The 72,089-nt window shown below is 34.2% G+C and overlaps 5 protein-coding genes across 5 annotated transcripts in view; 2 read left to right on the forward strand and 3 right to left on the reverse strand.

The window, feature by feature from the left end:
- Window positions 1-14,008, reverse strand: part of LOC133334306 (uncharacterized) — a 17,322-nt gene extending 3,314 nt beyond the window's left edge. Inside the window, exon 1 of the mRNA XM_061542596.1 lies at window positions 13,918-14,008. Coding sequence (XP_061398580.1) covers window positions 13,918-14,008 — 91 coding nt within the window. The remainder of the gene's footprint in view (window positions 1-13,917) is intronic.
- A 7,267-nt stretch (window positions 14,009-21,275) lies between these two features.
- On the forward strand, window positions 21,276-23,653 carry LOC133334308 (NADH dehydrogenase [ubiquinone] flavoprotein 2, mitochondrial-like). The gene is made up of 5 exons (XM_061542597.1): window positions 21,276-21,414; window positions 21,577-21,699; window positions 22,966-23,241; window positions 23,301-23,420; window positions 23,483-23,653. The coding sequence occupies exons 1-5, from the start codon at window positions 21,376-21,378 to the stop codon at window positions 23,651-23,653; spliced, it is 729 nt and encodes a 242-aa protein (XP_061398581.1). The 5' UTR covers window positions 21,276-21,375.
- Window positions 23,654-33,179: 9,526 nt separating this feature from the next.
- On the reverse strand, window positions 33,180-39,825 carry LOC133334310 (M-phase phosphoprotein 8-like). The gene is made up of 4 exons (XM_061542600.1): window positions 39,105-39,825; window positions 33,695-33,755; window positions 33,313-33,625; window positions 33,180-33,210 (listed from the first exon to the last, which is right to left on the reverse strand). The coding sequence occupies exons 1-4, from the start codon at window positions 39,798-39,800 to the stop codon at window positions 33,186-33,188; spliced, it is 1,095 nt and encodes a 364-aa protein (XP_061398584.1). The 5' UTR covers window positions 39,801-39,825; the 3' UTR covers window positions 33,180-33,185.
- A 3,373-nt stretch (window positions 39,826-43,198) lies between these two features.
- LOC133334311 (protein penguin-like) lies at window positions 43,199-47,491 on the forward strand. The gene is made up of 4 exons (XM_061542601.1): window positions 43,199-44,371; window positions 44,434-44,836; window positions 44,893-45,145; window positions 47,176-47,491. Exons 1-4 carry the CDS (start codon window positions 43,199-43,201, stop codon window positions 47,489-47,491), a joined length of 2,145 nt encoding a protein of 714 aa, XP_061398585.1.
- A 378-nt stretch (window positions 47,492-47,869) lies between these two features.
- Window positions 47,870-49,136, reverse strand: LOC133334309 (putative peptidyl-prolyl cis-trans isomerase dodo). Its single transcript, XM_061542598.1, has 2 exons — window positions 49,057-49,136; window positions 47,870-48,297 (listed from the first exon to the last, which is right to left on the reverse strand). The coding sequence occupies exons 1-2, from the start codon at window positions 49,115-49,117 to the stop codon at window positions 47,870-47,872; spliced, it is 489 nt and encodes a 162-aa protein (XP_061398582.1). The 5' UTR covers window positions 49,118-49,136.
- Between the last annotated feature and the right edge of the window lie 22,953 nt (window positions 49,137-72,089).

Raw genomic sequence — 72,089 nt, forward strand, 5'->3', positions numbered from 1 at the left:
AAAATATATATGGGAGTTATATCTAAATCTGAACCGATTTTCACGAAACTTAACACACATCATTCTAGGCGCAATTCAGTATGCTGTGCCGAATTTTGTGCAAATCGAAAGTTATAGGGACTTTGGTGCACCATTTACATGAAATCGGACGAAAATATATATGGGGCCTATATCGAAATCTGAACCGATTTTCAGGAAACTTAACACTCATCATTCTAGACCTAATTCATTACGCTGTGCCAAATTTCGTGCATATCGAAAGATATTTAGGGACTTTGGTGGACCATTTACATTAAATCGGACGAAAATATATATGGGAGCTATATCTAACTCTGGACCGATTTTCACGAAACTTGGCAGACATCATTCTAGACCTAATTCATTACGCTGTGCCAAATTTCGTGCAAATCGAAAGATATATAGGAGCATTGGTGGACCATTTACATTAAATCGGACGAAAATATATATGGGAGCTATATCGAAATCTGAACCGATTTTCAGGAAACTTAACACACATCATTCTAGGCGCAATTCAGTACGATGTGCCAAATTTCGAGCAAATCGAAAGATGTATAGGGACTTTGGTGGACCATTTACATTAAATCGGACGAAAATATATATGGAAGCTATATCTAAATCTGAACCGATTTTCAGGAAACTTCATTTTGCCTGTTACAAACATATGCACAAAGACATAATAACCTGTACCACAGTGTGGACAAATATTTTAAAAAATATCTAATTCGAAAAATATTTTGTTTTAAAAACCCCCGCCTTGGAGTTATTTGAAAACCACTTTTTTCAAAACTATGTGCCAAAATTGTATTGTGAAAAAATTTCACTTTTTTATCAAAAAATAGTCACTTTGGAAAATATGCCAAATGAAGAATCACCGATATGTCAATACCAAAAAAAAAATGTGAGACCCCAAATTAGGTACCCCAACAACAGTTGTGCGTCAAATTTAAACAAGTCTGCCGGAAACCTCAATTTCACCTTTCTGTTGCAACAACAACAACAACAACAACAACCAACGGCCAATGCCAACAACAATGACCATGCCGAATATCCATAACTTAAATCAATATTTACATATTTAAAGCAATCAAATAAATAGATGTATGGAAATTCAAAATGATAGTGAAATTATTATGGGAAGCCAATCAGCTGCAAGAATTCCAAAGCCCCCCACCGAAATCTCACTCACTAATTGTGGTCACGTCGTAACGAAAAAAATAATATTTTTTTTGTGTTGAAAGGTCTTAACCAAATTTGGTGTTACCTAATTGAGGTTAAATTAGAAATGAATATTCATCAATAAAGAAGAGTGGTATTTTATTTATTGAACAAATGGAGGAGTGGGTGGGAGCGAAGGGGGGAGCCAACACAAAAAATTAGAGTCCAAATCAGAAATGTGTGAAATATAGTTGAGCAGAACTTCGACAAAACAAAAAATATTTCAACTTGTTGAAAATCTCTACCATCAACACATTTTTTGCTGCTTCCCCTTCTAGTCCCCCTCTAAACTAGTCTAACCACAAACCTAAAGAATGCGTAAGTTTTTTTTTTTTGGAACTCTGTTTTTAACAAAAATAAAATTTTTGTTGGTGAAATTTTTTTCGACTTTTGTTTGTTTTGGTGATACTTTGCACTTCATATTTCTCCTTCCCTGGGTTCTTCTTCTTTTCATATTTTTTGTTATTGTTGTGGTCTGCTTTGTTTTCAACTCTAACGGAAGAAAGTATTTTTTAACCCAGAAAACCAAATAAAAAATGTTGGCTGTTATTACGTTAACAACACAACACTGTTGGGTATTAAATATTGACATGCGAACAAGTTTGAAGTTCCATTGTTTTTATGGGTAGCCTACAGTGGGGCCATGATAGGGGAGGTGGGATAATGAAAAGTGGGCAGACCTATGATGGAGTCTTACAAGTATGAAATTGAAACTGAACTTGAAAAAATATTTCTTAAAAAATTCATGCCGAAAGGCAGCTTGAAAAAATATTTTTTTTAAAACATCCATGCCTTAAGGTAGCTTGAAATCCAGTAAGGAAAGTAGTAAAGTCGGACGGGACCGACTATATGATAACCTTCACAACTTTGGGTATATTCAACAGATGAACCCTAACATATGTCGCATTTTCAAAGGACCAGTAACATGAAATTGGATCCATAACCATGTCATTCTGCAACCGATACTAAAATGTTTAATTTGGTCAGAAGCTATATCTTAATCTGAACCGATTTCCACGAAACTTGACCGACATCACTCTAGACCTAATTCATTACGCCATGCCAAATTTCTTGCAAATCGAAAGATATTTAGGGACTTTGGTGCACCATTTACATGAAATCGGACGAAACTATATATGGAAGCTATATCTAAACCTTGACCGATTTTCACGAAACTTGACCGACATCACTCTAGGCTCAATTCAGTACGTTATGGCAAATTTCGTGCAAATCGAAGGATATATAGGGCCTTTGGTTCTCAATATACCTTAAATATGACGAGAATATATATGGGAGCTCCATCTAAATCTGAACCGATTTTCTCGAAACTTCATTCTCGGCTTAATTCAGAACGCTATGCAAAATTTTGTGCAAATCGAAAAATATTTAGAGACTTTTGTGCACCATTTACATTAAATTGGACGAAACTGTATATGGGAGCTATATCTAAATATGAACCGATTTTCCCGCAACTTAGCACTCATCATTCTAGACTTAATTTAGTACGTTATACCAAATTTCGTGCAAATCGAAGGATATATAGGGCCTTTGGTACTCAATTTACCTTAAATCGGACGAAAATATTTATGGGAGCTATATCTAAATCTAGACCGATTTTCACGAAACTTGGCAGGCTCAATTCAGTACGATATGCCAAATTTCGTGCAAATCGAAAAATATTTAGGGACTTTGGTTCACCATTTACATGAAATCGGACGAAAATATATATGGGAGCTATATCGAAATATGAACCGATTTTCAGGAAACTTAACACACATCATTCTATACCTAATGCATTACGCTGTGCCGAATTTCGTGCAAATCGAAAGATGTATAGGGACTTTGGTGCACCATTTGCCTTAAATCGGACGAAAATATATATGGGACCTATATCTAAATCTGAACCGATTTTCACGAAACTTAACACACACCATTCTAGACTAAACTGAATACGCTGTGCCAAATTTCGTAAAAATCGGAAGATATATAGGGACTTTGACATTAAATCGGACGAAAATATATATGGAAGCTATATCTATATCTGCACCGATCTTCACGAAATTTAGCACACGTTATTATAGACTCAATTCAGTACGATGTGCTAAATTTCGCGAAAATAGAAAGATATTTAAGGACTTTGTTGCACCATTTACATTAAATTGGATGAAAATATATATGGGTGCTATATCTAAATCTGAACCGATTTTCACGAAAGTTAGCACACATCATTCTAGATCTATTTCATTACGCTATGGCAAGATTCGTGGCAATCGAAAGATTGTCAGGGACTAAAGTCCGTAAATCGGGAAAATATATATATGAAAGCTATATCTAAATCTGAACCGATTTTTTCCCAATTTCAATAGGGTTCGTCCTTGGGCCAAATAAGAGACCTATGCCAAATTTCATCCAAATCGGATCATAAATCCGACCTATACTTTGTTCACAAAAATACATCGGCGGACGGACGGATAGACGGACTTGCATAATTCGACGCAGAAAGTGATTCTATGCATATTCTCAAAAGGAACCATGGGTCTATCTCGATTCCTTTTGCCTGTTACAAACATATGCACAAAGACATAACACCCTGTACCACAGTGTGGTGAAGGGTATAAAAACCTACGCCTTAAAATATATTTTAAAAAATACACGACTTACGGTAACTTGAAAATTTTTTTTTTTTTTAAAATCCAGGCCTTGAAAAAAATATTTTTTAAAAAATCCAGGCCTTGAAAAAATATTTTTTAAAAAATCTACGCCTTGAAAAAATGTTTTTTTTTTTTAAATCCACGCCTTAAAAATTATTTTTTTGAAAAATCCACGCCTTGAAAAAATATTTTTTAAATCCACGACTTAATGAAAATATTTTTTTTTAAAATCCAGTTTTTCCACTTGAAAAAATAAATATTAGAAAATCCGCTTCAAAAAAGTACACGCCTGAAGATTGCTTCGAAATACCTATTATGACTTCCTCTACTTACATAGCTCTTACCAAATACCTTACTTATGTAATAACATCCACAGCAATAACCTATAATTTATGTGGGTTGTTTGCAAATGATGTTGAAAAGTATGTTGTCAATCCAGATAAAATCATTTAAACATTTATCATGTCATCTTTGAAATACGACTCATTTAAATAGCGGTATATTTAAATAATATGCACATTCACACACACACACATACATATATCGATGTATGTGTACACAATTAATTGTTACATTTTGGTTGTCTGTGTGGTTGTTGATTCAACACAATTCAATTTGAAAAAAATGTATATTTCAGATGGAATTCCTCAGGTTTGTCATCGATGAAATCCAAAACCCCCCTTAAACGTCTGCAGCATCACCGACACTACTACCGCCATCACCACCACGTGAATAAAAAACACTTTCTATTTTCGTAAACGATTAATTATTAATGAATGCTAATTTTTGTGAAATCGATATAATCCCAAGCAACAATATCAGAGGGGAGAAGAAGCCGAAGTAGACAAAAAATATATATTTATTTAAAATAAACAAAACAAACGACCAACCGACCGATTATCATTATGTTTAATAATGCCAAACATTCCGAATAAAATGATTTCATAATAACGACGAGTTAATGATGTGTAGCCATGGTGATGCATCGGAGATGCAAAAATAGAGGGGGAGGGGAAGATCTATTCATTTGCATTATTTGATTGATTTTATTTTAAGCCGTTATTGGAAATGGATGACAAATTAGAGAGATTGGGGAATTTTTTTTGGGGTTTGTTTGATTTACTAAATTGTATAATTAATTAAACAATTTCACCATCTTAAAAAAATGTCGTTTTATAGATAGACGACCTTCCTAAATATTTCTATGATTTTATATAAATGGAATATTGATGCTTTGGATTTCTTGAAAAAAATGTAAAAGGTTTATTAGTTGTTACTTATCGAAATTCTTAATACGAAGACAGTTTGGAAAGGAAAAATTGCGGATGTGTCTTTTTTGAACACCTGTTTCTATATAAAGGAGTTGCCAGATCGAAACAAAACCAAAACACTTAACTTATTTCTCTTTATACCGCGCTTTTTGAGCTAGGCTAAGAACTTTCCGAACTGCCAACGTATAAAAGACTTTGAAAGGTAAACACTCATATTTTTATATTTTTGAAAGCTATATGAGGATATAACGTTATTTTTTATATTGTAAATTATTCACTGTTGTTTGAGAAAGCATTTTTAGCGGCAAAAAATAAATTTTTCAAATTTAAATTAAAAAAAAAAATTGATGGCATTCCATACACATCATATTGAATAGAAAAAATCGCAAAAAGTTTTTACTGTTGGCAACATTTTTTATGTACGCGTTATTATACCCTTCACCACACTGTGGTAAAGGGTATTATGTCTTTGTCCATATGTTTGTAACATGCAAAAGGAAACGAGAGGGACACATGGTTCCTTTTGAGAATAAGCACAGAATCACTTTCTGAGTCGATTTATAAATGTACGTCTGACCGTCTGTCCGTCTGTAGATGTTTAATTGTAAACAATGTACAGGTCGCATTTATGATCCGATTTAGATGAAATTTGGCACAGCTTACTTATTTGGCCCATGGACGAACCCTAATAAATTGGGAAAAATCGGTTCAGATTTAGATATATCTCCCCTATATATATACGTCCAATTTTGTGGAAATAGTGGACCAAAGTCGCTTTATATCCCTCGATTCGCACGAAATTTGACATAGCGTACTGAAATATGTCTAGAATAATGAGTGATGAATTTCAGGAAAATCGGTCCAGATTTAGATATAGCTCCCATATATATTTTCGTCCGATTTATAGTAAATGGGGCACAAAAGTCCCTATATATCTTTCGATTAGCACGAAATTTGACACAACGCACTGAAATAAGAGTAGAATGATGTGTGTTAAATTTCGTGAAAATCGGTTCAGATTTTGATATAGCTCCCATATATATATTTTCGTCCGATTTAAAATAAATGGTGCACCAAAGTCCCTATATATATTTCGATTTGCACGACATTTGACATAGTATACTGAATTAAGTCTTGAAAGATGTGTGTTAAATTTCATGAAAATCGGTTCAGATTTAGATATAGCTCCCATATATATTTTCATCCGATTTAAGATAAATGGTGCACCAAAGTACCTACACATCTTATGATTTGCACGAAATTGGGCATAGCGTACTAGAGTGATGTCTGTTAAGTTTCGTGAAAATCGGTTCAGATTTCGATATAGCTCCAATGTATATTTTCGTCCGATTTAAGATAATTGGAACACCAAAGTCCCTATGTATCTTTCGATTTGCATGAAATTTGGTTAGCATACAGAATTATGTCTAGAATGATGAGTGGTGAATTTCGGGATAATCGGTTCAGATTTAGATATAGCCCCCATATATATTTTCGTCCGATTTTATGTAAATGATGCATCCAAGTTCCTTTATATCCTTCGATTTGCACGAAATTTGGCATAGCATACTGAATTGAGACTAGAATGATGATTGGTGAGTTTCGGGAAAATCGGTTCAAATTTAGATATAGCTCCCATATATATTGTATATGTATATATATGCTGTTTGACATACATGGGTACGTTAAACAGCACTCACGGAGGTACCACATCGATAAAAGCTTGGGAATTATGTTTTGGCGTTCCGTTTGAAACACCTAAATGTTATAGAGATTAAAAATTATGCCGACGGAGAGTTATACATAGGTATCATTGTTTGATCCCTATGTATAACTTGAAAAAGGGAACTTTAGAACATTTTTATAGATATGAAAACATATATTTTTTTAAATCGAATTACATAAAAAGTTCTATCCAGCAGATCATCTATGAGTGTGATTGGGTAATAGTTCTATGTTCTATCCGACAATCTATGCACATCTTTAAATAACATGTCTTCATTCTGTACAAAATAATAACTACCCGGAACAGAATCAAGTGTCACTAGCCTTCTTTCTAACCAAAAAGTGGTGTGTTCGGAATAGAGGCATATTTCGGAAGGAAAAGGGGCTCTACTTAGGAAAAGTATTATTAGAACATAAAGCAGTTTGGTTGCCAATGAAGCAGGTGTCAGGTTGCCCGCCAATAAAGCAACTCGACTTTGAATTTTAATGAAACAGGTCCTAAATTGGGCGCTAATGAAATAACTCAATGTTTGATCCCTAAGTGTAACTTGAAAATGAGAACTTTAAAAATTTTTTTTATAGATATCGATAAAAATCGATTCTTTAAATCGAGTTACGTAAAAAAAGTTCCATCCAGAAGATCATCTATGAGTTTGATTGGGTAATAGATCTATTTCCTGTCCGACAATCTACGCACATCTTTAAATAAGATGTATACTTTCTGTACAAAATAATATTCCTTCTTCCTAACCAAAAAGTAGTGTGTCCGGAATAGAGACAATATTTCAAAAGGTAAAGGGGCTCTACTTAGGAAAAGTATTATTAGAACATAAAGCAGCTCGACTTTGGGTTGTCAATGAAGCACATCCCAGGTTGGCCGCCAATAAAGCAACTCGAATTTGAATTTCAATAAAGCAGGTCCCAAGTTGGGCGCCAATGAAACATTGAATATTTTTGATATCTGTGCAACGGCCTTGCTTCGCAATTTGTAGAAATTCATAAGAGAGTTTCGTAATTTCCGATTATGTACAATTTCGGATTGAATTGGAAAATTATTTTATGGTGTATATTTTTAATTTATTTTGCAAATTTGTACAAAAGGTGTCCTGTAGGATACAGATATTTTTTAAATGTATATATATTTCTTTAAAGGATTTATTTCCCAAGGATAAAAACTCCTACTTAAGAAAAGTATTACTAGAAAACACAAATGGTTCAATCGGACTTATGTTTAAGTCCACTAAAGAAGGGGGAGAAATTTTTCTTCTTAAACCAATCAGACCTGCACATAGAATTTGAAAACCTCGTATAGAAGGTTTTTGAAATTGAGAATTCCACAGGAAGTTAATTTTGAAGAGTAATGTTTCCTGTTTGAATTTTTTTATTCCTTCAGGGTATATTAATAATATTATGTGCAACTCTAAAATTTCTTTTCAAATTGAAGGTCTCGAACATAATAATTATGCCATGGTCTCGAAGTTTCTCGTGTCATTTTTTTTAAAGACAAAACATTCACTACCAAATCTTAAACAAACCAGCTGTCAGTCAATGACCATGATATGATGATATGATGATTAAAAAAAACGTAAAACAATTAAACAATTTTCACTTAATCTGAACCGGTTGCCAAGTCTGGGCCAATGTTTGAAAACCACCATCTTATCTTCTCCATCTCCATTTGGCTTAAACGACCCAAATTTTTTATGTAACAAATATAACAATTGGAACCGGAACTTGTCATTCCACAAGGCACACACAAATGGACATTTCAAGTGGGCATCATTACTGTCATAGTGACGTTAATAATGGTACTGGCAAACAGTCATCATCACGTATCTTCACATGGATCTCATGTAATCGTTAAAAAAATTGAGATTTTTTTTTTTGGGAAAAGAAAGTCAGTTATTATGTAAGGTTGTGTTTTGTTTGTTGTTATTGTTTTTTTCTTTTTCGAAATTCATTCATAGAGTCATCTTGTTTTTTATTTGTTTTTCTCATCAGAGATTTAGTTCAATTTTAGTTCTTCATTATTACCTAAAACACACACACACGCACGTACGCACACACGGCACTCGGATAAAGCCAAAGATCAGCGTTTTATCCACGAAAATAAGCGTTGACTTTGAAATTGAATTTCACTTTTTTTCTTTGATAGTTTTTGTTGTTGTTTTTTTTTACTATTAGTCACTAAGATCTGGATTTCTTGGCTTTTGGGCTTTTTTTCTTGAATTTTTTTATTGGTCAATTAGCAGACGAATGAATGAGCGAGCGAGCGAAGACACGTTAAGACGCTTCGCGTCGAGAATTAAAACTAAATCGAATTGTGGCGATCAAATGCTGATATTGATAGTCAAAGACATTGTTATGTGGGGCCAAACACCACGAAGAAAACATGTAATGTTGCAGAGGTTTCCAACCAGAAGTGTTGAATGTTGGAACATACCAAGCCATCATCAAACAAACACCACAGAGGCTTGGCTAGGCAGGCGAGCATGCGCTCGCTGTTGAAATGTTATTTGTTTTCATTTTTCCCATTACCTTGAGATCTATATTTTCACTTCACACACACCAAATAACTGCGAACATGTTTGATTACAACCCCATTGATTGGTTTGATGGTGGTTTCTTTTTTTAAGCCTTATTTGTTTGATAGCAGCATTAGCATGCATACCAACCAGGCAGCCATCCATCCAGTAACGGCTTATCGTTATAGGCACGTTCCAACAGGTGTTCATACCCACCTCTCCACCTAACCTCTTGCATGGCATTCACTTCGAACTTGACCATCTTCTCATAAGTATGCAAAAGGCTGATGAAGAAATGTAACAACAACAACAGCGCGAAAAGACAATACATACTTATTCAATGCATAATTCCATTAGAGTCATATAACAATTAGTAAACGGAACATGGGTACGTTAGACAGCACTCACAGAGGTGCCAGATCGATAAGAGCCTAGGTAGGATGATGTATTAAGTTTGTCATTCCGTTTGAAACACCTGGAAGTCATAGAGATTAAAAATTATGACGACAGAGAAGTTTATACTATCTCAAAGTTTGATCCCTAGGTGACTTCACGTTGGGCGCCAACTTTGGGTTTCAATGAAGGAGGTCCCACCTGGGACGTCAATGAAACATGAAGCAGACCCCACTTTGGGCGCCAATAAAAAATTGTTTATGTTGGATTCTGCGAATCGGACTTGCTTCGCAATTTGTAGCGAGGGTTTCTGGGTGTTTTGAAATGAACACTTTATTACTACTCCGAGCAATCTTATCAGATGGATACTATGTATCGTATTTGAATGGAGAATGCGAAATGAGCCGCTTTAGGTAATTTATTCTTACTCAGCACAATCTTATAACATGGATATAATGTATTTTGTTTGAATGGAGATTGCGGAATGATCTTCTTGTTTCTATTTATTTCCATATTGTCATTTATTTAGAAAATTATTTCTGTTTTACAGTATACATAATATATTTTTAAATCGAAATACTTAAAAAAGTTCTATCCAGAAGATCATTATGAGTAGAATTGGGTATTAGTTCTTTGTTGTCTCTTTATGTTCCGTCCGGCAATCTACGCGCATCCTTATATATGAAGTTTTCCTTGTATACAAATAATATCTACCCAGAACCGAATTAAGTTTCATTACCCCTTCTTCCTAACCAAAAAGTGATGTGTCCGGAATAGAGGCATATTTCAAAAGGAAAAAGGGCTCTACTTAGGAAAAGTATTATTAGAACATAAAGCAGTTCGGCTTTGGGTTTCAATGAAGCTGGCCCCACGATGGACGTCAATAAAGCAGCTCAACTTTGGGGTTAAATGAATCTAGCTCCACGTTGGGCGCCAATAAAGCAGGTCAACTTGGGGTTTCAATAAAGCAAGAAATCGGACTCTACTTAGGCTCTACTTGGGTTGTCAATGAAGCAGGCCCCACGTCGGACGTGAATAAAGCAACTAAACATTGGTTGTCAATGAAGCAAGCCCAATTTTTTTTTTTTTTTTTTTTTTTTTTGCTGCTGCTGTCTGCGAAAGGACCTTGCTTCGCAATTTGCAGCGATTCATCAATAAAAGCGAGGGTTTTGGTTGTTTTAAAACAAAAACGTTATTACTACTCTGCGCAATCTTATCAGATGGATACAATGTATCATTTTTTAATGGAGATTACAAAATGAGCCGCTTTAGGTAATTTAAGGGGAAAATACATAGCAGAACTTCAGGATTGGCATGTTAAGTTGTCTACATTTATTGTAAAAGAACGGCGTTCGAATTCAAGTTTGACTCTGATATTCCTTTATAAATTGGCATTTAATACAAAGCCAACTTAACAGGCCAGGCCTAAATCCTCGTATGTGCTTCACCCTTTATTCTTTTATCAGATGGGTACTATGATGTATTGTGATTGAATGGAGATTGCGGAATAAGCGACTTCTTCTTTCAAATTTATTTCAGTTGTTCAGTATACTTAATACCTACAGAGATTCTTAGAATACGTACGTACCTACCTTGCGGTCATACCCCACGGTGTTGTAAACACCAGTCAATACAAAGCATCAATCAACGCCCCACACCGAAATGCGAGCACCAATCGATCACATGTATTTGGATGCGATCACCTGCTTGGATGAGGAACGGAGCCCACATAAAACTCCTGCCTTTCTATGGGACAGGCACCCTGTTATAATGCAACTCCACACCGAGCTTGGATGAGCAACGAAGCGAACATAAAACTCCTGCTTTCTATGGGTCAGGCCCCCGGTTGTAATGCAATTCCACACCGAGCCACAGCTCTACCTGCGATTTGGGTATAACCAACCTTCAGCACGATGCTCCCCGAAGGTCCAACACCAACTGCCAGGCTAGATCAACAGACCTAGGGGCCCTGACACCCCTGCTATCGAAACATTCAGTCAGGTTCATAGCCGCAGCAATTACCAGTAGAACTCCAAACAGTTCGCGACTGATCACTCTCTGACTATAGCCTCTGCCCAGCTTCATAACTAAAGCGACTACCATTAGAACAGGCTCTCTACAATGAAACAATCGCTGGAAGTATCCCCTTTCAAAGCAAAAGTGACCACCAACATCTCACGATATTGGTGCATCTCACCCCATTAAACAATTACTCCACAAGCTTGCCAGTTCGCGAGTGGTCCCCCACAGACTAAACTCTGCACGTTTCCGTAGCCGAAACTACTACCATTTGAACTAATAGCTGCTCTACAAAGTTCAGGAATAGTGACCCACTTAAGAGGCCAAACTTGAATTAAGTTAAAACTATCTTAAATCGAAACTTACAATTTATATTTTATTGTGGTACCTCCGATGGTAGTACATCAGCCGGTAATCTTCATCGTATAGAATTCCTCCATCTCGCAGCTTCAACAAATCTGCAGGGGGTTGGGTTTTTCTTCTAAGTATGGAGTGAAGTTCCTCGTTCACTCCATACTGATATTACTCCACAATTAAATTTTCCACAAGCTGACTCCTTTCCAGGAAGTTGAGAGCATTTTTCTTCATGTAGACATCGATCCGGGTTAAGTCGATTACATTGTAGATTTTCCTATTAGCCGGACGATTGACTTCATGTATTTTCTTCGGTCTTTTAATCTCTTTTCCTTGGTTATAAAATGTGTTTATTGTTGTCGATAATATTCTTAAAAGATCGATAAAATTAAAAAATTATTTACAGGGTTGTAGTTACACAATTTTTAACTAGAGGTGAGCTTTCCTATTAAAAATTAAAAAAAAAACAGGCCAAACATAAATTAATTAAAAACTACCTTAAATCGAAACTTACAACTAAATTATTTACAATTTCTGTTTTATTGAGCTGTGCTATATACAGGCTCAATATTGGCATCAAGTCGGTGGTACCTCCGATGGTAGTACATCAGCCGGTCATCTTCATCGTATAGAATTCCTCCATCTCGCAGCTTCAGCAAAGCTGCAGAGTGTAGGCTTTTGCTTCTAAGTATGAAGTGAAGTTCCTCGTTGCACTCCCGATATTACTCCACTATTCAATTTTCCACAAGCTGACTCCTTTCCAGAAAGTTGAGGGCATATTTCATTCTGTTGACATCGATCCGGTTGAAGTCGATTGCATTGTAGATGTTCCTATTGGCCGGACTAGCGACTTCTTGTATTTTCTTCGCACTTTTATATGAAAATGCGTGTATAGTTATGGATAATATTCTTAAAAGATCGATAACATTCTAAAATTATTTACAGGATTTTAGAGGATTTGGTAATTGTCCTTCGTGTTGACCTTACTTAACATCAGTTAATCCACACACATCATCTAACCATTCGTCTTTGTTCTATTCCGAACTATATTTACGAAGATAAAAATAATGTTTTATTGATTCATCGGATACCACGATAATTCTACCGGTAATGATATATTGAAATAGACTCAGCTTCAGCAGATCAATTAAGACTAGAGTCTAATAAATTTTTTTTTTTGGGAATGACACTCCTTTCGCCTCCTCGAAACACACACTTTGAGACCACAAAATTGCTAACCAAACAATAATTCAAGTTCAATACAGACCCCTCACATTTGCCTAGTTAATTAGTGGGCGCCATTGAGACATTAATTTCACCATTCTCAATTTACATTTCGATTCACTTTGGCATCTCACTTTTCTCGCCATGAAATACAATTCTTTATATCGTGCTGTGCTTCTATACAATTCCAGTCATTGCATGTAAAACACTACCACAAATACATCAAGCACCATTATGGATACTGGTCAGTAAAATCCATTATCACGTAATCGGTTTCTACTTCGTCTTACTTCTTTACTTTTTTTATGTGAGTTGCGAGTTGCGACTTCATTGAAACGAGGCAACACCACCACCAACAACAAGATGACGATGATGATGGTACATTGGCATCGACAGCGACATAATTTACACAGCAATTTTCTTGGCACTTTTTAAGGTGAACTGAACTCATTACCCATTAACGTGTCGTACTCTTACGCTTCTCTCTCACTCTTCGTTTGTTCGTTACGTTACACTTACAATCACTTATGCGGCAATTTGTAGACGACGATTCGTGTAGAATCGCATTTTCAATGGTTAATACTGAAGTTGCATGCAAAATGTTTCGCATTTTCTATTGTTCTTGGGTCGGACATTTTGTAGAGTGTATTCAGATTTAATGGAAAAAATATACATAACCATAAATAATATTAAAACCATCTTTAGAATGGCGTATTTTCAGATAAAAAAATAACAAGAAAAACGTGAGCGTGAGCAAATCGGGATGTACAAGAGTCAGAATGAAATCCGAATTTTAACAACGATTAAAACACCAAACCGAAGGCTTTGGTGCAGGCATGTCCTCCTGTAAAGATAAAGAAGGAAACCTGGTGACAGATACAGATAGCGTGCTGAGGATCTGGGTGGAGCTTTTGCAAAGCTCCTGGTATCAAATAGTGGCGGTGAAGAAGATACCCCATAAGAGATGACGGTATAGCCAAGATTAGGTCAGAGAAGCAATTAATTGGCTGAAGAACAAAAAAGCAGCAGGTGCTAGCCGGACTAAGACCGGTCGTCTGATGCTGGTTAGGAGCATGCACCAGCTTATTTGTGCAATTTGGCTCGAGGAATACATGCCCAATGATTGGAACCTCAGCCAAATTATATAGGAATAAGTTTCTTTCCCATCGCATGTAAAGTGCTATGGAGCCTACTGTGTGAACGACTGAAGGCAATGGTCAATGACATTCGTGTGTTCCTTTTTAATATCCTGCTGGAAAAGGTCATACGAGAGGCAAAGGTGATCAGAAATGGCACTTTGTACAAATGTTACTAGCCGATGACATCGACATAATGGGTCGAGCATTGAGAGCGGTAACAGCCACCTTTGAACAAATTGTGAACGAGTCTGGCAGTAAATGGCGAGAAGATCAAGCTGATGGTATCAACGCGCAAGACGACCAGTAGACTCGGACTATGAGGTAGTCAATGATTTTTTATACCTTGGTACCGCCACAAATATAACTAATGACATCAGTTTTTAAATGCGGAGGAGAATAGTGATGCTACCATGGTCTATGTACAAGAAGAAGGCCACCTCTCGCCAGACCAAACTCACATTCTACAAGACGCTGATACTACCCGTACTTTTGTATGGATCTGAAACAAGGGTACTTGGGCAAGCAGATGGGGCAGCTTTTGGAGTGTTTGAGAGAAAAATTCTCCGAAAGATCTATGGGCCGATCAGCATCAAGTGTGAATATCGTCGTCAAATGAACCATGGGTTGTACCATCTGTTCTCGGACATCGACATAGTCATAGTCAAAGACTACTTTGGCTAGATCATCTTGTGAGAATGGATAAGGATACCCCAGCTCAAAAGGCATATATGAACTGATGGCTCGCCTCAATAACTTCCGGGAACGATACCAAATATATTGGTAGATAATGCTTGGCATGAAATGATTGTAAGAAATATGGTATGGTCAAGGTAAGAAATATGGTGTGAGCAGTGTGTGGGGTCGCAGGACAATGAGAGGACACTGTGATCATGGTTGGGAGGGCGAAACGAGTGCCATCGGTTGAAGGTATCCGGCGAGTGTTGATAAATTATTGTGTGGGTCAAGTGTTCTTTGAATTTGTTCCATTTTATAACGTTGCATGTCGAAGACAGGCATATCAGGGTTGGCACTATCTCCAGAGAAGAATAAGGCTGGGTTGGTCGGAGTCCGATTAATAGGTTAGGGATGTATGGTTGTTAGTAACAACCGTCCACTCGGAGACTAATATCCATTGTGATCATCCTTTTTTACCTGAAAAGAGAGTGGAAGAGCAAGGGAAAAGATAGTGAGAGCAGAGATATAGTTATATTATGTCAGATTTTTGACAAAGCCTAGAATCTGGTTGGGGTCTATTTTAGAGATGAAGGCTAGATTATCAATTTCATATCTTCCAAACTGTTTATGTCTTCTGCCAATCAGCGATGGACATTTACAGAGAATGTGTTCAATTGTTTCTAGCTCTTCTTCGTCCTCACATAAACGACAGTAATCCTCTCTGCCGGAGTCCTATTTCGAAGTGAGAGATCTAATCTTGCAGTAACCTGTTATGATCCCCACAATAATTTTGATCTCTCTCTTATTATGTGCCAGCAGCGAAGACGTTCTTTGGCGAGAGAATTCAGGCCATATAGATTTTGAGATTCTGCAACCCAGGTTCTCGACCATCTGTTACCGACTGCCTCGCAGTAGAACAAGCGGATTTTGCCAATGAAATAGCCAATGGTTGGTTTCACAGATCTCTCAATCGCAAGATTGGGCGATTGTGAGCTCGTCAGCTATCTTATTCCCCTCAATGTCAATATGTCCGATTGATACTATGCCTAAGTAATATGCAGGCATACGTAACAACCTAGGACCACACAACACGTTGCACCTATTCAACAGTCCTAAGCCTACTCACATGTCTCCGAATTACCTACGGTTGCAACCTTCTGCAACAACTCCAGGTCCCTGTTCTTAGCAAGTTTACTAAAGAAGTTCTTACGATTTTTGTATATATATACCATAGCCGTATAATGAATAGAGCATCAAGAAGCCACGTCCCGAGATATATTCACATATGAGTAAAGCATTGAAACTGGGGATCCATTTATCGAAACTTGATGTTAGAAATGAGAAGAACAACACAGAAAAGATAACCATCAATTCTGCTTCGAATTAACTTTCTGGACTCTCTTATCAACGTTTTTTTTTCATTATGACTACATAACCTCATTTTCTTACCGCAAGAAAAGGGCCCGGCAAACTGAAGATACCAACCACATAGCATAGACCTGAAATGGAACACAAACTGGAACTATTTGTAACTAGAACATTGTTTCAAGATTTTGGTTTCATTTTTTTCTTTTTGTTATCAACATTCTCATCAGGCCTTTGTTGGTGACTTCTTTAGCGGCACGGAAAAAAATGTTAATTAACCATGATTTTGGTTGACTGCCAACCCGTTGGTTAGTTAGTTGGTAGTCAGTCGGATAGTTTCCGTGGTCATTTAGCTTTCTGATGTTATTGTTGTTGTTGCATAGTGTTTTTTCTTTATGGTTAATGCAACCTGAAAGAAATGTTGGTTTGGGGCTTGAGGTTTGTTGTTGGCTGTGGTCGGGTTTTTTTCGGTTGGTCTCGTTGAGTTGGCTCAATGACTTGTTCGTTGACATGTGGTGTTACCTTTATTTTCGTGTGGAGGGTTTTTGAATTTATTTTTGGCTTTTGTATGTGCCGTCACTGTCGCTGCTGTCTCTGACACTGTTATTTCATGTTGTTGCTGTTGTTGTTGTTTTTAATTCATTCTTTAATAACGACAACAGCAACACAAACTTGGCTTTTGGGGAAAGTGTTTTTTTTTATAATACCGTTCGTAAAAATATTTTTTCTTGCTTCTTCTTTTGCTGCTGCTTCTTCATTTTTGTCATATTTGTATTAAATAAGTATACGTTTATATATGTATGTATGATGTTTGCCGATGTTGTTTTTGTTGTTGTTGACATTCTTCAGTTTAAAATCATGAATGGTATGTTGTTTTTCTGGTTAAATGTACCGCCACCACGATCATTGACTTGGTATGTCTCAACATTTCTTTTTTTTTTTTGGATAAACACCCTTAACAAGTTCCGTGCTCAATCCGTTACCTTCTTCGATTGTATTGAGTTGAACTTTGCCCATATTTGTAACCAATACCTGTACATACGTGTTTGCAGGTTATTACCTCTTCAGCGCCAGTAACTTTGCACTCACTTTCATTAGTTTAATTTTTACACACATATTTCCTAGCGAAATTTCGATTATTTCATTATACTTTTTTACACATATGTAGGTACACACTTTTTTTTAAATTATGGTAATAAATAATAAATTTTGTAACTACGGTCATATTGCACATATTATCATACCTAGACAGGTTGTCAGGTTTTTACTTTCATAAACGTGTATAATCCCATATGGTGTCCAATATTAAACATGTTGCAAGTGTCAATATGAAGTGGACCCTTGAGGAGTCCTCATGAAATAGTAGACATTTGAAGTTCTGTGCTGAACACAGGCTCAACATCAGCGTCAAAACGGTGGTATCTTCGATGGTAATACATCAACTGGTCATCTTCATACGGAATTCCTTCATCTCGCAACTTAAGCAATGCTGCCAGCGGCAGGTGTTTCCTTCTAAGAATGGCGGGGAGTTCCTCATTATACTCCAATTCCTGGAGTCCACTATCCTATTCTTCGCAAGTTGGCTCCTTTCCAGGAAGTTGAGCTCATTCCACATCATGCAGACATCGATTCGATTGAAATCTGTGGCATCGTAGACGTTTTGGTTTGGCTGGCGTCTGTAGATCCCATTGCTGTCTTTTGTTGGCCTCATTCCCACGCATGCTGCCAATATTCTTCTTTTCCATGCTCTAATTATTTCCATTTGAGCTGACGATATGTCTGCCCAAACGGCGAGAGAGTACGTGATGGTAGGGAGGGATTAATTGCTTGTAAATTATCAATCTCGCATACGGAAAAGGCGAAGTTCTTCTTCTTTGCCTTCGACAGCACGTAACCCACGTGGCGGTCGTGCAGAATGATTCCGAGATCCTTCATCCTGTCAGAAATTCGATTACTTCATTGCCAACTTTAATAGTTGGAATGTGTTTTCGGATGCTCCTCGCTGTTGTCTGTGTGCACCATCAGTTGGCTCGCTTTTATATGCCTTTTGAGCTGGGCATCGTCATCCATTCCGACAATATGACCTAGGCAACGTAGTCCGAGAATAGATGGTACAAATCATGGTTCGCAGATCGACCCATAGATCTTTCAGAGAATTTTTCTCTCAAACACTTCAAGAGCTGCCACATCTGCTGGCGCAAGTACCCATGCTTTAGATCCATACAACAGCACGGTAGTATCAATCTCTTTGTAGTGTGTGAGTTTAGTCTGACGAGAGGTGACTTTGCTCTTGAATTGCTTATTCAGACCATAGTAACATCTGTTGGCCATCACAATCCTTCTCCGAATTTCAAAACTGATGTCATTCGTTTTATTTATGGCGGTACCAAGGTATATATAATATTTGACCACCTCGAAGGTTTAGTTTTCAAGTTTCACAGTTAGTCCGAGTCTACTGAACGTCTTGCGCATTGATACCATCAACTTGGTCTTTTCGCCATTCACTTCCAGACCCACTTTGGTACACTCTTTCTCAATTCGTTCACAGGTGGCTGTTACCGCTCGTAATGTTCGACACATTATGTCGATGTCGTCGCGTAGGCGAGTCACATGAGTTGTACAGAGTGTCATTTCTGTTCACATTTGCCTCTCGTATGACCTTTTCCAGCAGGTTATTAAAAAGAACACAAAATAGTTACCTCGTTCGGTATTGAAGGACTCCAAGAGGTATTTTCCGATTTAACTGCTGAACATCTCTGAGCGGATTCGGCTGTCGAATGCGGCTTTGGAATGTGTCGGCGCAGTGTAAAAACCCGGTCTATGGTGGATTTGTCAGGTCTGAGGCCGCATTGGCCAAATTGTACTAATCTGTTGGTGCATTCTGCTGATCAGCGTCTGACCACCACCTAGAATAGTTCCTTTGGTAATCCATCGGCTCCTGGTGCTTTATTTTTCTTCAGCCAATTAATTGCTACTCTGACCTCATCTTGGCTAGGTGGTATACAATTTATACCGTCAATTATTATTGGTTCTGGGGTATCTTCTTCACCGCCACTATTTGATACCAGAAGCTTTTCAAAATGCTACTTCCAGATCCCAAGCACGCTTTCTGTATTTGTCACCAGGTTACCCTCTTCATAGTTAGTAAAATTTCCGAACTTCATTCTGACTTCTGCACAACTCTATGTATCCCGCTTTCATTTTTCTTGTTTTTTCTGAAAATACTTTTCTTCTTTCTCCTTTTTTCCCGATAATTATCTCCCGCATTACGTGGTTGCCCTATACACTACGTTTTTCACAGCAGTAGAATTACGACGACACTCCTGATTGTACCATGGGTTTCTTGATGGTGGTCTTTTAGTGTTGCTTTTGCTGAAGTTTGTAGGGAGTGGGCAATTTTTAGGGAGACTTCAATATTATTTTCGGAACAAGGAATGCTTTGGCCAAGCAGGCGGGTAAGTTGAGTGGAGGCTTATGTTATCTGTTGTGTTTGCAGCTTTTCGACATCGAGTTTCCGTGTTATATTAGATCACACCTTTGCTGTTGCAATAAGGCTGGTGCGAACCTTGGATGCCACAAGATAATGATCCTAATCAATATTCGCTCCTCCGATCGATCAAACGTCTAAAACACTGGATGAATGCCTTCCGTCTATCACAATATGGTCAATTTGATTTATCATTGCTTGATCAGAAGAAATTCAGTCTTGTGTATATCGAAATGTTTGAATCTGGTCCTGCTAACTACCATGTTTTTTGCTGCCGCGAAGTCAATCTTTCTTAAAATATTTTCTTTTCCGATTTTTGCATTAAAATCTCCTAGCAGACTTTAAAAGTCATGGCCAGGACAGCGGTCATATGCTGTTTCTAGGCGTTCGTAAATAATGTCTTTGGTCTATTTATTTTTGTCTTCCGTCGGAGCATGAGCGGAAATTTAAACAGATGTAGAAGTTCGTTTTTATACGGATTATAGCAATTTGCTCATCTACTGGAGTGAATCTGGAGACGAGGTCTTTTATTCTCCTGTTAACCATAAATCCGCAGCCAAAATCATATCTCGTTTCATGGCAGCAATAATACAGATCGTAATCAGCTGTTTAACATACACCAGTCCTATTTCATCGCATTTCCTGAAAGGCTATAATATTTGTACTTCTTGAGTACATCCGCCAAAGCGAAAACGTGCGCACATTTCAAGCTCAGATAGGAATAGTAGGAGGGTTTTAGATTACAAATACCAATCACATAGCGCATATGTACGTCAATTATAATCCACTAGATTTGTGAGCATGATTAAGGTGACGTATACGCTATGTAATTGGCATTTGAAATCAAGTGGATTTAGTAGTCTAAACGCGCTCTAATACTAGTCTAAGAGCAAGTTTAGACTACTAAATCCACTCGATCTCAAACGTCAATTCCATAGCGTATACGTCTCCTTAATCATGTTCACAAATCCAGTGAATTATATTTGACGTATACGCCATGCATACGCGCCTATACCCTCAATTTGTCCACTTAGAAATAAAACACTACGCTCGTCATTCACAAACATTTGTTATCATCCCACTTTGACTACTATTTTATGCAACCCTGTGCCATGCATTGAAATGACCAAAACAACAACAAATAGAAAACAGCTGTTTATAGTTTGTCAAAAGAATTTGACATAACGACGAAAATTAGTTTGGTGTTTTTTTAGCAAAGTCTGTCGGTATTTGAGGGAGATCAACAATTTCTTCCATACTCCTTGGAAATAAACCGAAAAATTCAGCACATTTCCATTGAATATAAGAAAAATGCTTGCTAATTGTGCCACCAAAACGCTGCAATATGTGGTAAGTGTAAATAATAGAGTGTGAATTGGAAAAAAAGTTTATTTGAAAAGAATATACAGGTTATGTAATTTTTTTGAGGCACAATAAATCCTGTCGCAAAATATGTGCTTAATTTTGTTAAATAATTTTAGTAATGAATTTGTGTTCTTTTGTTGATTTTAGCGCGGCAGTCTACGTGCCATCGCTACATCAGCCACCCAACGCAGTGACAACTTGTTTGTCCATCGTGATACACCCGAAGACAATCCTGATATTCCATTTGAATTTACACCGGAAAATAAGAAGGTAAGTTTTTTTTGGAAGATGTGATTTTCAATTACTTATGTCATGGTCCAAGCGATTAATGTGTATTTTGAAAGGTGGATTCAAACGTAATTGAGTGTAGTTGTAGATTTTGGAGTCTTGGTTTTTGGGAAAACCTGCCCCGAGTCCATAATTCCCGAAATAAAGATTATATTCGGATTTTGCCAATACTGGATATTTAGTTAGTATGTTTTTTAATAGAACACGACGATTGTTACCCTGTTCCTAGGAAAAAGTCATCGATTCCGGAACAAAGTCCGTCTATCCAGTATAAAAAACCGGTTATAAACTAAAGTATCACCATCCGAAGAAGGTCTCAGTCAGATTGGCTGCATTCGAAAGCTTCTTCTTGAATAACTTATAAAAAATTTTCTGGATTGAACAGAATTAGAAAAAATTGTGCCAGTGAACCTAAGAAATGTGCATGTTATGGTTCGGATGAACAGTATAACAAATGCTGTATATTTTGAGATTTTTGTAGGTAGTCCTTCCTAATATGGATTCCAATAGGAATTTAAACTTAAATCTGGTTAGGAGCCTGATTCTGGACTGCATTATAATTATGCAATTAGTAGCACTAGAGACTTAGACAGTTCAGTCGAAATAGTTTATAACGACATGTCGGTTTCATCGGCGGTATGTCCCGGAGAAAAGTCAGTAGTTTGACCATCGGTATATGCGGTATATGAGGTTTTTGACATGCGGTATATGAGGTACGGGTCCTCAAAGTTTCCTTGGTGCTTTAATTTCATTTAAAAATTAACTAAGATGCTATTGGATACCATTTTGAAGCGGATTTTGTCCTAATTATGAAGAATGTGCATTAACATTCATTCAAAAACGGAGATTCAGTTTCACAACCAATGTTGGTGCCTGTCCATAGGGAAAAGTCAATACTATTGTTATAATCAGGGCATCGAAGTGCTACCCATATTGCGTTTTTCAATGTTAAAACCAATACAAGGTTTCCAGAGAATGGGCTCTATTGGTTCCGGAATGGATAATAGAGCGCAGTATACCTTGAAAGCACGTGTCTTTAGAAGTATTGAATTCCACAAAACATATATACCGGTTTTAATAAACTCTAAACTTGACTTGTTGCGGAACAAATACTATCGGGACTTTACACTGTGTCTATAGCTATCATATAATTTACCCAACATAAACCTATCTTATATCATAAAATAGTATTTTTATAATCATAGAGATTTATTTAAAAAAATCATTTTCCTGTTTGGTTTTCTCCAGCGCGTTGAAGCCATCATGAGCATCTACCCTGAGGGACACAAACGTGGTGCCATGATTCCCTTGTTGGATTTGGCCCAGCGTCAACACGGTTGGTTGCCAATTTCCGCCATGCACAAGGTTGCTGAAATTTTGGAATTGCCCAATATGCGTGTCTACGAAGTAGCCACTTTCTATACAATGTTTATGCGTAAACCCACTGGTAAATATCACGTGCAGGTGTGCACAACTACACCCTGTTGGTTGAGAGGTTCCGATGAAATTTTGGAAACATGCAAGGTAAGATCTTTGCCTTACTGATGCATTTTCAATAACAATAAAACATCTTTCTCTTGCAGAAAACTTTGGGCATTGGTGTTGGTGAAACCACCAAGGATATGAAATTCACCATTTCCGAAGTTGAATGTTTGGGTGCCTGTGTCAATGCTCCCATGGTAGCCATTAATGATGATTACTATGTAAGATCTTGGTATTTTATTTGTTTTATTCTTAAATTTATATTTTTTCTGTAATTTTATAGGAAGATTTAACCGCCAAGGATATGCAAGAAATTTTGGCCGACTGCAAGGCTGATCGTGTCTCTCCTCCCGGTCCCCGTAATGGCCGTTTTGCCAGCGAACCCAAGGGTGAGCCCACCTCATTGAGTGAGGAACCCAAGGGCCCCGGTTTCGGTCTTCAACCTGGCTTATAAACGAATGCTAGAAAATAAACAAATGAAAAAAATCACAACCTAATGCGTTAACTATAGGAAGATTTATAAATAAATTATAACATGTTTTTCTTTTTTTGTCGAAGTGATAAATCAAAGAAGTTTTTGAATTACTTAACATGGAAGGAGAGGTCAAGCTGAAATAATTAATATTCACGCTTAGGTGTTTAATGTGAAACCTTCCCATATAAGCTATGAAACTGGGGTTTTTGGACACACTTAAACTAGTTGGTAGGGCGATAAATTATTGTATCTACATAAAAACGAGAAAACGGAAATATTTATTCATTCAGTAATAATTAAGCCTTAGAGGCCAATAATATATTCAATATACGCCTGAGAACAATTCAATATCAATAATAATTATAAAATATATATTAACAAAACATGAATAATGAACCGAAATACTTGTTTGAGCCCGATTGGTATAATTAATTTTGTTTTGTCTAATTCATTATGGATTTTAAACAAATCCTCAATCACATCGCAGATTTTTGTCGAAATGGCAAGAAAATGCCAATCAATGTTAGCCTGAAAACTATAATATAATTAAAGATCCGATGGACATAACTACATCTTTGAATCCTGCTTGCGTTGTATGTTATAAATTTTATTCGGCCTATTTAAGAACTGGGAACACATAAATAAAAACCCCGATCAACTATGATTTAATGACAACTAGATTGTTTCTTGTTATATTAAAAATTGAGACGAGCTAGGAGGACTTCACGAGGCATGACGGAAAAATGTTACCATGGGTGTTTATAGGAATATAGGCCCAGTTCCATGAAGTTCTTATATAAAAAAAATAAAATTTATTAGCTGGTGAAATTCTTGCCTACACGAGGTGGACTGGAGGGGAAGTGATGATTATTTTCTAAGACTACACAACATATTTGCGCGATCTATTTTGAGACTCACGGGTTTGGTCAGGTGTGAAATAACTGCAGTATCAGAGAAATCTTGAATTAATTTTGGATAAAAAAATCTCAAAATCCCAGTAGTTTATTCAATTTTCCCCTAATTATCCCCTTTACAAAATATCGCAATATTCTGATTTTTTTTTTTTTTTTTTTTTTTAATTTGCATGAAGCAAATTCGTAACTTTCTCTATATGAATGAATTGTCAAGATCCTAGGTCTTTATTATACTCTTCACCACACTGTGGTACAGGGTGTTATGTCTTTGTGCATATGTTTGTAACAGGCAAAAGGAAACGAGATACATGTGTCCTTTTGAGAATATGCATAGAATCACATTTATCATCCGGCTTGGATTAAATTTGGCACATGTCACTTAATTGGCCCAATGACAAACCCTATTGAAATTGGAGAAAATCGGTTCAGATTTACTATTAGCTGCCATATATATTTTCGTCCGATTTAATGTAAATGGTGCACCAAAGTCTCTATATATCTTTCGATTTGATCGAAATTTGGCACAACGTACAGAATTGGGTCTAGAATGATGTCTACTAAGTGATAGTCGGTTCAGATTTAGATATAACTCCCATATATATTTCCGTCCGATTTTATGTAAATAGTGTACGAAAGCCCCTACATTACTTTCGATTTGCACAAAATTTGGCACAGCATACTACATTTGGTTTAGAATGATGTGTGTTAAGTTTCGTGATAATCGGTTCAAATTTAGATATAGCTCCCATATACATTTTTGTCCTATTTTATGTAAATAGTATATCGAAGTCCCTATATATCTTTCGATTTGCACGAAATTTTGCACAGCGTACTCAATTAAGTCTAGAATGATGTGTGTTAAGTTTCGTAAAAATCGGTTCAGATTTAGTTATAGCTCCCATATATAGTTTGGCACGATTTTAAGTAAATGGTGCACACGAGACCCAAAGTTGAAACGATTAACACAAAAGTTTGTACTACGTACGTGTGTCAAATTTTGTTGGAATCGGTCTAGATATAGCTTCTATTAATGTTTAATTTAATTAAAGAAGGCCCCAAACTTCTCATTATTGTCAGATTGACGCAAAATGTTACACAACGTTCCAAAATGAGTATAGAATGACATAATTGTTTTTTATAGAAATGCAAACATAGCCCATATATTCGACTGAATTCATGTTTATTGGCGTTCAAATAATCAATGATTGAGATTTGCTTGAAATCGAAATGAATAGTTTAGTATAGGTTCAAAAAAACATGTTTATGGATTGTTCTAAGTCGGTTATTTATTTTTCTATTTTTTTTCTATAGAAATGATTTTTATAAAGAAGATTCCCAAAATTCAAGGGCCTTATTCCTTGGGGATTAAATATACAGGGTTTCCAGGTATTTTTTCCTATATTGTATATTCGATTGTAAAATACTATATATTAATAGTATTTTAGTATGTCCAATAAAATTGACATAATATATGAACTAACATAGGAAAACAAATACATTTTTTTAAAAGTCTTTTTAATTTTATTATTATTTCAAATTATGTATAAATTAATTGATACATGATTTTGAATACATACATCTTCACAATAAAACAAAAAATGGAAAATAAAGTTGTATATTTTAAAATAAACTAACACATTAAAGGTGAAGTAAATAAAAAAATTAAGTATATAATATGATGCCTCATTCGGTGACGATAAAAGGGAACAAAAAAGGAAAACTAATTTGTATGTAAGATAAAGACAAGTGGAAATAATAAAATGGCTGATAATTTGTTATTAATGCAGAATTATTTTTAATTTAAAAGTAACATATTTTTTAACGATTCATTATGTGGAGTGGGAAAGAAAAAAATCTTACAAATTCTGTTTAATATGGCCATGTAGCTTAAAATGTATTCCGCATTAATTAAAAATAACGGCACTACATGTCTTTAAGGTTATGTTAAAGACATAACATTAAACGTTGATAAAAAAATGGTGCTGTAGTGTAACACAACAAAAGTTGCGTTATATTTTTAATGGAGTTCTATATTTTTGAGGGGTATAATGGCGTCGTAAAACACAAGTCAACAATATGAGAACTGTATATATGTTATTTAAGATATATGGATTTGAATAAGATACATTTGAGGTAACACCAGTGACAAATTAACTTTTTAATAAAAATATATAGCCAGTGGCATTTTACGCTAATAATAAACATAAAGTATGAATTTTATAAAAAAAAAATAAAGAATTAACACTGAAAATTGGCCGGAGTTCATTTATGAAAACCTAAGGTTTTTAACAAACTAATTAACATTTGTTGTTATTTTTTATATTAATATTCGAATATTTTAGTTCAGTATGCTAGAAAAAAGTCCAATGTATGTTTAAATACATTAGTTGACGTTTTAAAATATAAGCCATTAAAGTTTTCAAAAAACCTCAATATATTATAAATATATTTTGGATCCAATTATTTTTTATTTCAAAACATAAGTTTTATTATTAAAAAATTCCCGAAAAGACCGTGTTTTTTATTCATTTTATTTAAAATGTTTTAATAGGAAAAATCATTTTTTATTAAAAAAAACTGGAAAAATATTTTTCATTTTCTAAACTTCAATTTCATGTGGTTATTATAGTTTTCAATAAAAAAAACATGCCTTAAAATGTTCAAAAACACTAAAATATCTCCCCGTGTATTTTTTAAACATAACCTCAATATAATATTTATAAAATATTTTGGGTCCAGCTATTTTGTTCTTGCAAAACAATTTTTAATATTAAAAAAAATTAATATTAAAAATTGTTTTGTAAGAAAAAACATAAGAAAAAAATAGCTGGACCCAAAATATTTTATAAATATTATATTGAGGTTATGTTTAAAAAATACACGGGGAGATATTTTAGTGTTTTTGAACATTTTAAGGCATGTTTTTTTTTATTGAAAATACTGTGTTTTTTCAACATTTTATTTAAAATGTTTTAATAATAAAAATCATTTTTGTAATAAAAAATAATAACTAAAGAAATTTTTTCCATTTCTAAAATTCATTTTTTGAGGTTATAATAGTTTTAATAAAAATGCATTGATTTAAAAATTTATTTGAAAAACTCTAAAACCATTTCATAAAAAATCTTGGGAGATATTTGTGTTTTACCTAACCTCACATTTGAGGTTATATTGATTTTATTTCAAAATTTTTAATAAAAAAACATTTATTTTATTTTTTATTCCCTTTTTTCAATAAATTTTGTAAAAATTAAAAAAAAAATCTGAAAAAAATGTATTTTCTATACCCTCACTTTTTGAGGTTATTTTGTTTTATTTAAAAAAGGTTTGCTGTATTCAATTTTAGTAATTTAATATAATATTGTTGACATGATAAAAATATTTTTTTTTTAATAAAAAAAATCATTTATAAATATTTTTTCATTTGCATAACCTCACGTTTTAGAGGTTATGTTTTCTGTTTTATTTAAAATTGTTGTCGCACTAAATTTTAGTGTGTACTTGGTTTTTTTTTAAATTGTTGACTTGTGTTCTATTTTTGTAATCATGATGGTGATGATGATGCTGATGGATCTTACATATATTTGGACAAAAACAAAATTATGACGACTTCTTAAAGGCCTTTTCTCTTTGGCGTATGTTTGCCCAATTCCTCATAGAGTAGGGCGAAGATTTTTCCTTGCATGCGTTCCACCGTTGAGGCGGGTAATTTATTCATTACATAATCGACATGATTTAAAAATGAAGCATTTTCACCAAAATCACTGAAATCCACACTACCGGGAGTTTCCTGTTTCAATCCATTAAAGCGGCCAGATTTCTGCAAGAACAAAAACAAGAAAAATTATAAGTTTAGGTGTATTTTTCTCATTAATACGAATTGAATGATATAAAGATACAAAAATCAGGAACATTAATAATACGACAAAAAGTATTAAATATATATTTTTCGCCCATGAATTTATTTCAGAATCCTCCTTGAGGTGGAGTTACATTTTTCAAGGTACATGATTTTTCGTACATGCATTTATTTCAGAAGCTTCCTTGAGGAGGAGTTACATTTTTCATCAAGTTTCACACTTGATTTTATTTCAATTTTTCGCATATTAATTTATTTCAGAAACTTCCTCAAGGTAAAATTAAAATTTTCATCGAGTTTCTCACTTGATTTTTTTTTCGATTGTCACTACCTACATAGGGTATGGTCAACGGTCAATAATTTGAAACTGGTTAATTTCCATCTCTTAATTAATTGAAAATTTTTTATTTTTTGAAAAAAAAAGAAAGAAAATTGGGAAATTGAGTATTTCTCCTTTTCCCTTAAGTTTCAAATTATCGAATGTGAACTTATCAGTTTATTTTTTATACTTACAGTTTTGGGCGTTGCAAAATCTGCTACTGAGGGAGATACATCCGAGTCATCGCTGCTGAAATTCAATTTCAAAATATGTGTTAATGAACCTTTTCATGAAATTTAACTATAAATTAAATTTGTTACTCTATTTGTTTTCAATAATCATGAGATGATGATTTGAAATCACAGTCTTCGTTTGATTTGACCTTGGAGGCGCACTAAATCTAAATAAATAATAAGAAAATATTCAAAAAAAAAAAATCTAACCTATTTATCCTGATCTATTTTTTAATCTAATTATTAAAATTTAAAAAAAAAATAATATCTAATCTAATATTGTAAAGAAAAAATGTCTATTCACCAGGCAAAAAATAAATTATATTTTCTCTAAAATAAAAACAATGTAAAAATTGCCAATAATTAATTGGTGATTAAAAATGTCTTAATTATAAAAAAATCATTTTTTAATAAAAAATAGAAAAATATTAATTTTCTAAACTTCAATTTCCTGAGGTTATAATAGTTTCAATAAAAAATGTCTGCATTAACATTTTCAAAAAACCACTAAAATATCTCAGCGTGTATTTTTTTAAACATAACCTCAATATAACATATTTTGGGTCCAGTTATTTTTTCTTTTTTTTAATTTCAAATCTGATCTATTTTTTAATCTAATTATCAAAATTTAAAAAAATATATCTAATCTAATATTGTTTTTTTTTTTAATTTCAAATCTGTTCTATTTTTTAATTTAATTATTAAAATTTAAACCAGTAAGGAAAGTAGTAAAGTCGGACTGGGCCGACTATATAGGGTATCATATGTTTTTTTTTAATTTCAAATATGTTCTATTTTTTAATTTAATTATTAAAATTTAAACCAGTAAGGAAAGTAGTAAAGTCGGACTGGGCCGACTATATAGGGTATCATATAGTCGGCCCAGTCCGACTTTACTACTTTCCTTACTGGTTTAAATTTTAATAATTAAATTAAAACATAGAACAGATTTGAAATTAAAAAAAACAATATTAAATTAGATATATTTTTTTTTTATTTTGGGTATATTGTATATATGTATCCTTACATTTGTATGTCAATGTTCCCTCGAAGGGACATACTCATGCCTTTCTGCAGCCTATGCTAAATTTAATTTCATTCGGGCAGATTGAGAGTCGTCTGCGTACCATGGGACAAATTTATGGAAAACGATTGCTATAAATCGATTGCTATAATCTATAAATATAGATACACGCAATTTCAATCAGACAACCGTTAATGTCAATCAGACACCCGTTAATCTCAATCAGACACCCGTTCGAAATACATATGGAAGCTAGCTACCTCTGCACCAATATCAACAAAACGCAATAATAATTTATGTCAAAACGCACGAAGATATATATGGGAGCATCGCGAAACTTAGCACACATCATTCTAGACTCAATTCAGTACTATATGCAAAATTTCGTGGAAATTGAAAGATATTTAGGGACTTTGGTGCACCATTTACATGAAATCGGACGAATATATATATGGAACCTTTATCTAAATCTGAACCGATTTTCTCGAAACTTAACACACATCATTCTAGGCTTAATTCACTACTCTATGCCAAATGTCGTGCAAATCGAGAGATATACAGGGACATTGGTGCACCATTTACCTTATATCGGACGTAAATATATATGGGAGCTATATCTAAATCAGACCCGCCTTTCTCGAAACTTAACACACATAATTCTAGGCTTAATTCAGTACTCTATGCCAAATTTCGTGCAAATCGAGAGATGTACAGGGACATTGGTGCACCATTTACCTTATATCGGACGTAAATATATATGGGAGCTATATCTAAATCAGACCCGTCTTTTTCGAAACTTAACACACATCATTCTAGATTTAAATCAGTGCTCTATGCCTAATTTCATGCAAATCGAGAGATATATAGGGACTTTGGTGCCCCATTTACCTTAAATCGGAGCTTTATTTAAATCTCACCATATTTTCAGGAAACATAACACACTTCATTCTAGGCTTTATTTAGTGCGCTTTGCCAAATTTCATTGAAATCGAAAGATATATAGGGACTTTGGTGCACCATTTACATTAAATCGGACATAAATATGTATGTGAGCTATATCTAAATCTGAACCGATTTTCACAAATTTCAATAGGGTTCGTCATTAGGCCCAAAAAGTTACTTGTGCCAAATTTCATCCAAATCGGATCATAAATGCGACCTGTACTTTGTTTACAATATAACATCTACAGACGGACGACGGACATGTAAAATTTGACTCAGAAAGTGATTCTATGCATATTCTCAAAAGGAACCATGTGTCTATCTCGTTTACTTTTGTCTGTTACAAACATATGTACAAAGACATAATACTCTGTACCAGTATGTGGTATATAAAAAAATTAATTAAATAAATAAATGGCCGGAAAGGGGGCACAATGTTGGGTGCGTCCACAAGTTGCGTATAGTGGGAAGCCAAATAGAAAAATTGAGTAGGCAATAATATGTAAATGGTACGTAGGTGTAATAATAAAGCAATCTATTTTAGTTGAGGATTTTGACAATTCGAAATTGTCCACCAGTGGACAGCCCCATTATTTGTGGGCTATTGCCTAATGGTCATAATTATAACTTTACAATGATCAATATATACAGCCTTTAAGAATTCTAACATAGATCTTTTAAAGAGTAATAAAAAACAAAAAAAAATATTTACTAAGGCTGTCATTCTCTGTAAAACTGCACGTAATAAAAAAATGCTACAAAGTCTTTCAAAGTTTTCGCAAAAAAAAAATATTCTCTAAATTTGCTGGAGATTTTTTGCAATTCGCCACCTATCTTGATATTATTTTTTAAAAGAGTACTAATTTTTTACCAAAATATTCTCTAAATTTGTTGGATTTATATATATATATATATATTTTTTTTTTTTTTGTTTTGCAAATTCGCCACCTATCTTAATATTATTTTTGTAAAAGAATACTAATTTCATTAATTTTTGTTTTTATTAAAACATACTTTCTTATTGTTTTTTTTTTTCGTTACGTTTTTACGTTCATTCTTCTTTTTTTGTTTTTCTTGTGTGTGTGTTTTTTTTCATTTTTTTTAAATCTAGACATCAGAGTTGTTATATATATAATATTACAATATTTGTTTTAAAATTTATCATTTTTTTCATGTGTTAAATATTTGTTTTATACGAATTTTGTATTTGTAATTTGAGTGGGATTATTTTTTGTTTTCTTTATTCATACCTTTAAATAGGTACATTATTTTGTATTTTCATTTAGGGATTTCTTAACATTCATTTTTTTCTTTGTTTGGTTTTAAATATTAAATATTTAAAATATACCAAACAATGGTTTGCTATTTATAAAGACGAGTAATAATAATAATGATGATGATGATTGTTAATTTCTTTCTTTCTGTTCAAAACTAATATTATAAAACTATATCAAAATTTTGATTTTTTGGGGAGAAATTTAAAAATGGATTTTTTAAAAGGTAATTTCACGATCTACGTGATGATTGTGAATTGAGATTTGCTGATAATCGTAAGTCTTAATAAAAATTGAAAACCGCTAAAATTTTAATGGTAAAATATGAAAAAAAAAAATAGTTCTCTGGGTAATTAATTTTTTAACACATTTCAATTCCCATGATTACACCATTTTCAAATGTCATTTAATGATGCATGTAATTTAAATTCGATAATTTTTGAAGTGATGCAAACTTTTTTTAAATATTTTTTATAAACCAAAAATTCCAAATACTTCATAAAAGAGAATTTCCTAAAAATATAAAGAGAATTTCCTAAAAAAATTCTTGTAATTTCCAAACTGATACGCATGTATATATGAAATTACTAAACATTTTGTAAAAACCTATTTGGAATGTGTTTTTCGAATATTCGAACCACTTGAAAATGATGTGTCATATCTATGGAATATACAATTAAATTGTTTGTATAACTTTTTCATTTGAAAAAGAAAACGTAAAAATCCTAAAATGTTTGTTACACCTAAAAAATACAGAAGCACACACACACCAACACACAAAGTGAGAAAAAAATAATAAATTATAAAAAAAATGTAAAGTAACTCGATAATCAAATCAAAACGGATGATGTTCAAAAAAATTGGTTGTTGTCTGTTTTTTTGTTGAACTGATTATTTTTGTTTGTTTTGTTGCGAGTTTCTTCAATTCAAAAAAACGTTAATGTGTTTAATCATCCTCGCCATAGTAAACTCTATAAATAAAACAAAAGGCAAAGAGAGAAACAAAATATTGCCATTAGAAAAATTTCAGAACTACTCGTGATCGGGGGGACTAGCAAAAATATTTACCTTACCTTTGCTTGTTGCCACCACGTTTCGATTTACGCCCAATCGGATTGTGTATATTGGTACGTGGTGCTGTCTCATTTACCAAACGTTTAGTCTTTTTCGGTTCTTCACGTAGCTCTTTAAAGGAGACATTCTCTTCGGATTTCATACGTTTCATAAATTTATCGATAATGTCTTTGCAATTAAGATTTGCTTCTGGCTCCCAGGTGTCATGTTTGGGACCGAAACCTTTCCAGCGTATACGGAATACGCGGCCCTTTTTCTCTTCGGCATAATCGATAATTTTCTCGACTTCCCATTCTTGTTCCTCGTCATCATCTTCATCGGCATCATTTTGTTTTTTGGCATTTTTATTGCCTTTGGCGGCGGAAGCGACAGCAGCAGCACCTTTTTTACCTTTCTTCGAGGCGGGCGTAGCACCTTTTTTCGGTGAGGTGGCAGCAGCTTGCTGAAATTGTAAAGGTAAATATATTTAATTTTTTATTTTTAATTATTATAAATAGCTTTGGTTTGAAAATCTTAATAGAATTCCTAGATTTAAATTAAGTTCGAACGGAACAAATTTTTTATATTCTCCAACATAGTTATATTGACACATATTTTTAATGACATTTTCCAGTCCAGCTATAACTTACGATGTAATGAAAATAGTGAGGGTTAGTTATATAGGAGAGACTCTAAAAATAGCTCTATATATTTCATTACCTTTTTTGATGTCCTTTCAATAAAAAGAGGATGATACAACAACATATTATCCCGCGACAGTGGGGTCTACGATACCAAAAAGACCCGACTGCCATTCGGCCAAGGATTGACGCCTTAGACCAATGTGTAAAAACAGTAGGGCATATTTGGAGCTTCGAAATTTTTATGGCAGGTAAATTCATATCCCATTATCATTTTTTTTTTATTTTCGGATCTCGGGGAATATAGATTTTTATTAGATTTTAGTTCACCTTATAGGTGAACGAAATTTAAATGAACGAAATACCCTTTTATTTATTTCAACTTAGAGCTTCATTAGTTTTTCAAAATTAAAACCAGTAAGTAGTAAAGAGGGACTGGGCCGACTATATGATACCCTTCACCACTTTGGGTATATTCTAGATATTTTTAGATTTATCTATATCTAAACTACTTAAAATCGGACAAAACTATATATGGGAGCTATATCTAAATCTGAACCGATTTTCGTGCTAATCGAAAGATATATAGGGACTTTGGTGCCCCATTTACCTTAAATCGGACTAAAATATATATGGGAGCTATATCTATATCTGAACCGATTTTCGAAACTTTGCACACATTATTCTAGACTTGATTCAGTACGCTATGCCAAATTTGGTGCAAATCAAAAGATTTGCAGGGACTTTTGTGCACCTTTTACCTAAAATCGGGCGAAACAATATATGGGAGAGCTATATCTAAATCTGAACCGATTTTTTACGAAACTTAGCACACATCATTCTAAACTCAATTCAGTACGCTATGCCAAAATTTGTGAAAATCTAATGATTTTCCGGGACTTTGGAGCACCATTTACCTAAAATCGGGCGAAACTATATATGGGAGCTATTACAAAAATAAATAATGATCAAGGTTTTAAAAATATAGATGATGACAAAGATGACAGATTATAAAGATACAGGACACAAATTTTATAGACAGTTAAAATTGATGATTGTCCTTTAAAAAAGAGGACATATGGTCACCTTGTTTTTTTACTGTGGTACAGGGTATTATGTCTTTGTGCATATGTTTGTAACAGGCAAAAGGAATCGAGATAGGCCCATATTTCCTTTTGAGAATATGCTTAGAAACACTTTCTGAATCGATACAGATTTAGATATAGCTCCCATATATTTTCGTCCGATTTCAGGTAAATTTTGCACCAAAGTCCCTGAAAATCTTTCAATTTGCACGAACTTTTGCATAGCGTACTGAAGTATGTCTAGAATGACGTGTAATAAATTTCGTGGCAATCGGTTTTTAAAACCTTGATCATTATTTATTTTTGTAATTAAAACAAATTAATTAACTTAATGAAATCTTAATGAAATATTTAGAAAATGTATTTTCAGTATTTTTAGACACATCTTCCAAACGAATTATCTGTTGATTCCATAAAAAATGTTTTTAGGGTTTCTGAAAACATTTTCCATAGGATTGAAAACCTATCTCTTTTTTTTAATTTTACAAAATTTTGCCTTCTAAAGTGGATTTCCTTGTTTGCAAAATATCCTTCGAAAACATAGTCGACATAGGTCTACTTCTTTGCTATGTTCCTTAAAGATTCCAAGAGTATTATTTTTATGAAAATATACTTTTTTCGTTTTGTCATCTATTTTCATTTTCAAAATCTGGTCGCCTTAACTATTAGAAACATTCTAAACCCAATATACATACATACACTACAATATGATACAGCTAAGTGCAACAAACCAAGAAGTTGAACTCAACTTCAATTACATGGCAAATGTAAACAAATAACAAGCACGTACACACACACTCACACATTTTTCTCCCTTGTAGAAAATGACCGGCAATACAAAAAATTCCCCGCAACATTAACAATAGACAGTGGCATGCAGAGCACGAAGCCGATCGGCTCGCAGTCGGCGTGCAGCCGCCGCCGACTTTTTTTAAGTGATCTGAGCCGCCGCTGATGTATGCGGCTCTCATCGGCTCAAATTTTTAGCCGACTGAGTCGGCTAAGCCGTTGAAAAATATAAATTTATACAGCAAATTTGTATAAATATGTCTTTTAATCTTATCGATAAATTAACATATTATAATGCTCATTATTGGACGATAATTTACATTGTGCACTCGTCTTCGAGAGGCAAAAACGTGTAGGCTATTTATATTAATTATACCCTACAGCACATAGTGGTAAGGGTATTATGTCTTTGTAGATTTGTTTTTTTTTTTTTATCACAAAACCTTTGGCAACCTTTTGTAACTTACGAATTTTGATGGAGTGGCAACCATATTATTTGCCAAAGATTCGTTGTGTTTTTGCTTGTTCAAAGAAAAGAATGCAAAATGTGCCAAAGGAATATTAAAAATTATTTTTCCGCTAACCGAAAGGGTCAAACAGTTTTGACTAAATCAGAATCCGATTCTGACGAATCTGTTGATACTGAAATCAATATTTCTCAATATGCAGATGTATCTCAATATGAAGATCTTTTTAAAAAGAAAAATGAATTTAAAAATTTGGCAAAGGTTGTTGTAAATGAAGGTGGTATATCATTGTGTTGGAAATATTTTGGTGATCTCTATTTTAAAAAGAGGCATATACTTCAAAAATATAAATTTTGCAAATTGTGTTTGGATGAAAAGACCAATTTAAAAAGGTAAGAATTTCTAATTTTTTCCATTCGCATGTGTGTAATTGTTTATGATTTTAGTTTTGGAAAATCAACATCAACCACAAATTATATGAACCATCTACGAGCAGTACATAACTTGGACGTGAAATCTTTAAATAACCTGAAAAGTTCAACAATGACACAAAATGCATTGAAATCCTCAACAAGTTGTAACAACAAACAACAAAATGCTCGCCGGGTCGCCGAAATGTGCTGTTGGGATTTGCAACCGTTTAAAATTGTTGAAAGGCCAGGATTTAAGAAATTGGTATCTTTCTTAAACCCAAAGGCTATATTCCCCACAGATAGGACAATAGCTACAACGGCTTTAAACGATGTTTATAACATATATTTGGACCACGTAAAAACAAGCCTTAAAGAGTCGCCCGAAAATGTTACACTTGTATTGGATATGTGGTCAGATAAACATAAGCACTTGTCTTACATAAACATAAAAGTGCATTTCTGCCAAAATTTTCAAATGCAAATTGTAACGCTCAAGACAGAGATCTTTCCACGACCTCACACTGGACTAGCAGTTGTAGAAAAAATTGAAGAAGCTTTATGTGAATTTAATCTGTTGGAAAAAAACATATGTGCTGTTACTGATGGTGGAAGCAACATCGTTTCAGCTTTAAAAATTAAAAATATACCAAGATATGGTTGTATGGCTCATGTTTTACACAGATTTTTGATGGAAGATATACTAAACAACAAGTCATTTGAAAATATTAATAACATAATATCAAAATTAAAAAAAATTTATGGCAGCTTAATGTATAGCTATGAAGAAATATCAAATATTCAAAATATGGAGGAACAAAACGATTTAGTAAAAATATTTACAGAGGTTGAAATAATTTTGGAGAGTTTGGATAGTTGCGAACAATTTCCACATGGAGATGACTATTTTACTGAACAATATGAAGCAACTTTAAACGTCAAGCACCACACCTCTTTGAAAAATTCCGTTGCAACACGTTGGAACTCTCTGCTTGCAATGATTCAAAGCTATACGAATAATATATCCACTATAAATATAGCATTAGTTAAAGCTAAAAAGGAACTGTTAGTGATTGGGACAATGGAAATGCAAATTATAACGGAATTTGGCACGTTTTTAAAAATTTTTGAGGACGCCACAAAACACCTTCAAGGCCAAGATTATCCGACGATATCTTCGTGTATTTATTTTCAGGAATCCATTTTGTCCTCATTGAAGAAAGAAGAAGAAAAAGCGTCTTTTGAACTAACAATCAATTTATGCAATTTCGCTGTGCAAAACTTTACGAAGCGATTCAAAGTATATAGAATGTATGTTGTAGCTGCGCTTATGGACCCATGCCAAAAAAAACTGGCCTGTTTTAGATAAATATATACTACAGATACCCAAACAATCGCCAAACTCCTTGGAACTTGTGCATGATGTTCTGTCTCCAATTTCCAAGGAGAACTTGATTATGGAAGAAATTGAAAAATTAAAGGAAATCGATGACCTATTATTAAATGAGCCATCAACGAGCACTGAACCAAATGCAAAAAAACAGGTATTATGTTTTAATAAATGTAAAGGTAAACTTAACTAACGTATATTTTACTTGCAGAAAATATCAGCTAGTCGTCAAAGAATGTTGGAATTTATGGGACCATCGCCTTCTAATGTACAAAATAACGTAGAGTTAGAAATAAGAAAATATTTGGAAATGAAAGTCGAGGCGGTTGAGCCTCTAGATTGGTGGCGACAGAACAAACAAGTACGTTAAAGATTCACATCTTAAACTTATTTTAAGCAGGTTACGTTTTGACCATTTACTTTTTATAGATCTTTCCAAATGTTGCTGCTGTAGCAAATATGTGCTTTGGAATTCCAGCCACATCAGCATCTTCAGAGCAAGCATTTTCATATGCCGGGAATTGTGTAAATGCAAAGAGAAGCAGCCTGCATCCGGCAACAGTAAAGAAACAATTGTTTGTTCACGATAACAAGGCAGTCGTCGAACCATTTTTATCAAATTAAAGTATTTTTATTAATTTTTAATGTGCTATAAGCAACAAATGTGCATATAAACTTATATTTTCATTTTTATTTTAAATTAAATGAATTGACAGTTATTAAAACAACCGAAATTATTTGTTCACGTTAAAGTCGTCGTCTGTAGCCGACTTTTAGCCGCCGCCGGCCGTATATTGCTTTAGCCGCCGCCGCCGATTTTCTTTCGGCTGCAGTCGACTTTTAGCCGCCGCCGACTTTTTTATGCTTAGCCGCCGCCGCCGAGAATTTTACATCGGCTTCGCCCTCTGGTGGCATGGCAACCCTATTTACATTTTTTCACACATATCAAATAATTTGGTGGCAACTGTACCCATATGATTTTTCCATTCGATTTAAAATAAAACATATCTCATCTTCCATAGCCACTTACCTTTTTCTTATACTTCTCGATTATATCCGGACAATTAAGACTATCTTCAGCTTCCCAAGTATCATCGGCCTTGGTGTAGCCCTTCCATCTTATCAGGAAATATGAAACACCACGTTCTGTTTTGTGTCCAACAATATCTTTGACTTCATATTCCTCCTCCTCGCCACCATCATCTTCCTCTTCGTCATCAACGGGTGCAGCCTTCTTCGCCTTAGCTTTTCCTTTGGCCGGAGTTTTAGCAGCAGCACCACCAGCTTTGCCGGATTTGCGTCCCTTCTTTTTCGGCGAAACACCATTTAGCGCCTCATCATCACTTTCATTGGTGTCCAGTGATTTTTTGGCACCAGCGGTTTTACGTTTCTTGGACTTTTTGGCGCTATCGGCACCATAATCCTCATCATCATCGTTGTCCTCGGCCGGGCTGCCACCATCATCTCCATCGCCATGTGAATAACTGTTCAAACCCTGGGCAAGATCATCATCTTCGCCCAGTGTAGTCTCTTCGTCGTCATCGCGTTCATTCGTTTTACCACCAACATCATTTTTGGCTGCATCGCCATTTTCCGAGCCATCGCTGCCACTGACCCGGTACTCTTTATCTCCCACATCATCATCGCCACCGTCCGCATCACTTTTGTAGTCCTCATTTTCCGTATATTCGGACATTTTTTTCTTGTGCATATGTTTACCCACCATTTTGGCTAAATCGACAACGAAGACTTATCACTCTCAAGTCACTTCAAGTATAAATGTACACACCGAAAATATTTATTTGGAGATTGTTGGGTTTGTTCTGTGTTTTTTGCCGCCGTTTTCTTTACACGATAACTCAAGTACGCGTTACTTAGTTAATTATTTATCGCCTTTAAAATAGACCCGGCCAAACGTATCTGTTGGCTTTGCTAACGAATACCAACATAAAGTATTAAAAGTGTTTAATTTTATTAATTTCTTTTTCACCAAATAAATTCTATGTCGGCGTCTTTAATGTCATCACAATCGGTATAATAATAAATTGACGTTAAATCGAAAAAGAGCAAAACATGAAGAAGAAGATTGTTGAGTTGTGTATATATAGTTTTGTCTCTTTCTATTCTATTACAATTGATGGGACTGTGTGAACATCCTTATAAAGTTGAGTAGTATAATGAAATGGCAACTCGCGATTGACAAGCCACTGTAGATAGTTATATTGAAGTGTGGTATAAACTATTAAACAAGTGTGTCATTTGTTTGGTTTTCGCTTTAACGTGGTACAAAATTAAAAATAGGAGTGATCATTGTGACACATAAGTCCCCTTTTCCACAGGCAAATTGTTATTTGGCAAATTTTTTGTTTTCTCCTTTGAAATGTTCGCTTGCTTTTCAACTAGAAAATTTTTATTTGCCAAATTTGCGAATAAAAATACAAAAGAAAGAAGGAAACATCAAAAGTGTTTACATTTTAAAGAATTTTTTAATATTTTATTAATTTTTTATATATTTTATCATATAAATTGCAAAAATTAAAAATTAAATTTCATTAAACAAAAGATGTGTGTCAGTAAAACAACACACAGCTTTCAACGAACAGAACAAAGCAGAATATGCGTGTACCGCGTACAGGCAAAGTTTTGTTTTATTTCCTCGCACCCCTCTCGCCTACAAACCCAGAATTTGCCAAATAAAAATGTGCCTGTGGAAAAGGGGACTAAGTAACAATTTTGATACGTAGGCTACATTTTTATTTTATTTTATCGATTTCATGTTAAGTAAGCTCAGACGGTGCTACATATATACCACTGTTTATTCTATTACAATTGATTGGACCATAGGAACATTCTTATAAAAAGAAAAGAATGTGGAATGGCAACTCAGAAGAAACGCTTGGCATGTCATTCTGCACAAATATTTTGAAGGTGTAGTATAAACTATTAAACAAATGTTCTATATGTCTGGCTTTCGCTTTTTTACATTTTGTGCAACGATTTCATATTTGGAGTAGTCCATGTAATGAAGTTTTTGGAATCGCTCATGGCCCTTTGGCTAGGTTCTCGTTTATGAAATAAAATTGAATTAAATCATATAAATGGTGCACAAGGCTCTCAAGTCACTAACCGTTCAGGAGCTTATAAAGATTTCTTGTCGATAACCTATACAGTGATCGGATAAACTATGCGGCTTCTGTGTAATCCGTTTACGTAAGTGTAACACAACGATTGATGGGCTGCCATCAATCGTTGTGTTGTGTCAGAAAATTGAAAATAGTAAGTGTAGCCAGTTGCCATGAACTAATCGCTCAAAAATAACTCGGGTCGAATGGTGCAAATAAATATCGCGGTCCTTCAAATTCTGTATATAAGATCGTTACATTATGGGTTTTATTCGAAGATCCATCTTTGGGGAAAAACAGGTTATGTAGCAACTGCGACGCTTGATCAACAAAAACTGGTCAATTCTAAGTTTTCCACAATTTTTTCTTTGGAGAAATTCCAACATCGAAAAACAGAAGGCTCAGAACAGTGCCTTTTTGTTCGACCAAGATGTCGAATAGAGGTAGTGATACACTGTGCAGCCTTGACTGTCCCTATTGGACATCAATGGAGATTAATTCTGAATAGTACGCTACAATTTGTTTTGCATGAAGTAGTCTTAGAAGAAATTAAAAAAAAAAACGAAGAAGAAAGTACGAATCTATGCGCAACATGTCAATGCGAACTATCATATATCAGCTTAATCCAGCAACTTTTTTACCAGCCCAAACGCCAAACTTCATACAGCCTTGGCGCCCAATAACTTCTTCATTATCTCGGCTTTGTGGAGCAGATCTGAATGCTAACGGACCCGTCCATATGTTGCGGATAGCGGGAAGCCCAATACTATTCATTGGATAACTGTGAAAAACAAATAAACAGTCGCTTGCAATCAGCGGGCTCAGAGGGAGAGTCTCGGAGGAAATGACCGAGTGCCTATGATCCCTGGGCTGACGAGGCGAGAATGACGCCCCTAAATAACCATCTCAGAGGTCTGAGTTACTACCTCTTAAAGTGACCCCTCTAATGCTGGGGTGTCATGCGACCTCGTTAGAGTTCTATGGTTTGCAGTTAGGGTCCCGACTGTATTAGAACGGAGCCTTGTTGACACCTAGGCGCCACAATAAGTTTATTTAGGCTTCGTTGCCAAGTCCTTGCCATGGTAAGAGGCTATGCCATGGTTGACCTCAATCCCTCACTAAAAGCACTTTCTATGGAGCCGAATTTTAATAACACCCACTTCTAAAAACAAAAACAACATGGTGTTTTCGACTGATGCTGATGCTAGAAGGTCAGACTTCAATTAACCCCCACAAATGTTGACGACCCAAGCAAATCCACTGGACCTCTCTTTTGCCTCAAGTCCTGTTACTCTCGATGACGTTAACGAAAGCTTGGAGAGGCAGATGAATCTTCTCCTCAACTTATTAGAGGAAACCGGCTCCTTCTGCCTTAGCCAGGAGAACATCCCGAATCAACTCTGGGATGACTCACCCATGTCAGACGAGTAAGACATCATGGAAACTACAATGATTAGCACTACGGTGAGGAACGCGGTAGCGATCCTGGTGTCTCCTCTGAAGCAAGGTGAGTCCTCCCAGGCGAGTTTGAGGATCCGTCTTACCTTGTATTATTGTACCATGGGAACAACTATACCTGTTTTCTTGAGAAGCCTGGCTTAAAGATGTACCCGTTTTTGATGGAAATCAAATTTGTCTCTGATCTTTTATAAATTGACATCTCCTCGAATGGACTTAATTTAGATAACGAATATTATAAATATATATATATATATAAATTTTTAATTTGAGTTTTAGGGTTTTTAAATTATTCGTCTAGATTTACGAAATCCACTCGATCTCAAATGTCAATTCCCAGTGTGATCCCACCCACCATTCTCTCTCAGAGAAAGTTGCCATTCACACACAAATCATCAGTAGCGGCAACTCTGTTTTGTTTTTTGACATTTCAAATGAAAACAAAACTTGCTGCATTCTGCTCAGTACTGGTAAAACACGTGCGACCAGTTGAAGAGATATTTTAAATTTAAAACTTCTGAATTAAAATCTATACAAATTCACAATGATTAAGGGTAAAAAACGCGAAGCAGAGAAAACCATTGCTGGCGAAGAGCCACAAAAGAAGAAATTCGCAAAGGTAGACAAAGATAATAATGCAAAGGAAAAGAAAACAGCCAAGTTCAGTAAACCAACTAAACCCAGTGGTGGTGCTGGAAAACCTGGAGATAAAGGTAAAGCACCAGGGAAATTTACTGGCAAACCTGGTAACAAATTTGCTGGTAAACCAGGAAATAAATTTGCCGGTAACCCCAATAACAAATTTGCCAAAAATCCAAATAATAAATTTGCTGGTAAACCCAAATTTGGAAAACCTGAGGGCGATGGAGGAGCTGGTGGCGGAGATGCCAAGCCGGAGAAAACAGATTGGAATAAATTCAAACAGGAAAAGAAAGACTTGAAATTGAAACGTAAACAAGGCAAAGATACCTATGAAATCTCCATTGAAGCTAAGCAGATCTATGAAAAACTCAAATGCCGCAAGACTGAAAAGAAAGCCGAATTAGTTGAGAAACTATACAATCTATTTAATACAGGCGATACCATTAAGAAGGTGGTAATGGCTCACGACACGGCTCGTGTTATACAGTGTATGCTAAAGTTTGCCTCACCTTCGGTAAGGGAACAACTGTCGGAGCGCCTCATGCCCTTGGCTGTGGAAATGTCCATTTCGAAATATGCCCACTTTTGTGTACTGCGTATGTTCAAATATGGTTCCCCAGTGACCAAGAGTAAATTGGTTGATGCCTTCTATGGTCATGTTGTGAAATTGGCTTGCCACAGTGTATCGAGTAAGATTTTGGATCATGTCTATTTGAGTGTGGCCAGTGCTAAACAGAAGGCCTACTTGCGTCAGGAATTCTATGGTGATTTGTATAAAAAGGGTAAAGATGATAAAGTTAACACCTTGGCAGATTGTTACAAAGATACACCCACCATGAAGGCATCGATTTTGAGTGCGGTCAAGGCAAATTTGGAGCATGTATCCAATAAACAATTGGTGGATAATTCATTGGTACATGCCATTATGTTGGAATATGTTAAGGAAATGGATGAGGACAAAGTGGAGGAGACAGTGACAATGTTTGGTCCCCTCATTCCACTAATGTTGACCACAAAGGATGGTTGTCAGGCATCGATTATTTGTTTCTATAAATCGACACCAAAGAATAGAAGAGTGAGTGTTGTTAATTGCTTTCCTAATATTTAAATGTATTTATGTTACATATTCTTTTGCAGGCCATTATTAAGACCATTAAGGAGCACTTGGTGAAAATTTGTACCCATGAACATGGCCATTTGTTTACCATTGCTCTGCTGAACAGTTTGGATGACACCAAGGCAACCAAAAAGGCAATCTATGATACCATACATCCTGAGTTGCAAACTCTCATGGCCAACCAATGGGGTCGCCGTGTCATTGAATGGCTTATATCGCCCGGTGGCACCAATTGTTTCCATCCCACATTTATTGCCACCATTGAAGAGGGTCTGCAATATGGTAAGAAAGATAAGGATGTCAGACGTAAAGAAATTTTCGAACAAATTGAAGAACCCATTGCCACAGCCATTGGGGAAAATCCCGAATTTTGGTTATCAGATAAACATATCGGTTTGGTCACTGCAGAGATTTTGATTAAGTGTGAGTAGTACAAAACATTTATTTGAAGATTCAATATCAAAATATTTTTCTTTTAGTGACGGGTGATCACTTTGTAACTGCCGCCTCGGCATTGACCAAAGTCATTGCCAAGCCCGATTGGAGTGTTAGCGTAGAAGATGAAACGACAAAAGAGAAACAGAAAAAGAAACCCCAAGATGTTGAAAAAATTATTGCCGAGGCAACAAAACAAAAAACCAAACAACGTAAGCAGGCTCAAAAATTGGCGGCAAAGTCTAAAGAGGAGGATGGGGATGCCCAGAATGCCGAGGATGATGATAAGGGAGCTGATGATGATTCGGATGAGGAAGAGAAGGAAGAGGTATGTGCCAGCAGGGAATATAAATAAGGTACAATTAAAGGAAAACAAGAAGGTCTTAAAATAAGCTCCCATAGGAGAAGTGAAAATATTCATCTTGGATAGAAGAATACATTATTCTAAAAAAGAGACTGCCCCTTATTAGAAGAAGCCAAGAAGGGCTTCTTCCCATGGAAGAAGTGAAAATATTGATCTTGGGTGGATGAATACATTACTCTTAAAAAAGATACTCTCCCTTATTAGAGGATGCCAAGAAGGGACTCTTCTTACGACGGAAACAACAGTAAATTTTCTCATAGAAGAAATAGTTAAAATCTGACCTTCCGTAGCAGAAAATGGCTGAGATGGTTTTCTATACGATATGGTGGTAATCTCTATAGAGGTATTTTTTTAAAAGAAAACAAAAAAGGATTACTTTATGTAGATGAATACAATGGGGTCTTATTCTGCAGAATCCTATAAAGACTTCCTCCTCTAAAGAACACAGAAGGTTTTTTCTACTTTTGTATAAGAAGACAATAAGGTTAACTTTGTAGCACGACAATGAAGACCTCTTTTGTAGAGAAAGAAAGAAAAGAGGACTTCTATGGACGACGACCTAATGCCTTCTTTCTCTAATACCAGAATATCTGATTTATACAAGGCTTGAAAAAACGGTGGCCTGCTTCCAGGAGGTCTTCTTGTATACAATATAATATGGTATTCCTTAATAGAAGAGAAGGTGATCTATTGAAGAAGATTCCATATTGATCTCCTAGATCAGAATATCGACCATAACATATTTTTCAGTATGAGGTGTTGTTGTACTCCAAGAAAAATTTAAATGTTGAAGATAATTGATTGAATGGTTTTTACAAATTAAACACTAATGCATTCCCAAAATAATGGACGTCAAATGACCACCAGCAGCAGCTGTCCTCAAAGTGAAAGACCTCGATAGCCTAACGAACACTACGTTTACGGTCTTGAATCGACGCTGGGCTATTTTTTCATTTGGCCCCAAACGACATAGTCATCAGATCTCGATCGCCAATATCGATTACGTTTTCAGAAGATGGCAAGATTTCGGACGCCAATATTGATTACGTTTTCAGAAGATGGCAAGATTCGGAATTTTTTTTAACAAAACTTCGCAGACATGAGTCTGGACCAAATTCAGTACTCTGCGCAGAATTTTGTCCCAATCGGATAAATATTGGGAGTTTGGTGCATCATTTACAAAAAAAACGACCGAAACTATATATGGGAGCTATATCTAAATCTGAACCGATTTTAACAAAACTTCGAAGACATAAATCTGGACACACCTCAGTACTCTGTGCAATATTATGTCTCAATCGGACAAATATTGGGAGTTTGGTGCAGCATTCACAAAAAATCGGATGGAACTATATATAGGAGCTATATCTAAATTTGAACCGATTTTAACAATACTTCGCAGATATGAGTCTGGACCAAATTCAGTACTCTGCGCAGAATTTTGTCCCAATCGGACAAATATTGGGAGTTTGGTGCATCATTTACAAAATAAAAAAAGAAGGACGAAACTATATATGGGAGCTATATCTAAATCTGAACCGATTTTAACAAAACTTCTAAGATATCAATCTGGACCCACCTCAGTACTCTGTGCAAAATTATGTCTCAATCGGACAAATATTGGGAGTTTGGTGCAGCATTCACAAAAAATCGGACGGAACTATATAAGGGAGCTATATCTAAATTTGAACCGATTTTGACAAAACTTCGCAATATTTTGTCCCAATCGGACAAATATTGGGAGTTTGGTGCATCATTCACATAAAATCGGACGAAACTATATGTAGAAATGGACGTAATAAGTGAGGATGACTATCGGACGGCTTGAATTCTTGTCTTAGCTGGCCTTTATAAGCCTTAGAACCAAAAAGTTATCCTATGGATTGGACAAACCTGGATTTTTCTCAAACACACATTTTTTAACCGAATGTATTTTCTTCTTGTTTTCCTTCCAGCCAACTGCCACAGTTAATGTATTGGGTATTGAGGAAGCCGGTCTCCATATTGTGCTCAAGAAAATCATTAAAAATGACAAGGAACGTTTGGCAGCAAATGCCGAGGCAGCCACATTCGGCAGTCTGCTGATACAAGAACTTAACGAAGACACACTCAAGGCGTGGTTAAATATAAATCGTGCCTGTTTCATTTTGCTGAATATTTTCGAAAACAATTCCACCGATGTACAAAAACAAATGAAAACTTTGCTGAAACCCCACATGGCTGCATTGAAAAAACAAAAATTCAATGGTGCCCAGTTGCTATGGAAAAAATTGAATTAATTTCTAGATCTTTAATACAATATTTAAAAAAACGTATATTTTTGTAATTAAATAAAGTTTTTTTTATTAGTTTTAAAAATTCCAAGTTTATGTTACTACTACTAAAAAAAATAATAATACATACAAAAAATTAAGAAACGTATTTCTTTATTTAACAAAAGTGTATTTTTTCATGATTGGAAAACTTGTGTGTTTTCCCTTTATATAAGTAGTTAGTTTTCTTTTAGTTTTAATATGTTTCTTTTTCAAAAATAAAACAAATTAAAATGCAAAAAATTAGGAGTTGTTTTGGTTTGTCTCTCACACACACATGTTGTTGGCATAATTCAATATGCTGCTGCTTTTGGCTTCTAAATTGTAATTTTCTTTCTCTTAAATCTATTCTGTGCGTAAAATAATATGCAAACCCGAATCTGTATCGACAATTTTCGATAATTGTCCCACCTTCAAGCTAAATGCAGCCTCTTCGAAGGGTTTTTGCATTTGGCCACGGCCAAACATACCCAAATCACCACCACGTTTGGCTGAACTACAATCGGAGTATTTTTGAGCCAATTCATCCAGAGTGGCAGAACCATTTTCGATTTGTTTGCGATAATCCTCGAGCAGTTGACGGGCCTCTTCTTTGGTGCGTGTAATATTCTCTTCACGCCACGACGATGGGCGACGACTGCCCTTGTGCTTGACCAACAAATGGGAGCAACGCACCTCGCTGGGTCCACTGGAAGATACTTCTTTTTTGGCCGGTTCCGTTGGTAAATCCCATTGTGATTCCTTGGTGTAAATGTTTAGGTAGTATGTTAGGCCTGAAATCGAGGATGGAATGATTAGCAATTTTAAGAAGTAAAATGATGCTCTAAATAAAAATATAAATCTGGGAGGAGGAGACAAAGTGTTTACCACAGTGTATCGAATACGATTTTGGATCATGTCAAGGCAAATTTGGAACATGTTTCCAATAAACAATTGGTGGATAATTTATAGGTACATGCCATTATGTTGGAATATGTTAAGGAAATGGATGAGGACAAATTAGAGGAGGCAGTGACAATGTTTGGACCTCTCATTCCACTAATGTTGACAAAGGATGACTGTCAGGCTTCGATTATTTGTTTCCGCTTAAGTCAAGTTTAGGGGCTCCACTCGGATCGCTTTGAAACCGTAAGTAGTCCTCGTTGAGCTGATTACAGTGATGTATATTTTATTTGTGGGAAAAGCATAATTCCCGAGATATGGACCTTGAATTTTCGGAACAAATCTTGGTTAAAACGGCATTTTGAAACTCATTTTAAAACTTATAACGAATACTTTCCCTAAAAAACATAAACATAGCATGCCGGGCATGAATTCTCGTGTTTTCACTTTAAGCGATCCGAGTGGAGTCCCTTATTAAATTTCAAATTCCATTACAGCCATTTAAAAATATATTTTCCAAAAAAATCATCAACAAAATACATTTCCACCAAATGTCCCAATGCAAAAGGGTTGTGCAGCAGCAAGCAAGCTGCACCACTCACGCGAAAAAAAACTCATGAGGGTTATTTTTTTTCTTTCCGTACACTTACCGGTAGAACGACTTGTGCGTACTTCCCAACCTTCAGGAATATTCTTTTCATTATCGGACATTGTTAAATGCAAGTGTTTGTGTATTCGGCTTTTTTGTTAATTTACTTATCAATTGCAATAAATTGTCTTTATTTCACCAATATTTTTCCTTGTTTCTATTTGCGACTTATATTGTTTGCAAAAAAATGTTATATTTTTCTATTTATTGCCTGTATCTCTTCTCTCGCACACACACAAAGACTTAGGGTTATGTCAATCGACAGTTATTAATTGTTTGTTGACAGCAGCTTTGTAGATGGCGTTCGTTTGTGAGATTACTGTCAGAGTGTGAGAGAGAAGTATAAGGGATGTTCTCATTGTACAGTTACTAACAGCACGTTTACAGAAGTTATTAAAAAGTTTATTTTCTTCTTAGTACACGTCAATTAGTCTGCTCAAAAGATTAGATGAGAAATAGGAACAGGGCATTTTGCAATTAAAAACTATTCGTAGAAGACAAATTCAAATATGTCAGAAAAACGTGATTTGGTGTTTCCTAATGATAGCAAAGGATAATTTTCATAAGCAGATGAATATCTTACTTACTTAGCTGGCTTGTTACATAACGGTTGTTCCATAAGCCGAGCTTAAAAAAGATTTCCAATGCAAAAATCGGAAGGGAAAATGTCTTTGACCCCACCGTCGGAAAATTCAGTCTTCATGAAGAAACATCCGACAACAGCATGAGGTTGATTGACTTCGCGGCAGCAAAAAAAAATTGTAGTTAGCAGCACCAGATTCAAGCATCTCGATATATACAAGAACACATGGATTTCTTCTGATCAAGAAACGATAAATCAAATTAATCATATTGTGATAGACGGAAGGCTTTCACCCAGTGTATTAGACGTTCGATCGATCCGAGGAGCGAATATCGATTCGGACCACTACCTTGTAGCAGCCAAGGTTCGCACTCGTCTTAATGTTGCAGTATGGGTGCGATCTAACACAACACGGAAACTCGACGTCGAAAAGCTGCAAACACAACAGGTAGTCGAGGCCTACTCCGGTCAACTTACCCGTCTGCTTGACAAAAGCACTTCTTGTCCCGATACTAGTATAGAAGCACAATGACAAAGAATTGCCCACTCCCTACAAATGCAGCAAAAGCAACACTTGGGTAACAAAAACCACCACCAATAAATCCATGATACGATCAGGAGTGTCGTAATGCTACTGATGTGAAAAACGCAGCGTATATGGAATGTGATGGAGAATTATCGGGAGAAAAGGAAAGAGGAGAAACGTGTTTTCAGAAAAAGAATATAGAACAAGAAAAACGTGAGATGTACAGAAGTCAGAATAAGGTCCGCAAATTTTACCAACGAGTAAAACACCAAACCGAAGGCTTGGTGAAAGGTTAGGTTAGGCTGAAAGGTTATGATTTCTTTCCAAAATTCTGTAGGGAATACCATAAAATATTTGTTTCATCCATACCAAACTAATTAATTCCAGAGGGAAGCCTTATACAATCCTTTTAATTTCAATTAAATTTTAATATATTTCAATTTATTTTGAATTTATTTTACATAGTATTGAAAACAATACACACACATACACAAAATATGTATTTTAATTTGATGGAATTAGCTAGCTTGACATCAGATTGTAATCAGTTGTTAGCTGTGTCCTACGTTGTAATAATTATACCATGGGTCAAACTAAATAACATATAATTGTCGATATTTTATGTGGATTTAGTCAAAAATTCAACATTTAAACATGATCAAATGCGATATGTGTGACAACCACCCTCTGGTTGTGTATGAATACCTTAGGCCATACTTTGTCTCATAAATCCAACCAAACGTATTTTGTGGGACATCACACATAATATGTTATTTATTATATATGAATAGTTTTTCATATTCATATTTCACCCGTCACCACATCTATGTGTAATGATACCGCCAACACCGACATCGCATCCCGAAGAAGAGGATATTTTTTTTGTTATTGTTTCAGTCATTTGGCTGCTTCATATTTTCCTCGTCATGTATTTTAATCCTGAAAGAAAAAAAAAAGAAAACATTTATCCAAATTGTTATTAATTATTTTTGATAAGCACTTACCATTTTTCCATCATTCATTGTGAATGAACATATGCCACCAGCAGCAACCAACTGAAAACACCAAACAAATATAATCACCTCCAAAGTATTCTCGATGGGAAATATATACCTCTATGTGAAATATTGGCACCAAACCAGGCAGCAGTTACATTTGTTGTACCCCATCTCTCTCTTTTTATAATTTTTTTACAATAATATTATTATTTTTACAATAATATTATTCACCGATTCACCAATCCAATAAAAAAAGGTAAACAAAAGATCTATAGGGATTCTTAGATCGAAAACTGACCTTTTTGCTTTTGATGGCGTTACTACACCAAACTGTTCCCAGGTGAAATGTTGTACGATCGGCAGTACAAAATGTTGGATATGTCGATATTGAACAACAAATCGCATCATATCCAAACAAATATATTAAAATGATTTTTATCATTTTTATGATTATAAAATAATAATAACAATTATTGTAATATTGATTAATAATATTAAAAATAATATTATTAACCAAAAAAAAAAATAATTAAGTTATTAAACAATCAAATGACATCACCGCCCCCTACAATTGCCGCCGAACATTAAAAATTTGTAAGATCCCTCTATATGGATCGCCAAACATTAAAAAAATGTAGGATCCACCATAGTTGGAAAAATCCGATTTTTCATCACTGGTATGAAACTCCAACGTGTGAGGCTAACCTTAAAAAGAATCACAGTGAACAATCAGTTTGTCACATTGAATACGAGAGGTCACCAAAAGTCAAGCAAGTCAAGTGGTGAAATTTTATCATTAAAAAAAAATAGAAAATCACGATAAAATTGTAAAAAAAAAATATACAGTTATATATTTTTAAAATCGATAATTAATAATTTCCGGATAATTTTGTTGGTTAACAAAATTTTAAGATAAAAAAAAAATCGACTGAACAAGATATTCGGGTGAGAACCTTTTATTGAAACATATTTTTTTTAAAAATCCATTTTCTATAAATATGAAAAAATTTTTATTATATTCCATAGAATATAGTGGTAAACCAAAAATACCACAGCTAAACTATTTGCTGATTTTTTTAACCGCGGCAATCAGCAAATATAAGCTGTGAAATAAAGGCGGATACACCACATAGCACGAACATATTTCTATGGTGAAATATAATAACAAAATGAGCCTAAAAGAAACCCCACAAAACAAAACCCCACAAAACATTAAAATCCTCAGGTTTGGAAAATAGAAGCAAAATTTGAGTGAGTACCAAAACCCAAAAAAACTTGCTATAACCTCAAACCCAAAAGTTGCCATAAAGAGCCATAATCTATTGATCCACGTGATTAAATTGGTTACATCATTCACAATAATTACATAACCATTTTGATTTTTGTAAAGAATATTTTAAGGCGTTGGTAATTGCATTACAATTATATCGTATTAGGGGTATTCACGAAAATATCCTACAATAATTAAATATGATTTAAAATAATTAAAAAATAAAAATATATAATTTGCATATAAAAATTCAATGATATACGTTAATATAATCTAAAATTAATTTTTAAAAGAAAAAAATATGAAAAATTAAAATAAGATACCTAAAGTAAATATTAATCAATAATGCTAATTTAAAAATACATATAAATATAAAAACAGATAAATAAAAGAAATTGTATATATAATATATAATAAATAAAATAATGTAAGAAAACATAAAAATAAGTGCATGCTATAAAAAGTTAAAAAAGACATATTATATATTATAAAAATTATACTCTAATCACAAACAATAAGAAAAAATACTATTAAAATATTGTGTAAAATATTTAAAAATTCTATAAATTTAAATAAATTTGTTTAAAAGAAAAATAACTAAATTTAAATTGAATTAATAAAAAAACGAAATTAAAAATGAATATTATTTATATGATGCATTTTTGAAACTTGTTAATATTTAGCAAAATGTGTTGATTTCTAAATTAAAAATGGGTTGAAAATTAATTAGATAGCGGCTGATTTGATTGTGTTTGGGGTATTTTCAAAAATTAATGGCATGAAAATACCATGGCTGACTGAAACATGTCATAAGGGGAGGGAAAAGCCATTGAGGTGTAACATCTAAACCTCGTTAAAGTGGAAATCTATATAGTGTTCAATTTAAACTATGGCATAAGGGTACAATATTTTGGAATACATCCGATTGATATATTTAAATTTAACTTCTCATTTATTTAACTCAGTAAATTTCGTTTGAATTCAAAAACAGGTATAAATTTTATATTGACATTTAAAGCGGAAAGAATCCACCCATTTCCGGCGAGCTAAGCCGCAGCCTAAGACCTGCATACCAAATCCGCTTAAAACTAGTGTCACATATATGGCGCCCAACTTTCGAGCAACCCAAATTTTTTTAAATTTTCAATAGACCAAACTCTTCATCTGGCTATTATCGCAGAATCGGTATCCCGGAAGGCAATTTTAATGCCATGCCGCGTTGTACAGATACTCCAATAAAGTCAAATGTTGAGTTACTGATTGAAGAAAATGACATTACAATCATAGAAGAATCATATTTTTCGGCTATAGTGCTAAATATATATTTGTTCTTCTAAGAAAGTAATAATCATAGACTTCGAAAAGTATAATCCATATAAAAGTTGATAAAAAAATCGTATTCCAAAATAAAATCATTTACATATTATAAAAAGACCAGTTTAAAATGGACACAATATTTAAATCGTTTATTAAATTATAAGCATAATTAAATATATTTAATACAATTATATTCTAAATAATTAATTTCCTAATTAAACACATTAGAAAATAATAATATTTTAGATCTATAAAAAAACAATTGTATACAGATTTCCAAATTTAATGTAACAAATTAAATATTAAGCTGCTATCTAACAAAAATATTTCAACCCAATAAAATTATCAAGAAAATAAAATAAAAATACTAATAATTATAAAATATTTATTTTTATGTTTATAAAACCTTTTTTTTTGATTGTAAAACAAATTAAACAAAATTATATATATTTACAAAAATTATACATTTAAAAATTATACATTAAAAAATTATATATTAAAAAAAAATTATAAATTACTTAATTTTGTTAATTATTTATATTTATATATATATATATATATAGTATTGTATATTGTACTATATGCATAATATTATAAATCCATATAGTATAAATCCACATATATCTGAAAGAAAAAAATAAGAAATAAGTTAAAAAAGAAGAAAATTCAGATAATTCATTATAATTTTAATCAATTAAATAGTTATTTATGAAAATAATGTAAAAAAATCATGAATTTTTGAATATGCAAATTTAAAAATGGTCAAAAACAACTAATCAATTTACAATCTTTAAATATATCTATCTCTATTACATAATTTATTTTCCACTTATATTTAGCCTTTCATATACATTTCATAACAAATTATCAAAATGGCAAGTAAAAATCCCAATATTTTACCTAGCAGATCTTCTACTAGAATAGCTAATAAAAACAGTACTTCTGTAGACCCTGTTCCTTCTACTTCTCATGCGGCAATACAAAATAATAATACTATTGATAATCAAATTTCACTCAACAATCCTGTGGCAAGTCAAGCCAACACCAACAGTTCAATAACGTCTGTCATTGATGCAAATCGTACAGTTATTCAATCTGGAATACCACCATTAATGTCTCTAAATGTTCAAGCACCAACAGGTCCACAAACGACATCCTCACCAGAAACAGGAACGTCTGTGACCAGACCTGAATTTAGTAGTTTAACAGCACAAGAAGTGAGAAATCAATTTGAAAGAGATTCTAGAAATCTACCTACAAGTGAAAATATAAATCTCGAAGCACCTATAAATAGTAATAGCGGACCAAGAGTAGTAGAGTAGCTCAATCTCAAGCTATAAGATCAATGGAAGATAGACTAGCTGTAATGATTCCTCAAGTCGTTAGAACTTCTATTAATTCTTTGGGACATTTGTCTTTCAATAGTCAAGACCAAAATAGAACTGAACAAGAACATGCAAATAATTTCCAACAACAACGACAATCTAACAATATTAATCGCGAAACTTATTCGCACAATTTGAGCCAAAATTTTGCAATGGGCTATAAACCTATAACACCAATACAATTGCAAAAATGGGGACTAAAGTTCGATGGTTCATCAAAAAATATTAGCGTAGAAGAATTTGTGTTTAGAGCTGAATCCTTAAGACTGGATTATTGTTGTCCTTGGGATGTTTTCGTCAAAGGATTCCATCATTTACTAACCGGAAGAGCTTATGATTGGATTTGGCAATTTCGCCAACAAAACCCTTTGTGTGAATGGGATTTCTTAAAATATAACTTTATAAGAAAGTTTAGAAATTTCGAAAGTGATTTTGAAATCCAAAGAAAAATTATTGAACGTCGACAGCTTCCTTCTGAAACTGCCGACATCTATATATCTGAGATCATAAAACTCAAAAACCAAATGAGAATTCCCATCCCTGAGTTTGAAATAGTGCGAATAATTAAGGACAATCTCAAAGAAGGTCTAGTTCAACTCATATATCCAAAGAATATAGAATCTATAGACATCTTAATAGAAGAGTGTAGACGAGCTGAAACAAATATTGCAAAAAGAATAGAAATCTGAACTGTGTTCATTTTGAATTGAATTTTAAAAAAATGTGGTTTATATTGAAATGCTTCGGATTTACTTTACTTTAATTTATTTTTTTTTTCAATCATTTTTGAATTTAAATTTCCGTTATAAAAATTAAGCATGGTACAACGAAATTTTATATGTGCAGTTCAGCGAGAGAAGAACCTACCCATTCGGCGAGCTAAGCCGCAGCCAAACACCAATGTACCATTCTCGCATGAACCAGTCTGTTACATATGTAAGCCCACATTTAAACTAAATAACAATTCCATATTCCATTCCCATATCATTACATGTGAACAACCCTTAATATATGGCATACCATTAAAATACAACACTGCCATATGATGGGCATGAACGAGTAATCGGTTATCACCATTTCCACCCAATTGACGTACACAACTACCAATAAAAGAATCAGTTGGAAAAAAAGAGTCAGACAACGAAGTTACGGAGTTGACGGTTTTCCGCGTATATGTTTACAACAACCAAAAAAGAAAAAGTGAAATAATACAAACAAAAAGTTTTTCCCTAGTGATTTTCTGCAGGCCAATTGGAAATTTTGCAGTGTAGTGAAATATTTGAAAATCAAAATTCAAGGGGGTAAACAAATAAAATAAAATGTGATAAACCCTCTTCCGCCAGCGAAAAAAAATCGAAAAAGGCAACAAACAAAAAAGTGTATACAAAAAGAAGGTGAATAGAGTAAATCTCTGGGAGAAATCACAGGTTTGTGAATAGCTGTCTGTCTGTCGTCTATTGGCAAAAAAATAGTCGTGAAAAAATATAGTGAAGAGAATTTTCTTTTTTGGTGAAAATTAGTTGTGTCAAAGAATATTTTTGATTGTTCAACAATTTATTTGTGTGGCAATAAAAATTTAGTGAATTTTGTAAGAGAACCGCAGAAAAAACAAGGCTTACTATTTCGTTGGGAGTTTATCATCGGCGTACAACAGCACTCACAAATCAACAACAAATCTGTGCAGTCAGCAGCCACCGCCGCCGCAGTCGCAGCAACAGAAATACAACCAACAAAAAAAAAAACGATTTTCACTTTGCTGTGCCGTGTTGTCTCATCAAATTTTTTGAATCATTAGAAAATTAATACAGCCGAGAAAACAACAACAAGAAAAAATAAAAAGGTATGTTTTAATGTTTTTTTTTCATTTCTTTGGTGAAGTTAAAATAACAGCCAAAAGCAACTTTCATTTGAGTAATAGAAGAAGAAGAAAAACAGCAACAAATATAAATCATTAACGGCAAGTGAACACTTTTAACATTTAGCAGCAGCAATGTGGTGTTGTGTGGTCACTTGTTTTTTTACGGCCGCCGCCAATAGTTAATCATTCGTTTATTTTGTTGATGTTGACGTCGTCGTCGTCAGCAGTCGTGGTCGGAGACGGTGTCTGGTTGTCTCTCTGTGTATCCATCTATCCATCCATCCAGTCATCCATTCTTTTTGACGGATGGGATGTCCATGTTTTTTTTTTGTTTGTTCATCTTTAATTTCTTCGTCATCAGGAAACTGTTGTATTCTGTTACTCCACAAAGAGGAAGAGAGTGTGTGACTGAGAGAGAGAGAACGTTAAATGTTAAGTGCAGCCCCACAGCCTCATTGCTCTCGTTGTGTCATCTTCATTATTTGTTTGGGTGTTCTTGCTTGCTTTTGATTCCATTTGTTTTACTGTTGTTGTTGTTTAAGCAGCACTATTGCTTTTACACAATGGTTTACTGTTGTTGTTGCTGCTATTCTGTTTGTTTATACGCCTTTCTCTTTTTTATGGGGAGGAAGAAGACGAGGTAAGTTTGTGTTGTTGTTTCTGATGGTTTGTGAGATGAGTTTGAATAGGGATTTCATTTCATGTGAATGATTTGTTTCTGCATGCTTGTTGTTTTTTGATGAAATTGATTAGAGTGGGTGAAATGTGAATGGCTGACCGGTACTGAGGAAAATTGCTGTTTGATTTTTGTTCTAAAATAAATACACTCTGAGAAAGGGAGTAATAATTGTATACAAGGATAATATAAAATAAATAATTGTCTTCTATTTTGAAAATATTGATGGTTTTTTATCCCTAGGTGAACCGTGGTGAGTCTTATATCTACAGAAGCTTCTATAATGGAATTTGTCTAGCCACCAGTATTGCTTTTTTTTTTTTGAAAAAATATTTTTAGGCGTTCTTTAATATTTTCATCAGCGAAAATTTTGAAATTTTTAAAATATTTTCCAAGGATTTTCTCTTAAGGGAGTGGATTTCTTTACAATTTTATAATTTTTCTGAGGTAAAATTTCTAGGTGTGAATTTTTTACAAATTATTTTTCTTAGGGAAGGCGTGAAATTTTTAAAATATTTTTCACAAGTCTATTTTAATTTCGTCTGTATCTTTTGCTGACTGGTGCGCATGGATATTTCTTGAAAGGAGTACTTGCTCCAAACATCGTAATATGTCTTTCACTTCAATCCCCCTCAAAGATGAAGCCTAGTGATCCGATTGGCTTCATCTTTAAATATCATAGAATTTTGACCATTTTACTGGGGAATATTAGTACCTCCTTCCCAACGGTCAGGAATTTTTAAAAATTCGGATCCATTGTACATTCTTCTAGTATTTCTCTCCCATGATGGTCTTTTTCCATTAAAAAAAACAGTATTTTTTTCTTGGGGGACATACCCGGTTATTTTACCCGAAAGATCGGGTACGGGTACACGGTTATATCCGGTTTTACGGATCCCGTAAATATAAAATGGGTATAATTTCTATTGAGTGGTGTATTATAAGGTTATCTCAACCCGTTTTTAAGGGTTTTTGAACCCGATTTTAATGGAAAAACGCCTAAAAATCGAACTTGGCTCCAATATGTGGCTGTATCTGTTGTGGATCAAAAGATGTGGGCCTTAGGACCCTACAAAAACAAGGAAATTCTGTCGCGTAGCCGGTGTTGGTATCTGTCCATTAAAGAAAGTTTTAAATCCCCGGCTACACAAAAAAATATTCTATTTAGAAGGTGTTTCTGTCGCGTAGCCGGTGTTGGTATCTGTCCATAGGAGAACATTTTAAATCACCCAAAAAAACTATTCCATTTAACAAGAGATTCTGTCGCGTAGCCGATGTTGGTATCTTTCCATAGGAGGCCGGCTACACAAAAAATATTCTATTTAGAAGGAGTTTCTGTCGTGTAGCCGGTGTTGGTATCTGCCCATAGGAGAATGTCTTAAATCCTCGGCCGAAGGCCGGTCACCCAAAAACACTATTCTATTTAACAAGAGATTCTGTCGCGCAGACGATGTTGGCACCTGTCCATAGAAGAAAGTCTTAAATCCCCGGCCGAAGTCCGGCTACAGAAAAAAATATTCTATTTAGAAGGAGTTTCTGTCGCATAGGCGGTGATGGTATCTGTCCATAGGAGAAATTCTTAAATCCCGAAAGCCGGTCACCCAAAAACATGGTTGTTTTTGGGTAAAAGTAGATTCTGTCATGTAGAAAGATTTTCCTTGTTTTTATAGGGTTTTAAGGGCCATAACTATTGATCCACAACAGAAACAGCCACATGTCCCGCCATTTTGGAAAGGACAAATTGTGATAAATTGAATCAGAGATATGAGAGGGATTATAATGGACCAAGTTCGACTTTCAATGGGTTTTTCAATATAATCGGGGTGCAAACCCCTAAAGCGTACTGCTTTAAAAAAATCTGCAAAAACTGCAACGCCTTTTTTCTTAGAAAGATATTCAGCTCTTTTCTTTAAAATATTTCACTATATTTTCCTTAAAAAATCCACACCTCTTTACTCCATAAATCCACTATTTACTCAAAAATCCACGCTTTGTTTCTTCTTAAAAAATATTCTTCAAAAAATCGGGGTCCAAAACCCTAATTCGTACTGCTTTAAAAAAAAGTTTCTCCAAAAAATGAAACGCCTATTCTATATTAAAAAATATTCTTCAAAAAATACACGCCTTAAAAAATATTCTTCAAAAAATCCACGCCTTAAAAATATTCTTCAAAAAAACCACTCCTTAAAATATTTTTCACAAAAATCCACGCCTTAAAAAATATTCTTCAAAAAATCCACCCCTTAAAAAAGATTCTTCAAAAAATCCACGCCTTAAAAAATATTCTTCAAAAAATCCACGCCTTAAAAATATTCTTCAAAAAATCCACGCCTTAAAAAATATTCTTCAAAAAATCCACGCCTTAAAAAATATTCTTCAAAAAATCCACGCCTTAAAAAATATTCTTAAAAAAAGTTCTATAAAAAATCCATCCCCAAATTTTTTTTTTGAAAAAAAATACGCGTTAAAGAAACCACGACTTAAAAATATTTTCCAAAAAATCGTATGTTGTTGCTTGCTTTGTTATCTGCTGAAAAAAAATTCATTAAAATTCGAAATCACTTTAAAAAATATTCTTTCAAAAAGTCAACGCCATGTGTTTTTGCTTTAAAAATATCCTTCAAAAATCCATGGTTCAAAATATTTTTTAATCCACTCCTTGTCAAAATGTTTATTTTAAAACTCCATCCATTTTTTTATTTACACCGTGTCTCTTTCCTTTTAAGAACATCAAATCGTGTGTGAATCTTTATAATTTCAATTAAATTTCTTTAGATATTTCTCAAAAGTGTAGGGCTACCCGAATTAGAAGTGTTTGCTGATGCGAGGCGAGGAAACAAAGCGTGTAAAATTAATATTAAAAAATATATATATCAAATCTCACCACATTGACACCAACACTATTCCCTCCCTCCATCCTTCAAAATAAAACACCATCAAATGGCTATGGTAATAAAAAATAACAGAACTCTCAAGAGCATGCAAAACGTAGGTGTGTTTCAAATGAATAGCAGTTGACAGGTAATGGCCACCGACAACAACAACAAGAACTTGACTTTAAAATAACACACAAATAAAACAAAAACGAACTACAACAAAAAGCAACAACAACTTTATCATTAAATTTTATATTACTCCGTAGGTTTTTTCAACAACAACAAGTACCACCGCCATTATGGACATTTAAATGTACTTAACGCCTAATGTCATCTGGCTGTCTGTCTCGCAGTTTGACAGACATACTGCCACATTGACTCAACGATGACTTTAATGTGTGATAGTAGTTACAAGGTTGTTCGTTCGTTTGTTTCCTTCCCATCAGGGTCTCCCTTTTGCTTATTTGTGCTCTTTTGCAAATTCTTTAAAACTCCATTAAACACAAACGCCTGTCTGCCCGAACGACCCTATCGTTATTCATTGTAACCACAACGATAAAGCACGTACACAAACAAAAATCAGGCACAACACACAACAAATGGGACAGACGACACTGGCTGACAGTCAAAACCGAGAGACATAATAAGAAAATTGCCACAACAAAAATAACAACAACGACAACAATGGGAACAGCAGAAATGGCAAAAAAGCGAACGGCTTCCTCGTTCCGTTCTTTGTTGCCATTTTTATGTCAAAGTACAGGGCAAACAAACACACACACACAGGCATGCCACATGTATGAACAAACTAACATGGCATATTTTTAGCATGAGACACACGACGTCAAGTCAGGAAACCAAGGAGAGAGGTAAAACAGTAGCAGGGAGAGACGCGACACGAGACATGACAATGGTGGCTTGACATCAAAAATTTTCTAATTGGGATAGGGTGTGTGTGTGTGCGTATGAATGTTTTCCCTTAATGCCAAAAATGAAAAGAACTCTCATCATACACAGGGGGGGGACTCCACTCTATGAATGAACCTACAAGAAGAGACAATAGAGAAATGGGGTGTGTAAATCTTCTTCGATACGATTTAAGAGAGTTTAGTTGATTAAAGGATAACATTTTGGAAGGGAAATGAATAAATTTCTAATATTTTTTTTTTGGGGGAATGGTGAGAAATTTGCAAAATAGAATTTCCTGTAAGATAATTAAATGAAAAAAAAAAAGAATTTGGCAAATTTTCGCAATAATGATAGAAATTTATGGTGTAAATTAGGCCACCCTTTTTAAGGTGTAGCCGAAATATTTAAGATAATATAGTAAAAGAAAATAAATGGCAAATTTATATATGTACATAGATTGAGATATTAAAATTTGGTATTATAATTGAAATATTAAGGAATATTTTTTTAAGGACAAAAAAGTTAAGGTGTGGAATTTTAAAGTGTATTTTGGGAAGCCGTGGATTTTTTATAGAGTATTTTTTGAGCATTAAATGAGGCGCGGATTCTTTAAAGTGGAAATTTTTGAACACCAAACAAGGCTTGGAGTTTTTTATTTTAAAGACAAATTTTTTGAGAACCAAACAAGGCGTGGATTCTTTAAAGACAACATTTTTGAACACGAAATGAGGCGTGGATTCTTTGAAGAGAACATTTTTAACACCAAACAAGGCGTGTATTTTTTTAAAGACATTTTAAACCGTTGTTTAAGAAGTCTTGTCTTTTTCAAGGACATCAACACAGGATTTGGATTTGTTCATAGCAATTTTTTTCAGAGACTAGGCTTGGCTTGTTAAAGCATTTGTAAGCTATTTTTGAAAGAATTTTTTTATTGAGCCACTTAATTAGTCGTGGATTTTTTAAATATATTTTTTGTGCCACATAAAAATTCGTGGCTAATGAGGGTATATAAACTTTGGTACGGTCTGATCGAAATAACGGTTTTAGACCCCATGTTTCTTTGGACCAAATCCGTTTCAGAAAGTTTGGTGTCGATTTACATGTCCGTCCATCCGTCCGTTGTACATCTGGCTGGCTGGTACGAACGATAATGGGACCCATGTGAAAACTGCTTCTTGTATCTCCCACTCAAATAGTCAACATTAGTGTTAGTCGGCAACACCGACTAACACTTTTTTACCCTGTTAAAGAAATTTCTAAGGCATTAAACAAAGTTTGGTCTTTTTTCAGATTTTTGCGAGCCTCTTAACAAGATATGGATTTTTTATAGAATATTCTTTCAGGGTCATAAATGGGTTGATTTTTGTTTAATGAATTTTTAGGCAATTTAAAAGGCTTTGATTTTTGTAGAATTTTTTAAAAGACATCAATCTATTTTAGACCTTTTTTGAGCAACTCAAAAAAGCGTAGATTTTTTATAGAACAATTTTTCAAAGACTTCAACACAAGGCGTAGATTTTTTATAGACCTTTTTTCAAGGACATCAACTGAAGGCTGGGATTTTTTATAGAATATTTTTTCAAGGATATCAACACCAGGCGTAGATTTTTTATAGAATATTTTCAACATAATGCTTAAATTTAGGCCAGCTTAACTAGGCCTGAATTTTATAGTGAATACATTTTGAGGACCAAAATAAGTCGTAGATTTTTTAATGTGCGTGAAAATAAATTCAAATTTGAAAAGCGAAGACACCCACCAGTATGTGTGGTTGTGTCCAGTATGACAGTTTTGTTATACAATATAACAGAGTGTAAGTGACTGTAAATTTGAATTTAGAACAAATAAATTCAATGACCTTTATAAAGAGGAAACAATTATTTGGCAAAATATTAACTAATTTAAATGTTACTGTAAATTCGAATTTATAACAAATTAATTTAATAAACTATAAAAAGAGAAAACATTTATTTGTTAAAATTTAAACTAATTTAAACATTTACTTCACAGGTAAATTCTTGGTGGTGGAGTTATTGTCGCAAGAACACTATTTTTAATCCATGTGCACGCATCATCAGTGGGCTTCTTTATAATATATTAATTTGTAATTTTATATAATGTTTGCTATGTTTTTATGTAATTTTGTATAATTTTATTTAAAATATTATTTTTATTTTACTGTAATGTAAATATGTTTTGTGTTGTTAATGCGTTTTATTACTTGTATGTTTTCTATTTTTTTAAATATGTGGAAATTATTTATGTTTTTATATAAGTACAAAAATGTGTATGTATATTTATATATTGCTTGTATGTTTATGTATTATAGTGACTTTCATTGTCTATGTTACGCTTTCATTGCATATCACTATTTAAACTTTAGTAATTTAGAATATAAGAAAAGCCTATGTAAAATTCGTTTCGGTCCACTGTGCAAAAATTCGACCTAATGCACCCCTAGACTATGTACCATTTAATAGGCCATGGAAAGAGCTTCTAGACCCAGTTTTTATTTTGTTTCCAAATATGTTAGAATTTTAGTTATTTCCAATATAAGAAAACCCCTATGAAATTCGTTTCAGACCACTGTGCGAAACGAATTTCATAGGGGTTTTCTTATATTGGAAATAACTAAAATTCTAACATATTTGGAAACAAAATAAAAACTGGGTCTAGAAGCTCTTTCCATGGCCTATCCAATGGTACATAGTCTAGAGGTGCATTAGGTCGAATTTTCGCACAGTGGGCTGAAACGAATTTCATAGGGGTTTTCTTATATTGGAAATAACTAAAATTCTAACATATTTGGAAACAAAATAAAAACTGGGTCTAGAAGCTCCTTCCATGGCCTATCCAATGGTACATAGTCTAGGGGTGCATTAGGTCGAATTTTCGCACAGTGGGCTGAAACGAATTTCATAGGGGTTTTCTTATATTGGAAATAACTAAAATTCTAACATATTTGGAAACAAAATAAAAACTGGGTCTAGAAGCTCTTTCCATGGCCTATCCAATGGTACATAGTCTAGGGGTGCATTAGGTCGAATTTTTGCACAGTGGACCGAAACGAATTTTACATAGGCTTTTCTTATATTCTAAATTACTAAAGTTTAAATAGTGATATGCAATGAAAGCGTAACATAGACAATGAAAGTCACTATAATACATAAACATACAAGCAATATATAAATATACATACACATTTTTGTACTTATATAAAAACATAAATAATTTCCACATATTTAAAAAAATAGAAAACATACAAGTAATAAAACGCATTAACAACACAAAACATATTTACATTACAGTAAAATAAAAATAATATTTTAAATAAAATTATACAAAATTACATAAAAACATAGCAAACATTATATAAAATTACAAATTAATATATTATAAAGAAGCCCAATGATGATGCGTGCACATGGATTAAAAATAGTGTTCTTGCGACAATAACTCCACCACCAAGAATTTACCTGTGAAGTAAATGTTTAAATTAGTTTAAATTTTAACAAATAAATGTTTTCTCTTTTTATAGTTTATTAAATTAATTTGTTATAAATTCGAATTTACAGTCACATTTAAATTAGTTAATATTTTGCCAAATAATTGTTTCCTCTTTATAAAGGTCATTGAATTTATTTGTTCTAAATTCAAATTTACAGTCACTTACACTCTGTTATATTGTATAACAAAACTGTCATACTGGACACAACCACACATACTGGTGGGTGTCTTCGCTTTTCAAATTTGAATTTATTTTCACGCACATGATTTTTTAAAGAATATTTTTTGGAGGACAAAAGAAAAAAGGAAAGAAGTAGAATTTTTAAAAAAATATTCTTCGAAGACCGAAATAAAGAATGGATTTTTAAAGATTATTTTTTGAGGATCAAAATAAGGCATAGCCTTTTAAAGGAATATTTTTTTGAAGGAGTGGATTTTAAAGGATAATTTATTTAAAAATATTTTAAATAATATTTTTTTGCCAGGACTAAAATAAGGAATAGAATTTTTAACGAATATACCTTGAGGACCAAAATAAATAATGAATTTAAAGAATTTGAGAGCCAAAATAATGTGTAGAATTTTTAACGATTTTTTAAAGCATATTTTTTGAGCCATTTAACAAGGTCCAAGCCTTTTCTAAGAATATTGTTTTGAGCACTTAACTGGCGGTTTTTTATTTAGCATATTTCCCCACCAAAACTGATCAATATTTGTCTGATTTTTTAGGGTAACCCTCATATAAGAGGATTTCCCAAATTTCGGTATTTTCGTGAGCTTGGGCACGTTCTTCAATAAAATTGGCTGTAATTATATATTTTGGATTCACATTACTGGTTAGGAAAACTCCCTAACGAAGTTTTTTTTAATGTTGCCCCATTATTCGGGGGGAAGCCCCCATACAGCTGTTCCCCCGAATTCGGTATTGTCAGGACTTTCAACCGAATTATAAATATTTGTATATGCTCCATAAAAACATCCAGCCCCTATATAGGATTTTTGTTGACCCTAGGCATATAAGTCGATGTTTTTACATAGCCTCCATATAAAAGTATATTTAAGGTCCTAGCTCAAATTTCTAGCCTAAATGTTGTTTAGGAGGGGTAACAAAGCTTGGCTTAGCCAAGATTTAGGATTTGTCGGGATTTTCAACTGAATTATAAATATTGGTACAGGACCCATCTGGCAACGCCATAACTTTTGACAGAGATGTCACATCGCTTAATGACATACCGCGTTTGAAGCGTCAGCCCAAGCAGATTTTTACCATGAACCTATACACGCCACGCGAGCGCTCTGAAATAGTTGAAATTTACATTCAACAGAAAAAGTCAAATGTGAAAACTCAACGTGCTATTAAAATATTAAAAAATGTGAGAAGTGCGCCTTCTAAGAACACCATTAAGCGTTTATACGAAAAATTTACGAGTGGTAAGGCTCTTTCTATTCCGAAGAGGCCATATAAAAGTCGACCAAGGCGATCGGTCGAGAATATCGCTGCCGTACGAGCCAGTGTTGAGAGGTCCCCAAGAACATCCCAAAAACGCCGTTCTCAGCAGTTGGGCATGGCTCGGTGAACTTTACAACGGATTATTCGCATTGATTTGCATTTGTTCCCGAACAAAATTCAATTGACGCAAAGAATGTTGCCTGCGGACAAGCTTCGTCAATTGGAATGAAAAGATTCATCAAAATGGCCGAAGATGACGAGCAATTTTGGAACAAAATTATCATGTCCGATGAAGCCCATTTCACATTGAATGGGACCGTAAATAAGCAAAATTGCCGTTTTTACGCCACTGAAAATCCTCAGGAGATTCAAGAAGTGCCTCTTCATGACGAAAAAGTCACAGTTTGGTGCGGCGTTAGTGCGAAAACGGTCATTGGGCCGTTTTTCTTTCAAAATGAAAATATCCATGCTGTTACCATCAATCAGGAGCGTTATCGCGACATGATGACCAATTTTGTGATGCCAATTATTCGTCGAAAGCGTACGAGGCAGTTCTGGTTGTAACAAGACGGCGCTCCACCGCACACAAGTCGCATAACAATCGATTTTCTGAAGAATTTGTTCCCGGGCCGTTTGATGTCGAAAAGTGGTGATTTGGACTGTCCACCGCGTTCGCCCGATTTGACGCCGCCTGACTTCTTCTTGTGGGGATATTTGAAGTCAAAGGTTTACGTTAACAAGCCAGGGAGCGTAGAAGAGCTGAAGGACAACATTCGTGAAGAAATACGTCATCAACGCCAGAGGCGGCCATTTGAGAGATATCATATTCAAAAATTGATGTAAACAAATCTACTTGGAACAAAATAAATGATTAACATTGCCAACCGCCAAATTTTTATTTTTTTCTTTGATTTAAAAAAAAAAAAATGGGTTCGTCGAATATGGGCAACCCTGTATATGCCCCATATAAACATCCAGTCCCTTTATAAGATTTTTGATAGAATTAGAGGCCTATTTTCCAATAGAAGAGTGAATATTTTTTAGCATTAAGAAGTGGCTGTTATTAGACCTTGCAGGACATTAGAGGTTAAATAACTTGTTCACGGAACATATAAGTACATGTTTTAACATAACCCCCATATACAAGTTATACGATATTTTCGGTATTTTTGAAGTCCTTGCTCTATTCCCAAGCCTGAGTTTTTGAGATTTGTTGTTTTGTTTAATCTTGACATCTATTTACACTGGAGGGGTTACAAAGCTTGGTTTGAAATTTTTACTTGGTTTATTTACCGAAGAAAAAAATCACATGACTGTAAGATCGAAATTCGATTTTTATCGAGAATGCAGAAGTTGAAAATCAATTTTCGTCTCCACATCTTGATTAATTATTGTTAGTTAAAAAAAAATTCTTACAGCTGTGATAAACTTCTCCCTAGTCACAATCGATTAAAACAAAAAATTTCGAACCGCTTGGTTAGCGTTAAAAAAAATAATAATAATAACTACAGGGAAATATTCCAATATTTTGCACGAATCGTCGTAAACCACTTGAATTTCAAATTGAAATTTTAGATACATCTTCTTCTTCTTCACTTGCAAAAATCCAACCGGTGTTTTTTTATTTGTTTTCAATTTCAAAACACTTTAAGACTCATTGAAGTCTCATTTGTTAGTTTTTTTATTTATTTATAATTGATATTTTAAAAGGTAGAATAGAAAAAACCCCAACAACCTTGAATTTCCTTCCTTTTCGAAAAAAAACCAAACGAAACGTAAATAACAAACTGACATACTTCTTATTATTAGTTGTATTGTCTTATCTGTCAGTTGTAAATTTATGAAGACACTTCTAGTGGCTGGGGGTGACGGTGGTGTTGATCCCCCCAACCTCGGTTTGTTTAGCCTGGAGGTGTGTGCTGCTATCTTTTGAACTTCTATTGTATTTTCTGTTGCTTCAGTCTTCTGCCGTCCTATTCTTCTTCTTCTTTCATTCCTCATTTAAATGCAAACAGTTTTGTGTTTTGTTAAATAACAACATTTTTTTTTGTTTGTTTTCGAAACACTTGTCCTTTAAGTTTTTTTGTTTTGTTTTTTTTTGCACTTGAATTGATAAAAACAAAACAAGTTTGAAAAAAAAATATATATGAAGAAGATTTGCTTGGCATTTATTGCAAAAAATTGCAAAAATTGTGGAAACAAGGTGTGGGGAAATGTTAGTCATAGATATGCCTTTCCAAAGGCTCGTCGAATCGGTTCCTAGTAGTCAGATGTGAGTGTTTTGGGATTGAAAAATGAACATTATCTAAATCCTTATAAATAACTCAACTTTTAAAATTCTCGAAATATCCCAAGAAGAAATTAATTGAAGAGGACCCTAATATTACAAGTTGGAAATTAAATCGTGGCCAAGGCCAATAAATCAAGCCGATTGTGAACCGATTTCAAGGACATAGGCATGGATTTCTTTAAAAGTATTTTTAAGTCATTTATCAAGGCGTGGATTTTTAAAGATTTTTTTGAGCCACTTAACAAGTACTGATTTTTTAAGGAATATTTTTCTAGGACATCAACACAAGGCCTGATTTTTAAAGAAATTGTTGAGCTTTTTAACAAGGCTTGGACTTTTTATAGAATTTTTTAATTCATTTATCAATGTACGGGTTTTTTAAGCCACCTAACAAGACTTGCATTTTTTGAGCCACTTAACAAGATTTGGATTTTTTTAGAGGCTATTTTAAAGAAGGGTTGGAATTTTTTAAGAATTTTTCACTTTTACCTTTTCAAGGCCTTTTACCTTTCAAGGCCTGACAAGGCCTGGATTTAAAAAAAAAAAAAAAATTAAGCCATTTAACAACAGGGTGCGCAAAAATTCGCTCGCGAATGATTCAAAATACATTCTTTTAGTTTTTTTGCTCATTTTACGAATGAATTCATGGCGAAAAATTCTTTACCAAACGAGCATTCGCCAAAGAATATTCGCACACACATAACAAACGAGTGAGAGCACACAACAACGAACGTTCGTTTCGAATGAAAACAAACATTCCCGAACTCTCGCGAATGCTCAAAACGGCAACAACAATATCAACAAACGTTCGTGAACTCAATAGTTATTGGACATGTGTTTTGTTATTCCACACATTTTCTTCAGCATCAAATGCTCGCGAAAGAATGAGTCGACGACGCTGGCAGCGATATTTTATCGTTAGTGAATTTTCGTACAATGCGAACATTCGCGAGAGGTTGCAAATGCTTGTTCATTTATTGTAACTTTATCATTCGCGATAAATTGAAAACATGAGCATTCGTGAGAAAGAGCGTATTTTAATCATTCTTCGCACCCTGTTTAACAATGATTGGATTTTTTGAGCCACTGACTTTATTATTTTATTTAGAAATTTTTTGAGCAACTTAACAAGATTTGAATTTTTTAGAGAATATTATTTCGAGGTTTGGATTTTTTAAAGAATTTTTTGAACCACTTAACAAGGCTTAGATTTTTAAAGAATGTTTTTTTGAGGACAACAATACAAAGCCTGCTTTTTTAAGGATTTTTTAACAATGCTTCGATTTTTTGAAGATTTTTTTTAAGCTAATTAACAAATTTAGTTTTTTTTAACGATTGTTTGAGTCACTTAGAAGTCTTGGATTTTTTAGAGAATATTTTTTCAAGGATTGGATTTTTTAAAAATTTTTTTTGAACCACTCAACGAGGCTTAGATTTTTTGAAAGGAAAAAAGTTATTCGTGATGGAGTTCAAGCGTGATAGTGTGATTTCTTTATATGTGGAGGGAAACCCACAAGTGGCTATCGTTAGAGCACTCCAGCATTTAGATGTGGATGAATCTTTTGTGTCTCGTACCATCGCTCGTTACCGTGATACTGGTAGTGTAGCCTGACGTCAAGGAAGTGGACAGAAAAAAAAAAAAACAGCAACATCAGCAGAAATGGTTCGAAAAGTAAAGAAGCGACTTGATCGAAACCCGCATCGCAGTAGCCGAAAAATAACTAAATGAGCTGAACATATCACAATATTCCATTCGGCAAATATTGAAAAATGAGGTAAAGCCATTGAAATTCCAAAAATTGCAAGAACTTACACCGCAACAGAAAGAAAATAGACTCAAAAGAGGTGCTTCGCTTGGCCGAAAGTGGTGAATTTGGTTTACCCGATTCTCATTCGTTGTCCAGCAGTTTGTAAACAAACAAAATGATCGTCGTGTTTACTTACCAAAGAGGTCAGCTGAAAATGTGCAGCTTCGATTGGCCACCAGGACTCAAGCGACGGCCTTGGTGATGGTGTGGGCCGCCATAACAGCCGATGGTCGCTCTCCGCTCGTATTAATCGACCATGAGAATGAGAATAAATTCCGAATATTATCGCGAAAATATTCTGGAGGGTGTATTAAAGACTTGGGCACGCAAACATTTTGGCCGTTGACCTTGGACATTCCAACAGGACTCAGCACCAAAATGAGGTTCCTCGTTTCATTTCCAGTGCATAATGGCCACCAAAATCTCCGGATACCAATCCGTTGGACTATTGTTTCTGGAGTATTTTGGAAAGACACGAAAAATACCAAAGTGTCGATCACCTCAAGCAAGCGCTTCACCGAGAATGGGCCAAAATACCGCAGAGCAACATTCGGGCAGCGTATGGCGGTTTCATTGGCCGTTTGAAGGTCATAATTCGTGCCAAAGGTGACCAATTCGAACAAATCTAAACATATTCTAAAATTTGATGCTATTTCCGAAATTTTTTGGTTTCATTCATTAAAATTGTTAAAAAAATAAAAATTGCGGCGTTTGACTTTGTTGAAGTTTATCAAAAAATTTCTGAATACCAGATTTTCCGATTTTCTCTGAGTGGTAGTGGGCAAGTTTGTAGTTCTTAAGTTCCACAGTTGATCCAAGTCTATTAGAAGTCTTGCACGTCAATACTTTTGGCTTGGCATCTCACCATTTAACGCCAGACCCATTTTGAAAGACTCCTTCTCAATTTTGTGACTTAAACGAGTTTGGTGTACAGAGTACTCTTTCTGTTCCTTGTCTGGACTCTTCATCGGTATTGAAGGTCTTCGAGGGGCCTTTTCCGATGTTAACTGCAGATCTGCATCCCATATCATACATATATACAATAGTTTTGACTTTCCTCCACAAAAAAGCATTTGCAGTTATTTCTGTGCAGGAAAGTCAAATGTGCAGATATCTTATATCTCTTACCTGCCTCACCGTGAATGTAAATGAAATCACTGTAAAAAATGGGAATGTGCGTGAAGATAAAATCGATTTTAACTAGCAAAGACTCAATCCACCAAATTTAGCAAAGACACGTATAACAGATTTCAGTTCAGTATAACAGATGTTAAAATCGTTTTTATAACAATTCAGTGACCAATTGAGCAATAAATATAAATAAAACAGGCAAAATATTGGTACTCCCGGAAAGGCAATTCCAAAAGCTATTTAAAACCGCTTTAACTGAAAAAATGAATCATGGTTTTATTGAATAAAAATAGATATTACTAAAATTTGAAAAGTTATCATCGATGCCCATTGTGCGAAATCTAAAAATGTTACCGCTATATGGAACCCGGCATTTGAAAGCCCACTAGGTGTACTTTCAGAAAATGCATAATTCATAAAAATCCATTTTGGAAATTTTTTTTAAATTAA

The sequence above is a fragment of the Musca vetustissima genome, unplaced genomic scaffold, assembly GCF_032173495.1.
Source record: "Musca vetustissima isolate MV318-11 ecotype Yass unplaced genomic scaffold, APGP_CSIRO_Mvet_v1 utg12249, whole genome shotgun sequence".
Classification (NCBI taxonomy): domain Eukaryota; kingdom Metazoa; phylum Arthropoda; class Insecta; order Diptera; family Muscidae; genus Musca; species Musca vetustissima.

Excerpts from the sequence above, each read along its gene's own strand:
- LOC133334309 (XM_061542598.1), bottom strand. The coding sequence starts at position 49,117 with ATGTCCGATAATGAAAAGAATATTCCTGAAGGTTGGGAAGTACGCACA. Across the intron at positions 48,298-49,056 it reads ACGCACAAGTCGTTCTACCG|GCCTAACATACTACCTAAAC; the intron begins GTAAGTGTACGG and ends CCTCGATTTCAG.
- LOC133334310 (XM_061542600.1), bottom strand. The coding sequence starts at position 39,800 with ATGGTGGGTAAACATATGCACAAGAAAAAAATGTCCGAATATACGGAA. Across the intron at positions 33,756-39,104 it reads TCGAGAAGTATAAGAAAAAG|CAAGCTGCTGCCACCTCACC; the intron begins GTAAGTGGCTAT and ends TTACAATTTCAG. Across the intron at positions 33,211-33,312 it reads CGTGGTGGCAACAAGCAAAG|AGTTTACTATGGCGAGGATG; the intron begins GTAAGGTAAATA and ends TTTTATTTATAG.
- LOC133334308 (XM_061542597.1), top strand. The coding sequence starts at position 21,376 with ATGCTTGCTAATTGTGCCACCAAAACGCTGCAATATGTG. Across the intron at positions 21,415-21,576 it reads CCAAAACGCTGCAATATGTG|CGCGGCAGTCTACGTGCCAT; the intron begins GTAAGTGTAAAT and ends TGTTGATTTTAG. Across the intron at positions 23,242-23,300 it reads AAATTTTGGAAACATGCAAG|AAAACTTTGGGCATTGGTGT; the intron begins GTAAGATCTTTG and ends TTTCTCTTGCAG.
- LOC133334311 (XM_061542601.1), top strand. The coding sequence starts at position 43,199 with ATGATTAAGGGTAAAAAACGCGAAGCAGAGAAAACCATTGCTGGCGAA. Across the intron at positions 44,372-44,433 it reads CGACACCAAAGAATAGAAGA|GCCATTATTAAGACCATTAA; the intron begins GTGAGTGTTGTT and ends ATTCTTTTGCAG. Across the intron at positions 44,837-44,892 it reads TGCAGAGATTTTGATTAAGT|TGACGGGTGATCACTTTGTA; the intron begins GTGAGTAGTACA and ends TTTTTCTTTTAG.